Source organism: Cavia porcellus, unplaced genomic scaffold, assembly GCF_034190915.1.
Source record: "Cavia porcellus strain 051 isolate PalLab524CR breed Dunkin Hartley unplaced genomic scaffold, mCavPor4.1 scaffold_9, whole genome shotgun sequence".
Classification (NCBI taxonomy): Eukaryota; Metazoa; Chordata; class Mammalia; order Rodentia; family Caviidae; genus Cavia; species Cavia porcellus.
The window spans coordinates 74,436,200-74,501,315 of NW_026947492.1; the positions used below are offsets into that span (position 1 = coordinate 74,436,200).

Below are 65,116 nucleotides of genomic sequence, written 5' to 3' on the forward strand. Positions count from 1 at the left end.
AAATATTCTCTTCCATAGGCTTTCAATCCATAAATATCTATTAACTAAAAGAAATCTTTATTTTCAAAGTTATGAAAATAGAAACAATATGAAATCAGAAATAGTTTGCTAGATAAGATAAAGGACATACAATTTACAGATGGAATAATTACCATAAATACATAATTTCACTCAATCAATAACAATTATCAGACACAATATGTAGCAATGAAAGTTTATGTATATAATTACAAAAATGACTGTATGAAATGCCTTTCATAATCCCACTTCTGATATTTTATTATTGTCCAGCAGCAATTCATCCATTGCCAAGAGAATGACCCTGCCTCCTTCTCTGTGTTCCCGCTCCATACATTCTTCTTCCTTCTCCCAGCCTCCCATAGCGCTCATCATTATTGGATAAAGAATACTGCATTATTAACAGAAGGGGAGGAAATTATCCTAATTTGGGGACATACATTTAACAAAGAAATAAAAACAGAACACGTAAGTGTAACAAAAAGTACTCTGTTAAAAGTGTTTCTTTTCAAAGTTAAATGGGCAAAAGGATTTATTTTTGACTCAAGATGAAAATCATATACATATGTAGAAAGAAAGTACAACAACTTAATTACATTCCTGTATTCCAAGGACAACTACCAAACAGATAAGAAAAGCTAACAGTGTACATAAAGTAAAACTAAAGTATCATAAGTGATTTAGAAAAAACTTTAAATAAATAAAAATCATTTTACTTTTTTGACCTCACAATGCACTTCATAGACCTAAAAAAGGAAAATAGTTTTATAAGTAAAAATTCTTATGCCAAAATATGATTGATACGATTTTTAGTAGCTGAGAAAAATTATAAATTGTATGCAATGTCAAAAATTAAGAAGCAAAATATGTAATAAAATAGACTGTAATATGTAACAGTATACATGTAAATTTAAGAAAGATATTTTCAAAGTTTATATTATAGAAAATTCATTTCTTGTAATACCAAATAGGAAAATTTTGGAGTGCAAATTTTTAATATTGAGTATGAGCCTAGTTTAAATATATTTTAATAGTAAGCAAAGACTTTACAATATTTTTATTCTAAATTTATAGAAGTATAATTGATTCTGCCATTGTCAGAGCTCAACATGCTGAAGAAAGACTGAAGCCTAGGTTGGTGGCAATGATGGGTGATTATGTGATTTCTCGGGGTCTTTTAATCTTGAGAATCTATCCTCATGACTTTGTTTTTCAAATTGACGGGTATAGCTCTGTGGCCAGGGTCCTGGGCACTTGTTACTTTATGAAGAAATAAATGAGTTATAAAATTGAAAATTTCAAGCAGGTCAGTTCCAGTCTTCCTGAATGATTTATAAATGTGAACAATGGAAATGTGTCCTTTCTCTGGAACCTTAACACTGCCACATGTCCAGTTTATAGACGAATTCTGAACTTTCTTAGTTGTGGCTAATTAGACCTCAGGGGTATTTCATGGTTAGACACTGCCAACAGCCTGATCATTTTATCTTAGTTAACGGAACATTAGATAGGAATTTTTATGGTATCCAGTTCTAGGTGTTGACTTTTTCCTTAAATTCACACAAAGACAAATCACTGGGTGAAGAGGGAGCAAAACAGTCCTCTGCTAATGAATTTGGATATTTAATAACAAATGAACTTAGCTTATTAGTGGAATTAAGATATATAACATCATGTAAATTAAACATTTAGATGAGTAACTCACTTCTTAAAGTTGTGTTATATTTTGTTCCTTCTCCATTCTTCCTCCATTTTCTTGGGGACATACATTAAGTGATAATTATGACACATATTACAGCACTAACACTTCATACTAGTACTAGTTTTCAGTGTTTCTTCAAAATCAATCTTGTTTATAACAAATTCTGTAACTAGATTAATATCATGATAATGAAAATTCTTCAACTATCTTCATAGTCATAAGATAAAATTTTCTGTCATTCTAATGTACTCTAATAATATCCCTATTAAAGGTAAAAATAAGTATCAATATTATCTCTTTTTAGCAGGGAAAACCAAGACACATAATCAGAACATCTTTTACCAATGTAAAATCCTCCTGTGCTAGAGTCCTCATCCTTTGATTATTGCGTGATAACTGAGGCAAAACACATGTAAGCTGTCACCAGTTTTGAGGTACATTAGATTCATCTACTAAATGAAAAACATAACAATATTTGAAATTATTTTTAAAGACAAACTGAATTGAATTAAATTTAGGAATATTTCTAAGTTCATTCACTCACATGCAATATATATTTTCTAAAGTAAAAAAAGAGAGAGAAAAACTTGTACATGACTCTGAGTTGGTTTTAGGAAATGTAGGCAATCTTAGCAGCATGGTAGAAAAGTTTCACAAAATTGATACCATATGATACATTTGATTCATCTAGATACTAGAACATGGTAGTTGTATGATAACCTGAGTTTTTCATTTTAGTTGCTTTTTTCATTGGTGAAATGAAATACCTAACACACAAATTAAAAGAGAAGAGGTTTCTTTTGGCTCAAGTTTTGTAGAGATTCATCTACAGTCATGTTGCTCCAAGTCAGAGTGCCATGGAAGAGGGGCATCAGAGAGGAGAAAGAGTTCATGGCAGGGCAGGCAGGAGACCACATGCAGTAGCAGATGCAGCAGCAAACCTGGCTTCTTTCTGTCCTTTCCTATTCCACTCAGGCTAGAAGCATATTTGCTGGTGCCACCAATATCCAGTGTTGTGCTTCTGTTTCCACACCTCTAATTGGCATTGATACATGCTAACCCAGCCACTTTCAAAACTCTCTGCCACTAAGTATATGTGGCTCTAGAGAGGCATCTAGATACAATCACAATATCATTTAACTCTAGAATGAAAGTAGAGTCCAACTGACAAAGAATGTGCTTTAACATGTATCATATCTAACTAAATAGCAGATTATGACCATTTATTATCTTTTCTTTTAGTTTTGATGAAAAGAACTTGAATGATACTTGTAGAATTTTGACGTCTCACACCCATCTAGTTGAACTCTCTAAAACTTAGAGTTACATAACCTGGAGAAACATAAAGTTAAGTGCAAAATACTGAAAATTTTCCGTGAAGGAAAGTTTTTAGTAGAAGAAATTTGGAGCTATAAGGAAAAGTTTGTTTTCAGAGTAAAAGATGAAAGGAGTGGGAGACTTGTTGAAAGATAAAAATAAATATTTAAAAGTAAAAAAGACAACGAGAATGAAAGGAGAAACTAAATATGAGTCAGATCGTAGTTGGCAAAGAAACAGTAGAAATATTAGTATTATATTTGACAGTTTCATGACCAAAACAAAAAACAAAAAACAATAGGCACTTCCCAAAGTGTCATTAAGAACCGTGTTATGCCCTTTGGTTAGCAAAGGAACATTGCTGAAGGCAAGAAAATGCTCAAACACAGAATTTATACTGTCATAGTCTAATTCAAAAGTCATTTCCTGCCATGAAGACATCTTCTAAATTGTTCAAAAAGTTTAGAAATGTGTTTGATTGATGCTTTAGTACAATAATTTCACAAAACTTCCAATTTGACCTTTTCTAACTGGAGCAGACAAGACTATAACAATATCTAAGATAATAAAATGTATTTGGCAAATGAGAAAGGGCTCAAAATATGCAAGGGGCATGTGTTGGAACTTGGGAAACTGGGAAACCAAGCGAGCACCTCCCCTCCCTAGGAAGTGGTGGTGGTGTGGCAGACTGCGGCCCTTCCAGGGGGAGAACCAGCAACAGCTCCTGAGATTCGTGCCATGTTGGAACTTAGGACTGGGAAGCCAAGCAAGCACCTCCCTTCCCTGGTAAGTGGTAGTGGTGTAGCAGACTGCGGCCTTTCCAGGGGAAGAACCAGCAGCAGCTCCTAAGGTCCGCACCATGTTGGAACTTAGGACACTGTGAACCAAACAACCAGCCTGCCTCCCTGCTAAGCATTAGTGAACCTACTGATACACAGCCTAGAGCCAAACATCCCACTTCCCCTACCTCCCTTCTCCTGTTCCCCCGTTAGTAAATGGGAATCAGAAATCTGAGCGTCTCCTGGGAGGCTGACCATAGCAAATAAGGGGGACTTCCTTCTACCGTCTCTTTGAAGGCAAATATTTTTATTACTGTTTAGCTCTATTGTGATTAATGGTACTGCTCTATTCAATATTCTGTTTTGATAAGTACTATAATGTTCTGTATTTTATCTTATTTTGATATATGTAATTGAAAGAACAACTATTTTAAAGATAACAAAATATACTGTGATACCTATTACTGTTATCCCGGTAACCTGCTGTGAAGTTCTGTGCCAATTTCACTGTATGATCTTAGTTGACATTATTCTGTCTTGTCCTGTTGTATTTCATCACTTTCAAAATAAAAGTAAAAAAAAAGATGCAAGGGGCATGGGCAGGGCAAAAGATTACAAAAAATTAAAATACATTGTGTGCATGTACCAAGTGACTATGATAAATGTAATAATTAAGTACTGAGGTCATGCACTAAAGATAATAAAAATTGAAAAAAATCACAAATCTCTACACCTTCTAAATGACCTAGATATACTACATTTAGAAAGAAGATGAGCTATTTAAGTTCCTGGAATGAGTCTGTGTTTTGCTTTCCTGGAAACTAAAGTTCTCTTGACTCATCTTGGTTCTATAACACACTTGATAACTATTATATCACAGGGTGTATGGACTTATTCAAAAACATGTTGTAGTTCAAGCTGGAGGTTGAATCTTTCTGTAAATTATATTTATTGTGGAAATATGCTATAACTGTTTAATGATACCACAATTATCCACTAGAAAGTTTTAAAATTGATATATGTTGATTATCTGAGAAGTAATTTTTTTATTCAGATATAGTCATTTTTTTTCTTTTTTCATACCATTTAAATCATCTCCTTTCATTTTTTCTCTTCTTTTACTTTTTAAATTTTCTTAGTCCATGTTTGGAGTACATGATGGTTACATTCATGGTAGGGAACTGGTACTTCTAAACTACATTTCTCAATTCTTTTTTCTCTTCCCCCTCCATTCCCCTTTTTTCTCCATGCCACATTCATTTATTTATTTTATAATACATTATAAAGTTAATTATCACACATGTAGATAAGTAACCAGATTAATAGGCCAAAATAATATATAAAACCATGAGACAATTTTATTAAATCAAAGTGCATTTTTATACACCTTGACCATGATGAATTACAGTAACTTCTTTCCCTTTTTGTATTATCTTCTTTCTTTCTGCACTTTATTGTGAGTGCTTCATATTGAGCCTTAATATAAGAGAAACTATGCAATATTTAAGTTTGCATGTCTGATTTATCTCACTTAACATTATGGTTCGCATCCATTTGCCTATAAATTATTCAAGTTAGTCCTTCTTTATTACTGAGTAGTGTCACCTTGTATATAGACATCACATTTTCTTTGTTCACTGTTCTGTTGATGCACAAATAGCCTGCTTCCAAGATTTAGCTATTATGAATTATGTTGCTAAAATCATGGGTATGCGAACCATTATGGTAGGGCACCTTTAACTCTCTGGGGAACATTCCTAGAAGGGGAATAGCTAGGTCAAATGGAAGTTCTATTTTTAGTTTTCGGGGAATTTCCATGCTGATCCCCATAGTTGTACTTCTTTACACTGCTACTAGCAATGAAGAAGGGTTCCTTTTTTTTCTAGCAGCCTCATCAGCATTTGTCACTGATGACAGCTATTCGTTCTGGAGAGAGATGAAATGTCAGTGTTGTTTTAATTTACATTTCTTGAATGGACAATGATGTTGAATTTTCTCATGTATTTATTGGTTGTATTTCTTAATCTGCGGTGTCTATTCATTTCAGATATTCACTTTTGAACTTGGCCCTCAAATTTGGAGGTCTACCATTTTCAAGTTCTTCATATAGTCTAGGTAGTTGTCATCTTTCAGAGGAGTAGCTGGCAAAATTTTTCCCACTCTGTAGGTTCTCTCAGTTATTGGCTTTCTCTGCTGTGCAAAAGCTATAATCTGATGTGATCTTATTTGTTGACTATTATTTTTTCCTTCCAGGATACTGATTGGCAGGTCTTTGTCTATAATTTTGCATTCAACTACTATATGTATTTTGCCTTACACAATGTTTTTTCTCTAATAATGTTCAGATATTTGATCCATTTCTATTTTAGTTTAGTGCTTGGTAAAAGATATGGGTGTAGGTTCAATCCTTAGCATATGATTAGCCTGTTTTCCAAGTGCCATTTGTGAAAGAAGCTATCTTTCCTCCAGCAAAAATATTTGCCTCGTCAGACATAACATAGATGAGTGTGCCTAGAATTGTTTTTGTGTCCTGTATCTGTTCCACTGATCCACAAGTCTATTTTTTTGCCAATGCCATACTATTTTTATCACTTTGGCTCAGTGTGCCTTGAGTCAGGGAACCTCATGCTCATTGTCTTGCCCTTGTTGCTTAGACTCACTTTGGCTCCTTTCATTCCATATGAATTTCAAGATTGCTTTCTCTACTCCTGTGGAAAAATATTATTGGCATTTTGACTGAGATTGTGTTAAATCTGTACAAGTTTGAAAGTGAGGTCATTTTGGCTATACCGGTTCTGCCTATCTTGGAACAGAGGGTATCTTTCCACTTTCTGACCCATTTTGAGCTCCATTTTTCACAGTTCTGTAATTTTCATTGTAATTGTCTTTCATGTTCTTGGTTAGATTAATTCCAAAATATTTAATTTTCTTTGATGATAATGTGAAAATTGTTTTCCTAATTTCTCCTGGTGAGTTTTTTATTGGTGTACAGGAAACCTACTGGTTACTGAGGATTGATTTGTATCCTGTTACACTAATGAACTTAGTTTATTTTCCCTTTTTCTTTCCTTTTCTTTCTTTTTTCCTTCCTTTTTTTTGAATTGTAAGGAAAGTTTCATTTTGGCTCACATTTCAGAAAAATCACTGTTAGGGACTGCATCTGGTAATGCCTTTCTTTCTGGCCATGTCACAAGGATTTCACACTAGTGGAGAAGGAGCATGTGTGTGTCTAAAGCAATTTTCAAAGAAGACTCCAGATTTAAATAAGAATGCTTGTAATAGCAATAGTTATTATTGTGATGAATACTATGTTCATTGCATTATTATATTTTTAACTGTGAATATTTTTACACATGTTTTATAAAATTGCATTACTCATTAGGGATTTTTAATATAAAAACATTTCTATTTATATATAATAAAATATTACATAAATCAAACCATAATCAAACATTAGGCCTGATTTTGTAAAATAACCTTAGCTTATGAAGTAAGAATAGTGTTTTTGTTCAAAATTTATGAACAATTTCTGTGTTTTAGTTATTTAATTTTTCTGATCCCTCTTTTTAGTCTGTACAATTACAAGAGTAGATTTCAGTTTTGTGAGTTGGTTGTAGTCTTCTGGGGGAAATAAAATTTCATATAGGGTTAAATTAAGTTCTAAAATCACTGAGCTACTTTTACTCAACAGAACATAAAGCTCAATATAATCTTAAAAAATGAGAGGTATTGTGTCCTGAGATAGGTGTTAAGTGTCTTTCTTCTAGATTATACCCCATTGTTAGATGCCAGAAGTCAGTGCAGGCATCTGAGTACCTACGACATGTAAATGAAGGCATGCTGTGCAAGTCTATGATCTGAAAAAGAAAGTTTTCAAATTTGGCACACAGAAGAAACATTTTGACCTAAATGCTCTCCTTCCGCAATATATATATATATATATATATATATATATATATATATATATATAGCATCATGATGCTATCCATTAAAAATATCAAATTTGACTCTAAAATGTAAACCTGACATAATTTGTCTCTGATATTGGGCTGTTTATTTAATGTGTTTGAACTTCATCTTTCTTTCATCTATACCGTAGGAATGACCATAATTATATCAACCTTAGAAAAGTATTTTAAAGTTAAACAAGAGATCTAAGAGAAGATTTAAGGTGCAATAATTTCACTTCCCCATGATTTCGTGACAAATCATGGTCCAGAAATGGAAAATTAAAGAAATACAATTCATAAATTGTAATTTCATGTAATTTTTAGTAGTATGAAAAAATCCTACACCATGTTCCTCTAGCTCACTCATGATATGAATCTTTTCATCAACATGACCACAGTCTAAATTATAAGGTCAACTGTCATGGTGTCACAATACTTAATATCATATAAGTGGTAATGGCTTATAGTGACTTTATGGTGCAACAATTTATTACAGTATATTGTTATGCATGCTTAGTATTATTATTTCTTATCACTTTGAATTATAAATTGAACTTTATGATTGAAATGTATATGAAGGAAAACATAGTATATGCACACATTTTAGTGAGAGTCACCATCTCTGTAACCTCTCTCCAGTGAATGTTTGGGAACTGTAGTGTCCCTGGATAAGGACAACTTCCATGAAATATGTAACTGCAGAGATCATGAAATAAATAAAATTTTTATGAGATTATTTACTATCTAAAATTGTGTTCCTGTTTAATAACATTCTAATGGTGGTTTTTACCTCTATTCCTTGCTGTATAGATGATAGGGTTTAATATATGAGTGACCACAATATAAAATACTGCTACGAGTTTATCCATGGGAAAACTAGCCACTGGTCATATATACAAAAAAATACAGGGCCCAAAGAACACAACAACCACTGTGATGTGGGAGCCACAGGTTGAGAGGGCCTTTTTCCTCCCCGCTGAAGTGTGAATCCTCAGAGAACACAGGATGACAACATAGGATAACACCACAAAGGCGATGATGGACATTCCTCCACCACTGGCAGCAACCAACAGACCAAGGAGGAAAGTGTCAGTGCAGGCAAGCTGTATCAGGAGGAAGATGTCATGAAATGATCTATGTTGTTAGGGCCACAGAATGGGAGCCAGAACGTTACTAGAATCTGCCCAATGAAGCGGAGAAAGCCCACTGTCCATCACACCCCCATCGGGATGCAGGGCATGTTGTAGTTCATCACAGTCATGTAGTGCAGGGGTCTAGAGATGGCCACATAACAGTCATGGGCCATGACCACATGGAGGAGGACAATCTCTGAACCTCCTAAGAAATGTTCAAGAAAAAGTTGTGTCATACAGAAATTGATTAAGACAGTTTTTCTGTCAGAAAGCAAGTCAGTTAGCATTTTAGGGATTGTACAAGAGGAGGAACATGCATCTATCAGATAAGGATGCCAGGAAAAAGTACATTGGGGAGTCTAAAGTCTGGCTGCAGATTATAGTAATGACCATGAGCATGTTTCCTGTGACAATGACAATGTAAGTGATGAGTATCACAGAAAACAGAATTTTCTGAATCTCAGAATTCTGTGTCAGCCCCATTAGAATGAATTCAGTCACATTGATCTTTCTTTCTTCTACTTTATTTCTAGTGCTGAATTCAGAGGTAGCCGATTAACCTGTAAAATAAAATCCTTTATAGCAAATGTGATGAATCAGCACATTATCCTTTATCAGGTAAGCCAAAAAATTTAGTAAAATGAGATATTTTCATTCATGTTATTTCAAAAGAGAACATGGTATGTTTTCTATTTTATAAAAGGAGATTAGATCAACAATTTGTAACTGTCTATTACAAATTCTTACAAGACTGCTAAAATTTCCTTTACACCACTGTTGACAAGCTTCACTTGCAAAGAAACTGCCTTTTGGTGGGAGGAAGAAGAAGAAGAAGAAGAAGAAGAAGAAGAAGAAGAAGAAGAAGAAGAAGAAGAAGAAGAAGAAGAAGAAGAAGAAGAAGAAGAAGAAGAAGAAGAAGAGGAGGAGGAGGAGGAGGAGGAGGAGGAGGAGGAGGAGGAGGAGGAAGAGGAGGAGGAAGAAGAGGAAGAGGAAGAGGAAGAAGAAGAAGAAGAAGAAGAAGAAGAAGAAGAAGAAGAAGAAGAAGAAGAAGAAGGAATCAAGAGGTACTGCATACACATACAGCCTCCTACAAGAAATGGGAACATGAACTGCAAACATCTGCTAATTCAAAAAAATAGAATTTGGTTCATTCATCTGCTTCATAAAGTGTTCTGTAAATATTAATTTAATAAATGCCTATGTTGGGAGACTCTTTAGATCCTCTCTTTTCACTTTTTTAACTAACTGCAAAACAGACCTCCAGTGAGCCATTCCCTCCATCCTTCAGGTGACCTTTAATGCCTGTCACCCTGGTGGCCACCCCCACAGTCAGTAACAGTGTCCCCCCATGTGCAACAGCAGCTGAATGCAGGGGAGATGGGAGGACAGAGGATGCTAGGGGGTTATTTGGCTGGCTCTCTCCTACAGTTTGGATGAAGGAGTGCCTTCAATTAAGATTGCTGCTCCTTGGTGTCCACCCTGGCAAGACTTACAGGCCTTTCCTGTTCTCACAATCACCTTCGCTGCACTGAGTCTCAGGCCAAATGGTGACAAGGCTGCCTGCTGTTACTACCCTTGGGGGTTTTATCTATCTTTTTAGTTTCTTTCCACTCTAAGAAGTTTACTTGAGAAGCAGTCATTATCTTAATCTTTAAATTTTCATTTCATTTCTTTAGTTCTTTGTTTTATGGCTCCAAAGATGCAGAAAATTTATGTTTCCTTGTTAAGCAAATAGATACAAATGCTAAAATGTTTTTCCTTGTTATGTATGTATTTAATTCAATAGTTAATCATACTTCTTTTGAGGTACATACGGTGAACAAATTTACTATTTTCAAGGACGACTACACAATATAACACTAAAAGTCTTTTCTTGATCTAAGCATGGTGGTGTATGCCTTTAACTTCAGTGACCTGGGAGGCTGAGGCAGGAGGATGGCAAGTGCAAGCTCAGCCTGGGAAATTTAGTGACTTACGCAGAGCATATTTCAGAAAAAGTTATATATAGAAGTTATACATATCACTGGGGATATAGTAAAGTGAGAGGGCTCCCAGTGTTGTGAAAATATATTTTGTAAAGCGTTTCTTTTGAAGGACTGGGGTACAACATAAAGATGACTATACGAGGTGGTAAAAATATACAATGAATGCTTAAATTTTAAAACTTTAGTACAATGGCTGACACTTTGCCATTACTCTCTTTCAACATCTTCCCCATTCAAACACACTTATCCCATAATTCTTGCCACATTCTGGAGTAGTTCTGGAAGTCTTTTTGCATGAGTTTAATTTTGATTAAAAAAATACAGTGAGATCTGCTACTTTAGTGTCACTCAAAAAAAAAAAAAAAAAAGCAGTGGCATAAAGCCATTACAGTGTACCCTCTCCCACCTTATCCATTGAGTCTGGCACTGTGAGACTTTTGGCCCTACTCCAAAGTCAAAATGAGAATGGAAAGAAAACATTTAGCATCAATTCAGTGTATTGAAGCAGCCCCAACAGTGCACTGAGACATTCACAAAAGAAGACTTCTGGAACCAAGTTAAAAGTGTCTGGAACAATAGGTTAAGTATATCAGAAGCTGGAGTTGAGGGTTGTACTTTGAGAGCGATGAAAGGTCATGGGTCTTTACATGCATACGTTTTTGTCAATGTAACAGTCACCAGATTTGTAGACCACTGGTAGATCTATGTTTCTTCTGTTTATGTTTATTCAAGTGAACATTAGGCTTACAGGAATCTTGGAGTCTATAAAGCCTGTGCCTTTCACTGTCCTGAAGCTTTTAAACAAATTTTTTAAATTGTAGAAAAGAGATAATACTGTAAATAATCATTGCTGACAGAACTACAAATTTTGTTTTGTGGATGTTATATTGACTTTCCAGAGCACTGCATATGAAAATTTGAATTTAGTTTTAAATTCATTACAAGAACCCAACTGAACAACATAAATGTGGTACACAGTGTTCTCCTCTGGACACATCATAAAGTTCACTGTCTTCTTACTAATTAGTCAGCTAAGTAAAATTCTTGTCATATGTTAATTTTATAGTTGTGTGACACTTACAACTTTGCTGTATGTTTTGAAAATTCTTTTGTCTTTTTGTGTTAAAATTACTAATAAAAGGTGGGGGATTTAGCTCAGTGGCATAAGTGTCTGCCTTGTAATTGTGTGGTCATGAGTTTGATTCCTGATATCAAAAAATTACTAATAAAAGTTTAAAGAATCACAAAGGTACACACACTCTTGTCATGTGTATTATTTCACCATGAACTGTTCTATTTTACTGTACTTGGGATTTATTTCTCTTTGAAATAAAAAAACAAAATATGAAATTATGAAATATTTTATGAATATCTCTAATCTCATACATAGCTAATGTGAGCATGTTTATTAATTAAAATAAAATCAAGATGGCTCAGCACCTACCTGGCAAGAGTGATGTCCTGAGTTTCATTCTGGGAAAAAAATTTTAAAAAAGGGTTGAATGAACTGTCAGTTTAGACATGGGTTAGGTGTGCATTTGTGTGTGTGTGTGTGTGTGTGTGTGTGTGTGCGCGCCTGTGTGTGTGTGCTCATGCACATGAGGGCTACTTAAATGTGATATATAATTTTAAAGTCTGTTTAATATATACTTCCTTTGAGTCAGTTAATGAGCCTGTCTTCTTTTCAATCTCACAGTAACTTTCCAAGCCATAATCTGGTTTAAAGACAATTTTCAAGAATTCCATAGATTACTTACATCTCATAGAATTATTTACTTTGCTATTTACTTCATTGTAAAGCTAGAATTTCAGCCTATTAAGTAATGCTGAATCACTTCCTTGATCTGTCTTATTTGTTCCCTCTGCGATGCCAGCCTAGAAATAGTCTTTGGACTGCTCCTAGTCCACAGTATGGACATAATTTGCAAAAATCTCTTTGGAAGAGTCAACTACTATTATGAAGTCTGAAAGGGGCATAGCATGGAGCCCTGAGACCATGATTATTAAAGTCACCATGTTCCTTGTACAAGGCAAAAATAATGACATTTAAATGGATGTCATTTTCCCCATGATTAATCTGAATTTTTTTTCTTTACCCAAAGAGCATCACTGTTTTTCTTGTTTACCAAACTGACTGTAAGCTATTTAACACACACCTAGTGGTTAATTTTGACATTAAGCTCAGAGATACAGTATGTGTTGCACAGTGTTACATTTCTATTTTATATATATATATATATATATATATATATATATATATATATATATGAAGGAAGGGGAGAAAGGGAACAGAAAGTGGATGAGAATGAAAAAGGAGAGAAAACAAGGTACTGACAGGCAGACACAGAGGTGGAGGGAATTTTCATACCGACACTGAGAACTATAGGATCGATGTTCACTAGCCCCTTTATATTTTATAAAGTAATCCTACAACTAGCAGTTACTCCTAAACCTTGTGTACCTTTACTTCAGTCTCCTTCACGAATTCTGCCCTGCTTCCTCTTCATAAACACCGATTTTCTGTTTCCCTTACTATGTCTCATAATTCTGCTCTTGCAGATTTCATTCTTTCCATTACTCCTGAATAATTCCACTCCTCTAATTTCCCCTCCATTTCCTACATCATCAATTTTTTGTCTCTGTTTTGTGACATTTTGTCAACTTATTTATGCATGTTTAAAAGTACTATCATTTGATCCAACATCTGTTTTAAACAAATACCTTACATCACTTCTCAGCTCTTCTTATACAAAACTCTTCATTTTGTTAAGTTCAGTGACACATCTGAGTCCTTGAATTTCCTGGCCATTCTTAGAATTAATAGCTTCCTTAGTCAAAATTTATGGCAGCCTTTGGCAGTCACATTTACCTTCTACTGTGATAATGTCACCCTTTAATCTTTAATACGCAAAAATTACCTACAAGAAAAGTTGGTTAATCCAGTGAAGAGATCTACAAATCACTGGGTTCTCAATAATCTCCCAAATTTTATACTTCAAAATATTTTGTAAGAACACTGATGCTAAGGAATACATATAATCTGTATGCTTTTAACATTAAAATATCCAAGAAGAATAAGAAAGAATGGATTAAATCTTTAATAATTTAGCAATGGCATAGGGACCCTAATTAACAAAATCATGTATAATCTTAAAATGAGTGTGAGTTCCTATATTAGCACTATAATCCAATAGCATGCATGAAGCTGAGTCCAGAATCTCACAAGTAAATACCCATCCTGAGTGACCTGCATAAAGAGACAGACACCCATTTTAAGTACTGTATTTTGGATCTTCTCCATGGTCCTCTATGGTAAGAGTTTCTTGCACAAATGCCATCACAAATAGATAGCAAAATGTCACAGGATCATTATTGTATCTTGAGATGTACCCAACCTTACCAAATTTATAGAAGGTTTGATTAATTTGACTGTAAGCAAAGAAATGTTATATTTTTAACTGTTGTGATTTTTAGAATTAATATCAAAATGGACTGTAATGAAAAAATCTGTATCATGTTTATAAACAAAGAAATTCTAAATATATATTGTTGGAAAATTTGACCTAAATAAAAACCAAAATCAAATGAGCATATTGAGGTAAGATAATAAATTCTGTGGGGATAAAAGATTCTTGAAAACATGTGTATTTGCAATTTGTGGTTTGGTTATGCAAAGATGAAATAATGAAATTATTAATACCCATCAAATATACTGTCCTAGCTTCATAAACTGTACTTGAATTAATGGTTGACTAAGTATGGATATAAAATTTAATCCCTACTCTGTCATGATTTGAGTTTTTCCTAAGAAATCAACCATATGAATACTGGTATAAACTAACACTCTCTCAGGTTAGGGTAAAAGTCTGTGGACACTTAATGTGTACCATAACACACATTGTTGAAACTCATTTGCTGAATCTCCAAAGTGGATTTGTCCTTAGTTAAACTTACTGTGATCAGTCATAATTCTAAGTACACTCTATGTAGCTCCAGAGATGTCAGAAGAGTATTGAAAACACAATATCCAGAAACATATCCTATGCAAGAATGTGAAAATTCAAGGTCACCTCATTGAAAAGGAGTAGCCAGTTTGAGCAGAAATGAAATAATTAGAAACTCTTTTATTAAATTCATGACTTTTGGTTTTAAATTAGGATAGAAAGGCAGCTGAATCTGATCAAAATGTGAGTAGGATATACATTATGAAACCATTCCTTTGAGTGTCAGTATTTTGTAAAACTGAAGTATATAATGAAAGGCCTATTTTAAAAAGATTGTGTCTTAACAAAATACATGAATTTGATGAGCATATCCTTAAACTTATGCATTTTCACATGACATAAAAAATAACAACAAGAGAGGATGAAATTTGATTTCAGAACAAGCCATTGAAATCACAACTGAAGTGACAGTAAAGTCTGGTTCACTGGTAAGTAAAAAAAAGTCTGAATATGCCACAGTTTTTAACAGATTACTGGTTAGAGTGAGTACTAGAAGAGAAATAGGGAAAAAGAAAACAGATGAGAGGTTTTTCATATCTAAGTATTCATGAAACATTCACAGAAATAAACAATAAGTGAGACCATAATACACATGACTATGTCAAAGGATCTAAATCATAAGGAATACATATATGATAACAAGAAACTAAACTAGAAACTGGTGACAAAAATATAAATAAATTGGAGAACAGCCGAGCAGAGGGAATCTGTTCCAGCCCCGCCCGCGACCTCTCCAGCCAGAGGAGCGCACCACAGCTGCCGGCCGAAAGAAGGGAGCTGGGCTGAGCCATTGGAACCTGCTCCGGCCTCATCTGTGACCTTCTTTTGACCTGGAGAGCACCAGCACTACTGCCACTGCCTGGAGGAGGGAGCAGATCTGCTGAGGAGGTTTGAGGCCTACCTAGGCCATAGGGGGACCTTCTATCAGCCTGGGGAGCTTTGCCATTCAAGGAGCTGGAAGACTACACAACATCCAATCCCTGGGAGAGTATGAGATCCTAGTTTTAGGCGGTTGGGGGTCTGCTGGGCTTGCAGCCACACTAGATTGGGTTTAGCAGGATTTGGGATTGCCTGGACCACACCAGATGGCCTTCTTTCCCTCAGGGAAGCTTTGCTACCAGAGGGGGAAACTGTGCAGCTCGAGGAGGCTTTAGGTCTACCTGAGAGGAGCCTGGCAACCCTCTTATAATCCAGGGGCTCTGCTGCCCAAGGAGGGAGCTACACTACCAGAGGAGTCCCAAGAGCCCAGGTCACAAGAGACAATTTCCAACATGCCCAGGGGAAACTCTGGAACAACACTTGAAACACAGAAATACAGGAAAATGACAAAATGAAAGACCAAAATGCAATCTCAAACATCCAGCCCATCCCAAGAAAGCCTAGGAGCCATGTACATAGAAGAAAATACATGCCATATACCTGAAATACCTGAAACAATAGTAACCAAAATAAAGAAGCAACTCCGGGAAGCTTTAAAGGAATTCAAACTAGAAATAATCTGTCAGGTAAAAGAAGAAATGATAAAAGAAATGAAGGAGATGCTGAACGTATCTAAAGAAGACACAGTTAAAAAATTGGAGGAACTAAACAAAAATATAGAATCCCTGGAGGAACAATATAAGAAACAAACAGAATATATAAAACAGATGCAAAGAGATATACAGGAAATCAAAATTTTCATTGAAAGTTGTAAAAACCACCTCAATGAATGCGAAGGTAGAATTTCAGACCTTGAAGACAAGATTGCAGCCAGTGAACAGGAAAGGAAAGATCTTTTAAAAATAATAAGAAATCAAGAAATAACAATTCAACACCTGCAAGATGATGCAAAGAAAAACAACATAAGGTTGATAGGGATAAATTAAAAAGAAGGGAACAACATAAAGGATGTCAAGAGGATGTTTAGAGAAGTAATAGCTGAAAATTTCCCAAACATGAAATTGGAAACTAATATCAGGATCAATGAAGCATATAGAATTCCAAATAGCCATAGCCAAAATAAAACTACACCAGACATATAACAATCACCACCCCAGAAATTGAACAAAAGAATAGACTCTTAAAAGCTGTCAGAGAGAAAACACAGATCACCTATAAAGGAAAACCTATCAGAATCACAGCAGACTTCTCAACACAAACAATATAAAATCAAGAAGAGCATGGAGTGAAGTATTTGAGATCCTAAAGGAAAATTATTTCCAACCTAGACTAATGTACTCTGCAAAACTGCCTTCAAAATTGATGGAGAGGAAGGATTTAAGGTCGTGCTGAGACTATGATGGCTGATAATGGGAGTCTTCACATCCCACACCTTTAACGCAGTACACTGACCAGTGTATCCAAGAGGAAAAGCTGTAATTGGCTTTTGGCCACTGTTGGAAATTGAGACCTGGGACCCCATGAAGCAGCCCGGCTGCACCGGAGGAGATTGTAAGAAGCTCTGGAGCTCCGAAGCTGAACACGGTTCAGTTTTCTGACTGAACACTCTGTGCAGTTTTCTGATCATTCCGCGCTGTGTCAGGAATGCAGTGAAGGCAAGTGGCATAGTGTGCAGCAAACTCAAGAGGAAGACCTGCACTGAGTCCTGGTGAGTACTAAGAACTGGGTCCCGTGGCTGCTGTGGCTGGCTGGAGGACATCTTAGAATTGGGCAGAGCCCACCACCACAGCGACATCAATAACACAGAGTCTGGTGGAGGATATCTTGGAGTTGGGCAGAGCCTGCAGCTCGGTGACATCAGACAGTCACCCTTGATGTAGAGAGGTCTGGAGGAGGACATCTTAAAATTGGGCAGAGCCCGGTGCTGTGACGGCATCAGTGACATAGAGAGAACTAGTGGAGGACATCTTGGAATTGGGCAGACCAGCTGGTGTGGTGACATTAGATAGTCACTCCTGGCACAGAAAGGTCTGGAAGAGGACAGCTGGGATTTGGGCAGGGCCCTGTGCCATGGTGACATTTGTCAGCTGCCTCTGGCATGGAGAGAACTGGCAGGATCTTCTGGGGCTGAACCAAGCCTCTGGTTGGGACCCAATAAGGAGATACAAAATAGTCGCGGCTCTGTGACATCCACAAAGTACAACCTAATTTGCAGATTGACTGGCACAGAGGCTGGAGGCTAGCCTGCACTGTCCCTGCATTCCTGCCTATCCCAGATAACAGCAAATTGGGGAGGACAGCAAAAACGCAAGTCAGTACGTTTCTGAAAGGTCTTAAGCAATACAGAGAGGGCCAGAGATCCCCCAGGACACTCCAGTCTGAAAGAAACCAGAAACATGACAAGAGCTAGAAATAAAAAAAAATCTCCAGCTTCCCACCATGAGAAAATAAGCCCAGGAGAAGTAAACACTGAAGAGAACAAGCACAGTAAACATCCAATACTGGACACAGCATCAGCCAAAAAAAAAAAAAAAATTCCTCCATGACCTCATAGATGAATTTAAAGCTGTACTCCTGATCCAAGTGAGGCAAGTTATAAAGAGATTAAAGAAATGACAAGCTCCACCCAAGAGAACACAGATGGAAGAACTGAGGAAATCAGAAAAGAGAAACTTCTGAAGAAGAATTTAAACATAACTTAGAATACATGAAACAGATCAAAAGAGATTACCAGGAAACTAAAAACTCCATTGAACACTGGCAAAATGCCTTGACAGAAACTAAAGCTGGCCTTTTGAAACTTGAAGAGAGATTTATGATATATGATCATGAGGAAATGACCTCTTAAAAATAACAAGGAACCAGAAAGAAACAATTCAACTCAAAGGCTATATGACAAAAGGATATATAACTTAAGAATAAAGAATATGAGTGAGGAAGCAGGAGCAACAAAAAATGAAATACAAAGAATACTCACAGATATATTAAAGCAAAATTTCCCATGTATAGCAAAAAGAAATGATGTCCAGATAAAAGAGGCACACAGAACACCAGCTACCTACAACCAAAACAGATCTACACCCAGACATATAATAATCAAGATTCCAGAAATCCACCAAAAGAACAGAATACTAAAAGCAGCCACAGAAAAGGAGCAGATTACCTACAATGGGAAAATTATCAAAATAACAACAGACTTATCAACACAAACTCTTAAATCAAGAAGGGAATGGGGAGAAATATTCCAAGTCCTGAAAGAAAATAATATGCAACCAAGACTCATATACCCATCAAAACTCTCTCTCAAAATTAATGGAGAAATAAGATGCTCCCAAGAAAAGGAGGAACTGTGGGAGTTTGTGGCCACCCACCCAACCCTACAGAGAGTGCTGAAGGACATTCCAGAGAAAGAGAGAAAGGGATACCAGGATTCTAGCAACAGTGGCAGAGAGGCCTCAATGAACAGGGCAAACAGTCGAATGAGGTAGTAAGGTGGACAAATTATAGCAGTAAAGTGGAGTAGCAGACATGAGGCAGAGACAATAAGCTATAATCTTTAATATAGATAGCTTTGATACAGTATAAAAAAGGCAGAGGGTTAATAGTGTATCAGGATTTAAAAGACACAGTAGTTTTATCGCGCCTGTTTAGTTTGAATTTAATTTGTTCTGGTCTTTCCACTCATATCAGATTTGAGGGCACAGACATCTGACCCAAAATAGCAGATTATACCATAGTAACTATCCTTAATTTCCTATTAACTTAAACTGAAATCCTGTATTACATACATTGTCTTACTATGACTGATCTTATTTGAATCCAATTCATAATACTGAGGTTTTGCCTTGGCTGATTTTACTTGAATTTGGTATGCTTGATAATATCAACCCTAAAAGTAGAGGCAACTACTCTGAAGATGACAAGATGTAAAAGATATCCATACTGGGATTAATTATTAACAGCTCTCAAGTCCTACAATGGTTTCAAATTTGTGTTTTTATAAAAATAGCTAGGTAATTTTATGTTTAACTATATTAAGCCTAACGATGTGGACAAATCTATTGAAAATAACAAGAGAAAGCATAGTAATTATGGAAGATCACCTAATATTGTGGTCTTATGTGTCTTATTCATTGCATGTTTTTCTAGGAATTTGTTTTGCTGTCTTGTTTTTCCCTATAATACAGAGAGGATAGATATACATGTAGAAATTCACACATGAGAAGATTTAAAAAAAAACTATTTACGGAAACAGATTATATAATGCAGGATGTAATGAACAGATACTCTGAAGAAGAAGAGACACTAAGAAACCCAATGCTAATTTTGTACCATTATGATATAAAATTTAGCAATACTATTATTCACTGATCGGAGTGATATTAGTCGTCTCTTAAGTTCAATTTAAGCATATGTAAAGAAAAGGATATCTACTACGAAGAGAATGAGAGATGCGATGGTAGTTATTATTGTCTTCCCCAATGTCAGATCTCGAAGACCTAAAAAGCCTTCATCATCCTGTAATGATTTGATTAGTTCTATAATATGCAGTATGTATTTAATGTGCATGAAGATGGGGACAACTATTTGGAAAAAACTAGAGACAATTAGATAAACAGTGAAGATCTCCAGTGGACTTGCTTTGAAATCTGTATTTCTTTAAATTGTTTCTTTTTGAACTGTTTTGATATGTTTTGATATGCTTAATCTTACCCTCTTTCAGATAAAAAACAAGTGTGTAGGACTGATGACCATATTACTAAGTTTTTGTTAGATCAGTGAGCAGAACTGTTTGCAGTGTCACTATTTGAATGTCATTTTACATACTTTAATTTTGTAACCTGAACAGCTATTTCTAAGATGACAATATGTAACTTATCAACTGGTGATTTCTTACCATTTATTTTTCTGTAATTCTATATTATTTATACCCTTTTTTATCTCCATGTTTTTTTGTTTCCTTTTCTTTAAATAAAAAAAATTGATGGAGAAATAAGATATTTCCACACCAAAGAATAGCTGAAGAACTTCATGATCACCAGGCCAATCCTGCAAAGAATACTGAAAGACAGTTTAGATATTTAGGAAAAAAACCACTAAACAAAGCAGAATATTAAACAGAACAGAAAGATAAAGATACAACAGCAAAGAGATAACATGTCAACAATAAATCAGCATATAACAGTTATAACCATTAATGTAAATGGTCTCAATGCACCAATTAAAAGAAATAGACTGCAGAATGGTTCAAGAAACAAAATCCAACCATATGCTGTCTACAAGAAACCCATCTAACCCAAAAGGATACTCACAGACTGAAAGTCAAAGGATGGAAAACAATACTTCATGCAACAGGAACCCCAAAAAAGTGGGGGTAGCTATTCTATTTGCAGACAATATGAATTTCAAACCAATAATGATCAGAAGAGATAAAGAAGGTCACTACATACTGGTTATGGGAAAACTTCAAGAGGAAGAGATAACTATCTTAAATATATATGCACCAAATTCCAGAGCATCCAGTTATATAAAAAAGTAATATCAGAAATGAAAAACCAAATTATCAGTAATACAATTATAACAGGAGATTTTAACACACCATTGACACCAATGGACAGATCAACCAGACAGAAAATCAACAAAGAAAAAAAAGAACTGAATCACACCTGTAAACAAATGGAATTGATAGACATATACAGAGTATTCCACCCAACAACAACAGAATACACATTCTTCTCAGCAGTACATGAGTCATTCTCTAAAATAGACCATATATTAACTCACAGAACATATTTAAACAAATGCAAAAGAGTTGAAATTATCCCTTGCATATTATCGGATCATAGCGCTATGAAATTAGAAATTAATGATAAAAGATACTGCAAAAATCCCACAAACACATTGAAACTGAATAACACACTCTTGAGTAATCAGTGGGTCACAGAGGAAATTAAAGAAGAAATTAAACAATACCGACAAACAAATGAAAACACAAATACAACTTACTGGAATCTGTGGGATACAATGAAAGCTGTCCTCAGAGGAAAATTTATTTCAGTGAGTTCCCACATCAGGAAGACAGAAAAAATACAAATAAATAACCTGATGTTACACCTCAAACATCTAGAAAAAGAAGAGAAAGTCAAGCATAAAGCCAAAAGAAGAGAGGAAATAATAAAAGTCAGAGCAGAAGCCAAAGCAATAGAGACTAAGAAAATAATCAAAAAAAAATCAGTGAATCAAAGAGTTGGTTCTTTGAAAGAATAAATAAAATTGATAAGCCCCTAGCCAGCCTTATTTTAAAAAGGGAAGAAAAAGCTCAAATTCATGCAATAAGGAATGAAAAATGTGAAATCACTACAGACTCTACAGAAATACAAAAGATCATCAACACCTATTTTGAAAACCGCTACTCTCAAAGGTTTGATAACGCAGAAGAAATAGACAGATTCCTAGAAACATATGAAGTACCAAAGCTAGATCAAGAGGATGTAAAACTGCTGAATAACCCAATCTCTATTAATGAAATTGAAAATGTAATTAAGTCCTTACCTATAAAGAAAAACTCAGGGCCAGATGGATTCACTGCAGAATTCTACAAGAAATACAAAGAGGACCTAATGCCAATACTCCTCAAACTCTTCAATGAAATTGAAAGGGAAGCAATCCTTCCTAAGTCATTCCTGAAAGCAAATATTACTCTAGTACCAAAACCTGAGAAAGACCCAACTAAAAAAGAGAACTATAGACCAATCTCCCTAATGAACACAGATGCAAAAATCCTCAATAAAATATTGGCAAATAGGATGCAGCAAATCATCAAGATTATACACCATGACCAAGTGGGATTCATCCCAGGAACGGTTCAACATACATAAATGGTTCAACATACATAAATCAATAAATGTAATCCACCATATCAATAAAGCCAAAAGTAAGAATCACATGATCATTTCTATAGATGCAGAAAAAGCCTTTGATAAGGTCCAACACTCATTCATGATAAGAACTTTACAGAAAATTGGAATAGATGGTCTTTACCTCAATATAATAAAGGCCATTTATGACAAACCAACAGCCAGCATTATACTAAATGGCCAAAAATTGAAAGCCTTTACTTTAAAATCAGGCACAAGACAAGGATGTCCTTTGTCACCACTCCTATTTAATATAGTACTGGAAGTACTAGCCAGAGCAATTAGACAAGAGAGAGAAATAAAAGGGGTAAAGATACGAAAAGAAGAAGTAAAATTATCATTGTTTGCATATGACGTGATACTCTACATAGAAGACCCCCTAAACTCCATTTAAAGACACTTAGATATAATAAATTCAGTTATGTAGCTGGATACAAAATCAATACTCAGAAATCAATAGCATTCCTATACACTAACAACAAAATCACAGAGAGGGAAATAAGAGAAACCACACCTTTCACACTAGTAATCAAAAAATGAAATATTTAGGAATTACTCTTATGAAAGAAGTGAAAGACCTATACAGGGAAAATTATAATACACTGAAAAAAGAAATTGAAGATAATCTCAGAAAATGGAAAGACTTCCCTTGCTCATGGATAGGAAGAACAAACATTGTGGAAAATGGCCATTCTCCCAAAACTGTTATACAGATTCAATGTAATCCCAATAAAAATACCATCAGCATAACTTATAAATCTAAAGAAATCACTCCTAAAATTCATCTGGAACCAGAATTGACTTAGAATAGCATAGGCAATTCTAAGCAGCAAAGGCAAGGTAGGAGGCATCACAATCCCTGACTTGAAGTTATACTACAAAGCAACAGTCGTAAAATCAACATGGTACTGGAATCAAAACAGAGCCGAAGATCAATGGAATAGATTAGAAGATACAACCAGAACTACAAACACACTCAACCACTTTATCTTTGATAAAGGAGCCAAGCAAGGTTCACTGGATGTACAACAGTCTCTTTAATAAATGGTGTTGGAAAAACTGGCTCTCCATTTGCCAAAAACTAAAGCTAGACCAATGCCTATCACCATGTACTAAATTAAAATCTAAATGGATCAAAGATCTGAATATTAAAACAGAAACACTAAATCTATTGGAAGACAAATTGGGTAGAAACCTTGAAGACATAGGGGTAGGTAGAGAATTCATGAACAGGACTCAAACTGCACAGGAAATACTTCCTAGAATCAATAACTGGGACCAGCTCTTATTAAAAAGTTTCTGCATGTCAAAAGAAATGTCCAGCATAGTGAAAAGAAAGCCCACCAACTGGGAAAAGATTTTAGTGAACTCTCTCTCAGACAAGGGACTCTTGTCTAAAACATATAAAGAATTAAAAAAACTTCAGACCCCCAAAATTCAAAGATCCAATCCAAAAATGGGCATCTGAGATGAATACCCACTTCTCAGATGAAGAAATACAAATGGCAAATACATACATGAAAAAATGTTCATCATCATTACTCATTAGAGAAATGCAAATTAAAACCACGCTGAGATTCCATTTCACTCCTGAAAGAATGGCCAGGATCAAGAAAACCAACAACAACAAATGCTGGAGAGGCTGTGGGGAAAAAGGAATTCTCTTACACTGTTGGTGGGAGTATAGACTGGTACAACCATTGCTGAGGTCAGTCTTGGAGATTTCTCAAAAAGCTGAGATTGGAAGTCCCATTTGTTCCAGCTATTCCACTTCTAGGCATATTCCCAGAAGAACTGAAAGCATCATATCACAGTGATATATGTCCACCTATGTTTATAGCAGCACAATTTGTTATCGCCAGATCTTGGAAACAACCCAAGTGTCCATCAACTGAGGAATGGATAAAAAAGTGTGGTATTTCTATACAATGGAGTATCACTCAGCTATAAAGAAGGATCACATTGAGATATTTATCAATAAATGGGCGCAGCTTGAGACCGTACTCATAAGTGAAATAAATCAATCTCACATGTGTGAATACTGAATAGTTTCCCTAATGTAAGTAATGATTCAAATATATAAAAGTATGTGGTAATCATGATTCCCCATTATGTGGCCTTGAAGCCTTATAAAGTTTTCACTTATTAATTGGAATGGCTTTGTTCTGGGCTGCTTGATATTATTGCCTGTGATGAAATGAACAGCTATTTTGAAGAAAATAAGTCATCATAATAGTTAGTGCTTGTTTTGAAGCCCCACCAAACTATGGCTCTTCTGTCTCCATTGGTTTTATCATGATGTATCTTGCTGGATTTTATTATATGTGATAGTATAAACAAAAAATTGTTATAGGCAAAGAGATAATATAGAAACCATTGTTCGTTTTCTGTTAGGTGGTTCTAAATACCCTACAATGCTTTCATCCACTTGAATGGTTTTACACTGACTTGATATTTTTGAAGCTATAGTATATGAAGTTATATTCAAATATTTCAAGGAAAAAGACACTATGGTAACTACTATTAAGTTGGTTTATTTGGTGGTGAAGCACTAGGTTGCTGAAACTGTCATGCTTTGACCTGTATTGTTATGTTGTTATGTCCTCTTTTATCTCAATCTCTCCCTTATTCATTAAAATTTTTTGTTATTTTTAATGATTTTTTAATTAAGGGGAAAAATAAAAAAATAGCAGGATACATTATAGTAACTTATTTGATTTCCTATTAACTTGATTTGAAGTCCTGTAATACTCCCACTATTTTGTTTTGACTGTTTAGACTCTGTTCCGTTCTGTATGATAGTATCAAGTTTGAGGGTACAGGCAACTACTTTGAGGGCAATAAGATTAACCATTATGCCCATTCTGGTTTGCCTATTATCTTCTTTGGAAGTCCTGTAATGTTTAAAAGGTTTAGGTTTTATTGGTCTTGTTCTCTACTGTTTTGTTCAACTTTATAATACTTAATGAGATAGACAATTCTTTCTAAGGAAGCAAGAGGCATTATGGTAACCATTATTGATAACCTTGTACTCTGTTTTTGTATCATGTGGTATGTCTATCCTTGGTTTTGACTGACAGCTGTGTTTTGCCATATTTGACTTTGTTCTCTTCCAGAAAAAAAAGTAATACGAACTAAGGAGTAATAAAACCCAAAATGTGTAAATTTTGTTGTAAAAAAGAGAGGAAAATAAAGTGCTCTAAAGGATACAACTGCAAGTGTGTTTAGGGATGTTAAATAGATGACCATATTAATGTTTTTGGTGGGATCATTGAACACAACTGTTTGCAGTGTCACTGTTTGAATGTCCACTTTGTATGCTTTGATACTGTGACTTGAGCAACTATCTCTAAGATGATAATGTGTAATCTATTAACTGGTGATTTCTTACTGTTTTTTTTTTGTAGTTCTGTATTACTTGTACCCTTACACTGCTTTGTTTTTTCTCTTTTTTCCTTTTAAATAAAATTTTTAAAAAATAGAGGAAAAGAAAGTGTTCTGAAGGTATTACTGCATGTACATTTAACTGTGTAAAATAGATAACCATATTACTAAGTTTTTGTTTGATCATTGAACAGAACTGTTTGCACTCTCACTGTTTGAATATCCACTTTTTATGTTTTAACTTTGTAACTTGAACAACTATTTCTAAGATGACAATATGTAATTTATGAACTAATAATTTTTTAGTGTTTTTTTAAAATTCTGTATTATTTGTACCCTTTTTTTGCTTTTTTCTCTTTAAATAAAATTTTTTGAAAAAAAGTATGATTCAAACATGAACATGTATTTGTGATATACCATGTGATATTTTCATTTGATTACACTGTGCATACTGATCACATCAGTGTAATGAATATTTCTGTCTTCTAGTCATTATTTTATATTTGAAAATTCTGTGTTCCAATATTAGTGGAACTCAGATTATTAAGTAATAAAAGGAACAGAATATATGTTTTATTTGACAGTACTTTCATTAATAAAATCTGTGTGACACTTTCTCTGTAAGTCTGGTTTAAAATAAAATATCTCTGTGTGTCACATATAGAAGCATGTTTTTAAAAATGCATTGTTCTTCCTTCCTCTTAATAAACTGGATTAATGGGATTCTAAGGTTGTGGGAAAATGAATACTTCTCATTGAAAACACGTTGTATGAAGAACCTGAATCATTTTCATTCCAAATTTTATTTTCAAATTTGCATGCATTATATGGAGCAATCTTACTGAACCTTTGATGAATGATTTATTTTTATTGCTCCTTAGATTTCCTGGCATCCAGGGAGGTACTTGCTGTGCTCAATGCTCGTTTCACAAGATCTGGGAAATGAAAACTAGAACCTCTGTTATTCATTTGGGTACCCCATCCTGCCTCTCTTGCAATCAGAATATTTGCTGAAGGATTTTGACAAATTATTTTGAATATACATATGTATGTTTATATAATAACCTCATTTGATTTTTGTTATATTTTCCTTTTCATAGTGTGATAGTTGAATATGTATATATGTCGGTGTTGTATCTTAATGCTATTTTAATTTTTATGTTTTGGAAATTTTTATTTTTCTCAGCGACTTTGTAAATGTTGACATCTTATTTTTTTCTGCTTAGACGTCTCCTCAGCCTGAAATTTTACAGCTATATTAGTACATGTTTGCTGTACATAATGATTGCAAGCAGGATTTCAGACAAAGAGGAGGGAAGGAGATGGGATAAAACAGTTAAATGGGGAAATGTAATATATTATGTTTTAATAGATTTTTAAAAAGTACTTTCCAGCCGACTGGTGATTTATTTCTCTTCGCTATAAAGAAGAAAATAAACTTTTTTCTGTAAATGATAACTTTGACACAATCTATTATTAACTTTTCTGTAGTAATTTGCATTTTATCCTTTTAATAAGCCAAACACTTTATACCTAGAAATTTAGATACCAGGATTTTTTCTGTATATTTTCTGTAAATGTAGTTTCTTTACAATTAATATTAATATTCTTCTTCAACTATAGTATGCTAAGAAATCTGAGTGAAATTATGTGTTTAAAATATCTTACACAATTAATATAATAAGTATGACTATGACATAATAGTTACTGAACTTCTGAAAGAAAATATTTTTCAGTCATTTGATTAATATTTCTTTAATTATTTGTAAAAGTGTCATGAATATTATATCTCACAAGGAATTAACTTGGTTTATGTAAGCACCTGGGAGAAGCATTATAGTAAGTGAAATTAATGATTAATAATAATTATATTTCAGAAATTTACAATCACATTAGAGTAATTTTATATTTTAAAGGGGTATATAACTATCAATATCTATCTCTGTCTATCTCTCTATAGGTACATAGATTTCTAACAGTGATCAATAGATTTTTAACAAATTCTAATAGTCTTATTCATATTTCAATTCAAATTTTTATGTTGTAAATCAGGAATCTAAAAACAGGAAATTAGTATGATTGACAATAAATGGATATAAAAAGTGGAATATAATTCCTTTGAACCAGAGTTATAGCAAAATCTTTATTTTACTGATGTTGGTGTGGGCATTTTTTATTCAGTTTACTAGTACAATTTATATATACATAGTGAACATATCATCATAGTGAATTTGCACCTGCACATGGTATGTCTCAGTTCCTCTTTATTCTGTTATTCCATTTCATTCTTTCTTTTCTTCCACTCCTTATCTACAAAGATTTGTATTCATTTTATCATTTTTTCTTATTTTAAAATTTCCTTTCTTTTATAGTTTGTGCCTGGATATCCCCCAAGGCCTCCTGTGTCGTGGGGGCAGGCTTCTAGAGTTTGTGACTGATTCATGGTCCAGTACTGAGATTAAGGGAGTGAGTGTTACACCCGAGTGAGTGTGGCCTACATACAAAATAAGGAATAGAAAGGGTCTTCTCTACACTCCTGCCTTTTGGCTCTTCTTACTTTTATTGTTTACCACTGCCATGAACTTTTGCCCTCTTCCGTGTGCGACACTGCGTTTGAGCCAGCTGAACATGGACTGAAATCTCCACAGTCTGTGAGCTAAATAATCTTTTCCTCCCTTAATTTTGAATTTCAGATATTTTGTCCCAGCAATGAGAGAAATGTAATCAACACATCTTCCTTTCATATTATCAGAAATATAACTTATATAAGCTAAGACATTTGAGATATATAGCCAGGTGTGTTACAGTGAAGTGTATTGCCTATTTGGATGAATACTTCGAGATACACTGAATAACCTCACATATGTTTTCTCTTTCCCTATTTTTCTTCTAATACACATTTTTACAATTGCTTTGTTTGAAACTAAAAATTGTGATGTTCACAAATCTTTAATTACAGGGAAACCAAACTGTATCTGTTTTTGAATCAAGTTCTCAATGATTTACTCTGAAATCAATTTTCCTCATCTCTGAGAAATTCAGGTGTTAACTGAAAAAAGAATTTATATACACTCTCCTATTTATCTACTTTGTAGGACATGCGTTTTTTTTTTAACAAATATACTTTTTATTAGTGTCTACTAATTTGGCAAAATATTGGAACTCAGTATTTTTTCATGCATAGATATAATACTTATATACATATTTTGATCATGTTTATCATCTATTGTACTTCTTTAAATTCAGAGGTTATGAATTTAACAAGAGAGAATCATTTCATTTCTTCCTACACTGAATTGTTCTTTTGGTTTTTGACCTCACATTGTTCGATTACAATACTTGCCTAAGAGGTAAGTTTCTATAATTCTTGTTCTAGATAGTTACTACAGTTCTGACTTCTCAGGAAGTGCATATTCTACATTTAGACTTATGATTTGCATCCAAATGAGTTGAAGGAAAACTCATTCCTGAAGAATTCTAAGCTGAATGATTCCCTTAACTTATACTATATTCAAATACAGATGTAAAACATTGTCCACCACTTTTCCCCCTGTCTCTGGGAATATTTTTCACTACTAGTATTCACAAGACTGTTTCTTAGGATTTGAAATGAATCAAAGTATGATAGAATAGGGAATTAAATTTTGTCTCCATCTTTTAATCAATCCTATATTCATGTATGATGAATGGAGATTCAAAAGCGTACCTGACTAGAAATAAAAATATGTTATAATCTATTTCAGTATTTAACTTTTATATTGTGAAATGCAATTTGCAATTTCTTTCACCATTAATCTTTAAGCTCTTTCAGTCTGCATAAAATGATTTAATCAGAAGTGTATTATAATCTTTGACAGTTTTAGTACATAATAAATCATAAGGTCTATCGATGGAATGAATAAACAAGTTATCCTAAAATTTCATGAGCTCATTAGTAATAATTCTGTTTGCACATAATTTTGTTCTGAGCAGTGACACAAGGACACACATAATGAGGTATGGAACAAAAAAATGTGACAGTTTGTTTTCTTGGTGCTCACAGAGAGCCTCTATAATTAGAAAATATTATTTGCTGTGATTTTGTTGATCTACTTGGTGACAATGTCAGGTAACCTGCATATTGTCTTGACTGTGTTGCTAAGCCCAATCTTGGATGCTCCAATGTTTTTCTTTCGCAGTTATCACTTATGGATGCTGTTTATTCTAAAAGTTATCCCAAATATGATGATGGACTTATTCCATGTCAAGATAACAATTTCCTTCCAAGTTTGTCGGATGCAGCTTTTTGTGATTAACTTATATGGTGAGTTGAGATTTTGCTTCTTTTGTCCATGGCTTATGATAAGTACGTGTCCATCTAAAACTCCTGCATTATCTGAACATCATGACCCAGTGGGTGTGTTTTCTACTGCTACTGCTGCCCAGAGTTGTGGGTCTTGTGCATGGTATACTGCACATTCTGTTTGTTCACAACCTTTTCATCCCTTGTGGCCCCGTGTTTTAATTACTTTTATCATTGCTGAGACAAAATACTAACATCACTGTTAAGGAGACAGGGTTTATTTAACTTACAGTTTGTACAAGTGTCAGTCCATAACTTATTCCAAGGCAAGGTGGCACACAGCAGAAGGGCAACAGTTTATAGAAGTGCAAGTCAGGAAAAGAGACAAGGGAGAGAGGTAACCCTCTTATTGTCCTTTATATTTTACCTAGTTTACCTGCTTTTAGGTGGTACCAATATGATCAGTGCACTGATTCAGCCAACACTGTCTCTTAATCCTGGAACCTTTTATCCCAGCATTTCACTATGAATCAATCACACACTCTAGATTCAGTCACCTCTGGAAACAGTATAACCACAGCAGGTTGAGCAGTATATCTAGTATATCTAGACAGAAACCATAGCATGTACTTGGCATTTATTCCTCAGCCTCCTGAAGAATGTTTTATACTTTATTCTTATCCACTGCATGCTCATGTTTACTTTTACTTTATAATATTCCAAATAAAAATGTGCTAAATGATATATTCAGTGTTCTTCAAGTTACTTGCAATTCTTTGCTATGTAAAATAATTCTGTCATAAACTATTTTTGGAGTACTATAAGAATGAATTCTTTGAATATGTCTCAGTGTGAGTTCCTGGAAGTTATATAATTGAGTCTATTGATTTCATGTTTAAAACTTTGATATTCATAGTTATTGACAAAATATCATTTGCCAACTTATTAAATGGCACATTTCTTCTTACATTCGATGAGAATATCTTTGCACACATTCTTGATAATCTGCCCTTGAAAATGACAATATGATACATAATAATTTGAGTAACTCATTGTTTGCTTTTCTTTATTTAATTGAAATTAAACTCAATCCAATTTAAGCATTGAGTTCAAACTCATTTGTAATTTTTTAAGTGAATTGTCAATTATGAATTTTCATCTGTGTTCTGTGATTTCTTATCTTTTTTGGACTTATGATTTAAATTTTGTACATTTTTTTCTGTTACCATGGTCTATGCAATTGTTATTTTATGGATTATAGTTTCTCTTCTATGTTTTTATTGTTCGAAGTAATTTTGACTGTGTAGCAAAGTTCTGCATTTTCTTAGTCAAATCTTACTTTCTTTATGTCTTATGGGAAGAAATTCCCTAGTTTTTCTCTTTTGAAAATCTTTTTCACAATTTTTTCAGCATTATTGCCTGAAACATTATATTGAAATTTTTGAACCATCTGGAGATTGCTTTATTAGCAGGAGTTTAGTTGTAGATTAGATTTTAATTTTTTTGAAGGACATTTTTGGGAACAAATTTACTTTTCCCTGCTCTTTACAAAGCCCAACATTAGTGTGCTCTAAACTTGGCTCCTAATGTGTATATATGAATCCCTCACAATTCCATATTCCCATAGATTTCTATGGGAATAGAATCCTCAACCAGAACAGCAAAGTAAATTTTCATTGTAATGAGGACTATACAGTACTAGAGACCAGGCCAGTCAGTACAGAGGATAGAGCTCTCCTAGACTAAATCTGAGAGTTATTCTTGCTTGTGTTAATTAAAATAAAAATAAGAAAACTAATCTTCAACAAGGTTTGATTGAGAAGAGATTATTTAGTAATAATTATAACCCTAGGCAATCGAAACTAAATTATAATCCATCATTTAAAAAGTCTTTTTTATAACCAGTAGTCTATTATGTTGTATTTTTACATAGCTGTAATTGCTTTTAATTTAGTCCTTTGGAAGTTTTCTTTTATCTTGATTTTGTTAAAGAAATTTTTTCCTATTTCACAGGTATCTGTCATGTGATCACAGAAAATTTAGGATTTTTCTCTTTTTTAAGTTGTATATTATTTCTACAGTGCACGATTCATCATTTCTTAGTCTGTTCTCTTATGAGTTCTGGCAGGTATCTGCAGTCATGAGACTATCACAGTCCTCAATGTTCCAGTGTTTCTTATATTCTTGTGCTCATTTTATTTTATGCTATTGACAGCTGCTTTTCATACATACATTCTTGAAACAAATTCTTTATCAGTTTATTATTTGCCCACATTTTGCTTCATCTGTGGCTAATTTTACTATTTTATTTATTTTTGAATTTTTTATTTTAAAGAGAATAAAACAAAACAGAACAAAGCAGATCAGAACAAAACAATACAAGCAACAAACGATTTCTAGACAAGAGAACAGGAAATGGACCATGGAGACCACAGTGTCTTCCATTCTCTCCAAAATAGTTGTCCATGTCTTCACACACATTAAATTCAAACAAAACAAAACAGTGTAGAACTGACCAAAATAAAATAATGGAAACACCACCAGCCTTTAAAACCAGACAACAGGATAATCATCAATGGCTACCATAATGTTTCTTGTTCTCTGCAAAATAGCTACCCATACCTTTACACATATTGAATTCAAACAGCAGAAAACAGACTAAAACAAATCAAAGCAAACAATAAAATCATTGTTGGACTTCAAAACAAGATGACAGAAAATCAGCAATAGTTACCATAATATCTCATTTTCTTAAAAGTAGCTGTTCATAGCATTACATGTAATAAAGTGAATTCTTGTAAATCCTTTAGAAGTTCTAGGCATGTATAAGCCTATATACATACATCTACGATTTCTGTGTTACAGGGAAAAACAAAACAAAGCCAAGAAAAATACAAGAAAACAAACAAACAAAAAAACAACAAACAAATAACAATAGCAAAGAGTCTGCAAATAACAATATGGGCTTTCAAAACAAAGTGATAGGAACATAACTAAAGTTATTATTTTGCACAGTTATCTTCAAAACAGTTACTCAGTTTACAAGATATAAACAAGAAAAATTGGTCTAATCCTATGAAAGTTAACTGTTATATTCCAGGAGCTAATAGAATTAATTATATATATATATATATATATATATATATATCCTTTAAGATAGCTAGAATGATTTTATATATATATATATAACTTTTTTCTTTTCCCTTCCTTCTTTTGTCTATTTCCATATCTGAGTTATTTCTTTACTTTTGAGGAGTTTCTTATCCTTTCACAGTATTCACTGGAGATTTTCTATCTTATTTACTCTTTCAGTTTCTTGTAGTGGGAGACAATACAGTATTTACACATGTGGGTTTGATTTATTTCACTTATGAGTATGGTCTCAAGTTGCATTAATTTACCTATAAAAGCATCAGTGTAATCCTTCTTTACAGCTGAGTAGTACTCCACTGTATAAAAATACCAGTTTTTTTTTTCCTTTTTTTTAAATTTTATTTAAGGAGAAAAGAAAAAAAAAACAGCGAAAGGGTACAAGTTATACAGATTTACAGAAGAAAAAAATGAACAGTAGGAAATCACTAGTTAATGGATTACATATTGCCATCTTAGAAATAATTGCCATCTTAGAAAGTCACAAGATTAAAGCTTGTAGAGTGGACATTCCAACAATGATACTGCAAACAGTTCTGTTCAATGATCCAATAAAACTCTGTGATATCATTTTCTATCTTATACACTTAAATATACATGCAGTTATATAGTTTAGAGCACTTTCTTATCCTCTCTTTTGTACAATGACTATTACACATTTTGGGTTTCATTGCTCCCACGGTTCTTATTGCTTTTTTGGAAGAGAGTAAAACCAAATGTGACGTAACAGAACAGAATCGGTCAAGTCAAAAGGGTGGACATAATAGATAATATAAAAACATAATACAAGGTGATCAACAATGGTTACCATAATGCCTCCTGCTATCTCTAATAGAATTGCCTATATCATTAGTTATAATACAATTGAACAAAACAGTAAAGAACAAAACCAACAAAACCAAAACATTGGAGACATTGTAGGTCTTCAAAAGTAGATAAAAGTTAACGAGAATGGGCGTTATAATGAATCTCATTATCTTCACAGTTGATGCCTAAACTTTTGAACCTGATACTATCCAGCAAAACAGAATAGGGGAACATCAGTCAAAAACAAGCTGGTGAGAGTAATACAGGGCGTCAAATCGAGGTAATAGAAAGTCAAAGTGGGTTACTATATTATATCCTGCTATTTTTTCCCTTTAATTAAATGGATAAAAATAAAAAAGTAAATAATGGAGTGGAGATTGAGAAAAAAGAGGGCATAACAGTGAAACAGCGCAGATCAAAACATAACCATTTAAGCAGAATAGTGTTTCACCACCAGATAATTCCGACCCAAAAGTAGTTACCATATTGACTCTTTCCTTGAAGTCCTTGAGTACAACTTCGTATACTGTAGCATTAAGTACATCAAAACAATGTAAAACCATTTAAGAGAATGACAGCATTACAGAGTATTTAGAATTGACTAACAGAAAATGAACAACGGCCTCTGTATAATCTCCTTGTCTTTAAAAGGTTTTTGCTTATACTAACGTATATAATAAAATCCAATAAGATACAACCTGTTTAGACCATTGGAGACAGAAGAACAAAAGCTAGATGAGACTTCAAAACAAGATGATACTAAATCAGTATTACCTATTAAGACGTCATTTTCTCCAAAATAGCTGTTCCTATCATCCAATCTTCTCTGTCTCATTTCTGTTGAGCTCTTTTTCTGTCAGTAGCTGTCAGTTTGTCTTCTTCATTTTGTTCTCTGCTCCATTCGTTGTGGCCTCCCCGCCACTATTTCTGGGTTCTTTGTATTTTTCTTTTTTTAGAATATCCTGCAATACTTTCTGTAGAGTTGAATTGGTGGTTGCAAATTCCCCCAGTTCCTCTTTATCCTGGAAGCACCTTGTTTTTCCGTCAATTTCCAGGGACAGTTGTGCAGGATATCTCAATCTTGGCTGGAGATTATTATCTTTCAAAGCTTGAATTATTTCCCCCCACGCTCTTCGTGATTTGATGGTTTGTGCAGAGAAATCTGCTGTAATTCTGATGGGTGTTCCCTTGTAAGTGGTCTGTTTCTTGTCCCTTACAGCTTTTAATATTCTGTTCTTGTATTGAATTTCTGGAATTTTTATTATTATATGCCTGGGTGTTTCTCTGTTTGGGTTGTAGGTGGCTGGGGTCCTGTATGCCTCATACATCTGAGTATCTTTACCTTTTGCTAAATTAGGAAAATTCTCCTGGATTATTTCTGTGAGTAGCTTTTGTAGTTCACTTGTTTGTGTCCCTACTTCTTCTTTTATGTTCTTAATCCTTAAGTTATGGATCCTCTTATCATCTTCTTGTCTTTGTATTATTGCTGTTTGTTTCTTTGTTATTTTTAAGAAGTTTTTCATTTCATTCTCCCATATTACAAGTCTGCCCTCCAGTTCAGATAGTCTGTCCTTAGTTTCTTTCAAGCTGTTATGCCAGTCTTGGATAGACTTCTTAATTTCTTGATAGTCCCTTTGAACCTGCTTCACGTACTCTATGCTTTCTCTGTTTTCTCCGTCAAACAATTCTCCCCTCTTTTTCTGTTCTTCCATTCCACCATCTGTTTTTTCCTGGGTGGTGCTTAGCATTTCTCTAACTATTCTGCATACTTCTAGCTTCAGGTCGTTGATAACTTCATTCCTGAATTGGTCTATGAGGCTCTCTATATGGCGCTTAATGTCTATTGGTGCAGTGTCCGCTATTGCCTGTTTCTCAGAATTGGGGGCCGAGGAGCCTTTCTTATTGCTGCCTTTTCCCATATTCTCTGTTCCTTATATATATATGCAAGTTTACATAGGAGGCCCAGCTTCCCTGCCTGTCAGCCACAGCCTGATCGAATTGCGCTGGCTAGGTGTTCCCGCCCACTGCTGTGCACCAGGGAGATACGGACGAGGCAGCCTACGCGGGAGTCGCCCCTCTGGGCCACCGTCAGGCTCTGGGATCTGGGTTGGGCTAGCCTACCGAGTCCGCCAGCAGTGTCACGCAGGCCAGGCACTTTTCACCAATCCCGTCCAAGAGGGGAATGTGTGGCTGGAGTCGCCACCGCGCCCTGCTCCCGCAGGACTGCCCAAGCCCAGAAAGTCCTCAGCTGGAGTCAAACTGTGGTAGAGTGTCAGTTTCTCTCACTCACCTCACCACAAGTCATTGCACACCTCCCTGTCCGTCCTGTTTTCGACTCCGTTCGCAGACTCCCGTTCACAGAGCTTCTGCGCGTCTCTCTCCTTGCCGAGCGGATGTAGAGGCAGCCAGCCGCGGAGCGGCGGGAAACCCAAATCGTGGCTTCCAATGGCGCGGGCTCCAGCGTCCACACCGAGTCTTTTCTGTTCCTATTTTAGCACCAGGACTGCATTCCAAGTTGGTTTCTCTCAGCCCAGTTCGTTCCTGAGTCAGTAGAGCATATCTCTACCGGCTTATGTATCCTTAATCCGCACCATCCCTGACTTCTGAGCCGAGCCTTTCAGAGAGCCCCTGGTAGTTGCTGTTATCTGTCCGCCATGTTCTCCCGGAAGTCAAAAATACCAGTTTTTAAAAATTCCTTCCTCAGTTGGTGGCATACAGGTTGCTTCCAATATTTGTCTATTACAAGTTGTGCTGCTATATACATGGGAGCACATATATCACTGTGGTATGATATTTTCTGGGAATATACCCATATGAGGAATAGCTGTGTCAAATAAGATTTCAAATCTCATCTTTTTGAGGAACCTCCACAATGATTTCCACAGTAGTAGTAGTACCAATCTTCACTCTCACCAACAGTGCAGAAGAATTCCTTTTTCTCTACATCCTCTCCAACATTTCTTATGGGTGGTTTTTTTGATCCTGGCTATTCTTTCTGGAATTAGTGTGATTTTAATTTACATTTCTTGAATGGCCATTGATGGTGAAAATTTTTTCATGCATTTATTTGTCATTTTTATTTTTTTCAGTTGAGAAGTGTGTTTATCTTAGATGCCCATTTTTGGAATGAGTCTTTGAATTTTGGGGTCCTGATTTTTAAAAATTATCAGTTCTAGACAGAAGTCTGTTCTCTGAGGGACAGTTAACTAAGTTTATTTCCAAATTTGTGGATTTTCTTTTCACTTTGTTGGAAATTTCTTTTGATATACAAAAACTTTTGAATAATACAAAATTCCAGTTATTGATTCTGGGAAGTATTTCCTGTGCAGTTTGATTTTTGTTCATGAATTCTTTACCTACTCCTATGTCTTCAATATTTCTACCTAATTTGTCTTCCAACAGATTTAATGTTTCTGTTTTAATATTTAGAACTTTTATCCATTTTCATTTTAGTGCATGATGATAAACATGGGTCTAGTTTTAGTTTTTGACATTTGGAATGCCAGTTTTTCCAGCATAACTTATTAAAGAGTTTATCTTTCTTCCAGTGAACATGTTTGGCCCCTTTGTCAAAGATCCGGTGGCTGAGTGTGTTCGTAGTTGTAGTTGCATCTGATAATCTGCCTCATTGATCTTCAGGCCTGTTTTTATTCCAGCGCTGTGCTGATTTTATCACAGTGGCTTTCTAGAATAACTTCAAGTCAGAGATTGTGATTGCACTTGATTTGCCTTTGTTGTCCAGCATTGCCTTTGCTATTCTAAATCTCTTCTGGTTTCAGATGAATTTTATGGGTGACTTTCTAGATCTGTGAGGTATGCTAATGGTATTTTTGATTGCAACCATACTAAATCTGTGTAACAATTTTGGAAGAATGACCATTTACACAATGTTTATTCTTCTTATCCATGAATACGGTATGCATTTTCATTTTTTGAGACCCTCTTCAATTTCCTCTTTCAGACTGTTGTAATGTTAATTGAATAGATCTGTTATTTCCTTTTTATATTGATTTCTAATTATTTCATTATTGCATGCTATTGTGTGCTGTGTAATTTCTTTTATTTCTCTTGCAATAAGTTTGATATTTGTGTACAGGAATGCTATTAATTTTTTGAATGTTGACTTCATATCCAGCTACATTGTTGAATTTGTTTATTACATCTGGAATTCATTCAATGGAGTTTTGGGTCTTCTATGTAGAGTATCATGTCATCTGAAAATAATGGCAATTTAAATTCTTCCTTTCCTATCCTTATTCCTTTTAATTCTCTCATTGTCTAGTTGCTCTAATATGTTAAACACCATAGGGAATAGCAGTGATGATAATGGACATCCTTGCCTTGTTACTCATTTTAAAGTGAAAACTTTCAGTTTTTGATCATTGAACAAGACGGTAGCTCTTTTCAAGGATGGTTTTTATTGGCTGAGACAAAGCCCATCTATTCCAATTTTTCATAGGGATATTATCAATGAATGAGTATTGCATTTAATCAAAAGCTTTTTCTGCATCTACTGAAATTATGATATGATTCTCATGTTTGGTTCTACTTAAATGGTGTTTATTGATATATGTTTATTGATTTGCATATGTTGAACAATGCCTGCATCCTAGAATGAATCCAAAATACTTGATCATGTTGTATAATCTTCTTGAAGATTTGTTGCATTCTATTTCATTGAAAATTTTATTGAGGATTTTCCCCTCTGTCTTCCTTAGGGAGACTGCTCTGTAATTCTGTTTCTTGGTTGGATCTTTCTCTGGTTTTGGTATTAGAGTAATTCTTATTTCCAGGAATGAGTTAGAAAGGCTTGCTTCCCTTTGAATTTCCTTGAAGAGTTTGAGAAGTCTTTGCATTATGTCTTCATTAAATTTCTTGTAGAATCCAGCAGTGCATCCATCAGGACCTGGGCTTTTCTTTGTTGGTTAGTTTTTAATTACATTTGCAATTTCATTAACTGAAATTGAGTTATTCAGCAGTTTTACATCTTTTTGATCCAGCTTTGGTAATTCATTTGTTTCTAGGAATCTGTCCATTTCTTCTGTGTTTTTGAACCTTTGAGAGCAAAATTTTTTGAAGTAGGTATTGATGATCTTTTGTATTCCCACAGAATTTATAGTGATTTCACACTTTTCTTATTGCATGAATTTGAGCTTTTTCTTTCCTCTTTTTGATAAAGTTTGCTAGAGGATTATCAATTTTGTCTATTCTTTCAAAGAACTAACTCTTCAATTCATTAGTTGATTGTATTGTTTTCTCTGTTTCAGTTGCACTGTTTTTTGCTCTGACCTTTATAATTTCCTCCCTTTTTAGGCATTTGGGCCTGACTTACTTTTGTGTGTCTAGAAGTTTGAAGTTCAGCATTAGGTTGTTTATTTGTGTTCATTTCATTGTCCTGATGTGGGACTTTACTGCTATAAATTTCCCTTTGAGGACTGCTTTCATTGTGTGCCACCGATTTTACCATCTTGCATTTGTATTTTCTTTCATTGTATATATTGTTTAATTTCTTCTGTGATGCATTGGCTGCTTAGGATAGCGTTATTTAATTTCCATGTGTTTATGGGGTTGTTGTGGTGTTTCTTGTCATTAATCCCCAATTTTATTGAGCTCTGATCAGAGAATATGGGATGAATTATTTCAATTCATTTGCATTTATTTAATCATGTTCCATGTGGTAGCATATGATCTATTTTACACAATGACCCATGTGTAGCTGAGAAGAATGTGAATCTTCTGAGCAGCTAGCAAGGATGTTATTGGGTGGAGCAGTAGGTATATATCCACTAGGTACATTTATTCACAAATTTGACTCAGTTCTGTTATTTCTTTGCTGATTTTTTACTTGGTTGATTGTTCTCTTTATAACAATGGGGTGTTAAGGTCCCACATCATAACTATATTGTTATTTACTTGGTTTTCCATGTCTATTAAAATTTGTCTTTCATACTTGGATGTTTCCCTGTTTGTTATATATGTATTTAAGGCTGTAATCTCTTCCTCTTCATATTTTGCTCTTACGAGTATGTAGTGACCTTCTTTATCTTTTTTAATGACTTTTGATTTGAAGTTCACATTGTCTGCAAAGAGAATAGCTACCCCTGCTTTTTCCTGGATTCTTGATGCATGGAATAGTGTTTTTCAAACTTTGACCTTTAGTCTATGAATTTCCTTTTCAGTTAAATGAGTTTCTTCTATGCAGAATTTTGTTGGATTTTGTTTCTTAATCCATTCTACCAGCCTGTTTCTTTTTATTGGTGAGTTGAGATCATTTACACTGATGAGTATAACTGATACATACTGACTTGTCACTGTCATGTTATCTTTTTTTTTTTTTTTTTTTTTTGGTCTTTTTCATTTTCATTTTCAGTACCAGGGATCGAACTCACGACTGCCTGCTTGCAAGGCAGGCACTTATGCTGCTAAACTAAATCCCCAGCCCCTAGTCATGTTATCTTTTTGTTGTTGGTTTTCTACTTTTTTTGTTTAGTGATTTGCCTTACTTAGTGGTTTCCTTCTGCTATTGTTCTTGGAACTGTAGTTATATTTATCTATTTCTAAAGTATCTCTCAGTATTCTTTGTAGTGTTGGTTTGGTGATCATGAATTTCATCAGTGGTTCTTTATTTTTCCATCAATTTCCAAAGAATGTTTTATGTGGTACATCAATCTGAGATGAAAGTTGTTTTCTTTAAGAACTTGAAATACTTCACTCCAAGTTCTTCTTGACTTCAGGATTTATGTTGAGAAGTCTGTCATTATTTTGATAGGTGATCTGTTTCTTTTCCAATAGCTTTTAGTATTATGTTCTTGTGCTGAATTTCTGAGATCCTAATTGTTTTTTTTATTTTTATTTTTATTGTGAAGGTAGTAAAATACAACAGAACAAGACAGAATAAAGTCAACTGAGACGGTGTAGTTAAATTGGTACAGAACTTTATAGCACGTTACCGGGATAAGCGTAATAGGTATTACAGTATATCTTGTTATCTTTACAATAGTTGTTTCAATTACGTATATCAAAATAAAGTGAAATACAGAACATTATAGAACTTATCAAACAAAATATTGAATAGGGCAGTCCCATTAATCAGAATAAAGCAAAACAGTAATAAAAATATATGCCTTCGAAGAGATGGTAGAAGGAAATCCCCCTAATTTTCTATAGTCAACCTCCAAAAAGGCTCAGATCTCTGGTTCCCATTTGCTAATGGGGGGCAGTGGAAGGAGGTTAGGGGAAGTGGGGTGTTTGAATTTCAGCCTGTGCCCTAGTGGGCTCACTATTGCTTAGCAGGGAGGCCGGCTGGTTGCTTGGTTTCCCAGTGTCTGAAGATCCAACAGGGCATGGATCTCAGGAGATGCTGGTGGTTTTCCTCCTGGAGGGACCATAGCCTGCCCACCGCAGCCACTTATCAGCAAGGGGAGCTGCTTGCTTGGTTTCCCAGGGCCCTAAGTTCCAACATGGCACGGGAGATCCTAATTATTATGTCTGGATGAAGATTTATTTTGGTTATGGCTAATTGGGTTCAATATGCCTCTCTTGTCTGTATATCAGATTCTTTTCTTACTTTTGGAAGATTTTCTGCTAACATTTCACTAAATAGTGTTCATTTATCATTTTATGTTGACTCCTGCCTTTTAATTTCACCTATTAGTCTTATACCATTTCTCTTTGTATCATCTTGTAGCTGAATTGTTGCTTCCTGGTTCCTTGTTAGTTTTAAGAGATCTTTTCTTTTTCATGATCATAAGCTTGCATCCTGTGTTCAAAGTCTGAGAGTCAATATTAAGCTTCATTAAAGTTTTCCATCTTTTAATGGGATTTTTAAATTTCTGTATATCCCTTTATGTCTATTTAATGCATCTACTTCAGCCTTGTAATGTTCATTCAAGGTTTCTAGCATTTTCTTATGGCCCTCTATTTTTTAAATCTGGATATTCTTTAGAAACACTCAACATTTCTTTCATAATGCTTGTCATTTCATTTTTTAACTTGAGAAATTATTTCTGAAGTCTGATTTCCTCTATAGCTTCACAGAACTATTTCTTTGTTTCAGTTGCTATTATTTCAGAAAGTTCAGTTGTGCGACTTCCACTGTCTGTCATTTCAGTGTCTCCTGGGTTTGTTCTTAGTGGTTTGAAAGACTGAGACTACATCTAACTCTTCCATTTTGTCATTTTCCTTGGGGACTTGTGTGGCTGGTCAAGCACCCTTTTGATGGATTTCACTGGTATGCTGTGCCAAGTAGAGCTTCAATCCACTAATATCCCTGTTGCTAGCCATGGCATATCCCTAAACTATGGCACCAGAGCCTTGTGTTCTGATAACTGTAAAGCTGGATAGGCATTCCCCAGATGGACTGAAAAGAGACACTGTGCTGGCCAGGCTCAGATCTTCCATGCGGCTAGCAAGGACACATCCACAGAGCATGTTGTGGGATACTTGTGCCTGGGTAGGTAGCGTGTAGAACCTCCACAGCTCATGTAGCTAGCCTGGATGCACCAACAAAGAGTGGTACCTACTTCAAGGAATTCAGAGCCTCTGGTCCATATGGCTAGCCTGTGCACACCACTGGTGTATATTCACCCCTTTAAATTCTTTACTCATTCACATAGTTATCTATGGGACACTGCATGCAAGGCCTTCATAACACTGAAGAACTAAACATATTCAGACAAATTCAGCATAGGTGAAGCAGTGCCAAGATAAGGGAGCAAAAAGAAAGAAGTAACCATTACTCTCATTTTGGAACATTCCTTTCAGGTAGCATCAGAAATTCAATCAATATTGGATTGAAATTAATGAGCTGAATTAACAGATATGAGAGTTGTTACAGTTTCATCTGACACAGATTCGGATTTCAAACAAGAGCCTCCTCTACAACTAACCCTGCAGAGCGATGTTTACCTAATTGAATTCTTGCAAGAATCAGGTAAACTACAGCCCATTCCCCAGTGCACAGTACTCTTCTCACATTACATTGGAAGTTTTCATGTCACCTGGTAGTCAGCTACTCTTTCCTGAGAAAACCCAAACCTTGACCCTCTAGGGATTTTTCATGGGAAGAAACCGATTCAGAGTCAATTACTTCATTTGAAACTGTTCCAAGTATTTAATAAATGAAACTATTAATACATACTATCATAGACTGTGTCTGCACATATAAATGGAGAAATTGCCTTCCTGTTAGAATGACCTGAGAGTTAACTGAAAACTCATATTCTGCCCAAGTTTGTGAAGGTGTTTAGCTGGCTTCTAGACCTCAATGCATCATACTTTCTTGCTATAGTATCGTCACTTATAGAAATTGGTGGAAGTACTCAATTTCCTGGGGTGAGATTGGGAAAATATTTTAAAACCCTAATAAACAGGCCTCAGGAAAACAGTCATTTGGATGGCTACAAATGTAATAGTACTGCTTCTACTTGTGAGAAACATCTGTCATCAACATTCCCAAGAAACTGAATTGCATCCATTGCCTTGATATGTACATGGTTTATTCACCAGGTACAGTGATGTTACTGTAAATCATGAAAGTGAAATCCTTTCCAGTTGTGTGGTGATAACTGAGCAAAAAGAGAAAATTTCACTAAAGTGATTTTTGTGTTGTTAAACTGTTGTTTGTTTTTGCCTTTAAAAATTGGATTGAATCAATTAATTTACACTAATTTGGTAATTTTTAAATAATTTCACAGTGTTAGAATTTTTATGAAGATATTTTCTGAGTAAGTGAGAATATTCAAATACATTTATATAATATGTATTGGATTAATTGAATATTTTTATACTTCTAAAAGGCTGAGATAATGGGAAGCTATTGTACTATAACCACTTTTACTATTTCTGAATCTCCTGGTCAGACATATGCTGCCATATGTTCTATGAGAACACACAGGCATATGGGGTACTTGTATTCACTGTCCACAAAAATTCATTGATGTCCTGGGCCAAGGACAAGATTCACAATTTGACTCTTGAAATTTTAATCTCTGTTATTCATGAAGTAACAGGGAAAGGAAGCCAGTTCAATATTCCTTTTTTACACAGAAATCCAATAAATGTCTTCAAGATCCTATATTTTCACAGGAAGTATCTGCTTTGGAAGATTAAACTTTTAAAAGATAGAAAATTAATCAGAATATGAAAAATATTTGTTTTTCATGCTAAAATCTGATAGATACTTAACTTCCATTTTTATCAGATAACAAGTTGAATATTATATATGTATAATATATACGAATTAGAGAATTTTAGTGTACATGTCATACCAGCTATGTTAATGGTATATGTGAACAAATGTCTATTTTGTGCTGGAAGTTTGAGAAGGGCTTCTGTATGTTAATCTAATATTATCTCAGCAGACATGATAATAAATGCACAGAGAAACCCATGGTTAAAGAAATATTTTATCCTGTGATTTAAATTTGTTTTCTTTTAGGAAACATGCTGTTAAATATTTGTCAAATTAAACTCTGTGGTATACAGTATAGTATACTCTATTTTACTCTATGATGCAAATGATGAAACTTCCCATTGGCTCTAATCTCATTAAGTCTAGCATTGATAATTAATCAGAATAAAATCAGTAAAGATTGACAGAAATAAGACATGAAACAAGAACTGGATGTTGATGACCTTATTCCCTTGTATTCTTTTTTTTTATTTATTTTTTTATTTAAGGAGAAAAGAAAAAAAAGTGAAAGGGTACAAGTTATACAGATTTACAGAAGAAAAAAATGAACAGTAGGAAATCACTAGTTAATGGATTACATATTGCCTTCTTAAAAATAATTGTTCAAGTCACAAAATTAAAGCTTGTAGAGTGGACATTCCAACAATGATACTGCAAACAGTTCTGTTCAATGATCCAATAAAACTCTGTGATATCATTTTCTATCTTATACACTTAAATATACATGCAGTTATATCGTTTAGAGCACTTTCTTTTCCTCTCTTTTGTACAATGACTATTACACATTTTGGGTTTCATTGCTCCCACGGTTCTTATTGCTTTTTTGGAAGAGAGTAAAACCAAATGAGACATAACAGGACAGAATCGGTCAAGTCAAAAGGGTGGACATAATAGATAATATAAAAACATAATACAAGGTGATCATCAATGGTTACCATAATGCCTCCCGCTATCTCTAATAGAATTGCCTATATCATTAGTTATAATACAATTGAACAAAATAGTAAAAAACAAAACCGACAAAACCAAAACATTGGAGACATTGTAGATCTTCAAAAGTAGATAAAAGTCAACGAGAATGGGCGTTATAATGAATCTCATTAAGGCACACCTGCTTAAGAATACAAGGGAATACCTTGAAGTTGTACTCAAGGACTTCAAGGTATTCCCTTGTATTCTTAAGCAGGTGTGCCTTTGTGTCTACAGCTTCAACACCTATAGATCTTCTAACTCAGACCAGAGGAGGACTGCAAAATGGTTGCAGTAAGGTTCCCATTTCATTCTTGCAGTAAGGTTCACCCACAGCTGGCTTCTAAAGACAACTCAGATTCTTTGTGAGCATTGCCTTCCACTATCATATTCATTTTTAAATAACATTTAAAAGAAAAAATTATTAAGTATACAAATTACTATGATATCTTTACTGTCCTCTTGTTTCCTATTACACAAAATACATTTGTTCACAGGTAATTATTGCTGACACACACAGTGATATAGATATTTCCTAAGACATTGACTTTTAGTCCTGAAGTCATTTATGTGTTATGATTGTGCTATTCTTTAAATCATGGAATATGTCAACAATTCTTATTAGATGAACAGCTATCTGGCTTTTTTATTTTGATCCAATGCACACAAAATCATTGAGTGCCAATAACAGCCATCATGTAGATTTCAGTCGTTGTATACATTCTTTACATGCAATAATAATACTTAAAAAAATAAGATGAATCAACTTTCCTGTGGTTAAATGATGAATTTGAAGTAAACCAAGATTTTACTCCTTGCCCAACATCACCTAGAGAGCAAACGAATGAACCTGACATTGCAACACAAGCGCTGAAGCTCACTGTCCACTTTGCTCATTAGTGTGCTGTGCTGTGTCTCCAGGGAGATCTCGGGTCCTGTGCAGGTGCACACTTGATGTGGAACTCAGAGTCACGATCTGGTCAGTGTAGTTACCTAATCATACTTCTTTCTGGATAGTATTTTTAACATGCAATTATGAGGCAAAAAATGATATTGTGCTATGTAAATATGAAAAAAGAGTAAAATGCCAACAGAACACAAAAATACAGTGGAACTACTGTTGTATACCTTTGGACTGGAAAAGATTCTGAGGTTATCTGAATTCTTCTCTTTTTTAATGTGCAAAGTGAGACATATTCATGCTTGTAGTTAGTAAAATGACAAGAACTCCTGCCTTCTCATACTCAGGATATACTTTCCATTGAGAACAGGATTTTCTTTTATCTGCACTGTGAACTTCTATTTCTGAATACTATTAGTTCTAAGAAACATTCTGTATAAAACAATGGTGGGTGTTCACTATTTATCAGTTTCTGTTTTCATCCTCTTTCATTACTGAGCTCATGCCAAGTGTTTGGAAAAAATGGATACTAACTGATAATGATAGTTGATGACACTTAAGGATTAGATCAATTCTTCTAGAAAAGATATATTGAAAAGCATGCTAGTGTAGGCAAATATATTAGAAATTGGTCTAGGCAAGAATGAAATGGGTATAATTCTAGCTTCCAAACAGTTGACACATATTGGGGTAAAGCAATTCCTCCAGTACGTAATGTGTTAATAATTTTGTAATTATCTGATAATAATTTTTGAAATTTTGTGAGAGATTCATGCAGATGGAAAAACTCCTGAAATGTGCAAGGGATCTGTCTTGCATTGCAACAGCATAGTGCTGAGCTGGATGCCCCAGGAGAGGTGTTAGTTTTGGAGTTGAACACATAATGTGATAAATTGCTCCCCCCAAATATTACCAATTTGGAAACACATTTTCCTACCTTATATATTTAAGGCTCATTTCCATGTCTAGAAGCTTATGTGGTTTGAAATTAAAAACCCATTTCTGTCATTTGTGGATTTTGTGCCAAGAAATAACATTTAAAAGAAAAAGTTATAAATATGTGGATGACTGTGATTTCTTCACTTTCCTCTTCAGAGACTGCTAGATAGAAACTGTTACAGGCCCAGCAAAATCATCCTAGGGAAATAAAAAACATCCCTAAAAGAAGGCCTTTTGAGCTATTCTGAGTTTTATTCCTTTCCCACCACAGTGTCTACACAATCCTGAGGGTTCAGTTTGCTTAGAGTTTTATGTGCACAATGATTTAGGATGACATAGAATGCTTCCAGCATGGAACCTCCTCTGTGACTTTTTAGGTAAGAGCAGTAGCCAAGATACCCCTGGACACAGAGCTTACCTGTGCTGGCAGAACAGTAACAGCCTGTCTGTTCTGGAACTGCTTCAGAGTCTTTCCTCCTCTGTCTACCACTGTGACACACTGTGCCACTGATCACACAGTACGTGTTCTGGATCCCTAAGCAAGGCAGTGTACTTGTTCTTTCTTTTCCAACAGATTCATAGCCCAAATTAATCTTAAAGTGGTTTCCTGTCTCTTAGTTTCTTTACTGCTCTGAGTAAAGAAATTATTTGCTGGCTTTCTTCTGTGTATGAGAAGGCAAATATAATAGGTGGGCACCAGATGATGATTGCTAGACTTGGAAACAATCACAGTTTCAATCACCTAGCTGTCACTCTAACAGGCAGTTTATTCCCTGAGGGTTTAGGCATTTTACCAGATGACTTTTTGCTTGCATCTGAGATGTCAGCAGCACTGGAATCAAGCACTTCTTTTACTAAAAAAACCCTTTTACTGCAATTCATCTGGTGAGCTTCTCCTTCAAGTTTCTTTTGCATTAGATTCTTTGTTTTCTCCCTGTTTCTGAGGATCTGTATGTCTTGGTGTACAAACTCTGACCATCACTTGAGCACTTTTATCTCTGGTCAATCACAATTCTCTCTTAAATTGGATATTTTGAAAATGAACCAATAATGATGCTAAATTTATCAAGTGCATGAGGTAATTGATGGGTTCATAAGCTTTGTTGACTTATTAAACTATTAAGTAGTGTAAACTAATTGCATGAAGCAGGTCAGTAGGATGTGGCTTAGAAGATTATGCTTTCTCAGGTGCCTTTCTTGCTCTTTTCCAATTTTTCTGCTTTCTGGGTGATCAATGATTCTTTGCCATGCAATTTCTGCTTTGGTGCCAATAAACCAGATACTGAAACCTATGAAACTATGAGTCCAGGTAAATCTTTCTGCTTTTAAGTTGTATGTGTCAGGTATTTTGTTTCAGTGACAGAATTGTGATTAATAGAGTAGTGACTTACTCCATATTTCCTAGGTTTCTGGTAAATGATTTCCTGTGGACCATTGCCATCACAAGATTTAAATATTTAGTTTTGAGACAAGCACAAAAAGTCTAATAAAGAAGGACCAGAAATATACAAATTTGACCTCATATAAAAGGTGAAAACTTTTTTGATAGACTTGGAAAAGGTCTTTCTGATTTCTAAAATGCTCCTGTGGTGATCAACTTGCAACACCCAATTGAACTGAATCAAAGAACTGAATCAAAGAGCTCAACAGAAATGAGGCAGAGAAAGTTGGATGGTAGGAACAGCTATTTTGGAGAAAACAAGACATCATAATAGGTAGTGCTGATTTAATATCCTCTTGTTTTGAAGTCCCATCAAGCTTTTGTTCTTCTGTCTCTGTCGGTTTTAATGTGTTGTATCTTATTGGATTTTATTATATGTGATAATATAAAAAAACTTTTATAGACAAGCAGATTATACAGAAACCATTGTTCATTTTCTGTTAGTTGTTTCTAAATATCCTGTAATACTGTCATTCTCTTGAACGGTTTTACAATGTCTTGATATGTTTGATGCTACAGTATACGAAGTTATACCCAAAAATTTTAAGGGAAGAGACACTATGGTAACTACTATTATGTCGAGATTATCTTGTGGTGAAACACTATTTTGCTTAAATGGCTATGTTTTGACCTGCACTGTTTTGTTGTTATGCCCTCTTTTTAATTTCAATCTACTTTTTATTATCTACTTTTTTATTTTTATCCTTTTAATTAAGGGAAAAATAAATAAAAAATAGCAGGATATATTATAGTCACCCACTTTGAGTTCCTATTATCTTGATTTGAAACTCTGTATTGCTCTCAACATCTTGTTTTGACTGATTTTCCTCTATTCTGTTATGCTTGATAGTACCAAGTTTGAAAGTATAGGCAACAACCATGAAGACAATAAAATTCATTGTGATGCCCATTCTGGTTGACTATTATCTTCTTTTGAAGTCCTCTAATGTCTCCAATGTTTTGGTTTTATTGGTCTTATTCTTTACTGTTTTGTTCAATTTTATTATAACTGATGATATAGGCAATTCTTTTTAAGATAACAAGAGGCATTATGGTAACCATTGTTGATCACCTTGTATTTTGTTTTTACATTATGTATTATGTCCACCCTTTTGATTTGACTGACTCTGTCCTGGTATGTCACATTTGGTTTTACTTTCTTCAGAAAAAAAAAGTAATAAGAACTGTGGGAGTAATAAAACCCAAAATGTGTAATTGTCATTGTACAAAATAAAGGAAAACAAAGTTCTCTAAAAGATATAACTGCATATATATTTAAGTGTATAAGATAGATAACCATATTACTGAGTTTTGTTGGATCATTGAACAGAACTGTTTGCAGTCTCACTGTTTGAAAGTCCCCTCTATATGCTTTAATTTTGTAACTTCAACAACTATTTATAAGATGACAATATGTAATTAACTAGTGATTTCCTACTGTTTATTTTTTCTGAAATTCTGTATAACTTGTACCCTCGTTCTGTTTTTTTTCTTTTTCATCCTTAAATAAAATAAAAAAAAAGTGGTTGTGGGTGTGGAAGGCCCACCTAATGACTGTTGCTAATAGCATAAGGAAAGAGAAAAGGAGGCAAAGATTGTGTTGATCTCATGGAGAAGTTAATCACCTTGGTTTTCCTTATATAAAGTCAGTTCTGCTCATCGTTGGATGATTTGGGGCTTTTGCTGTCACTAAAGATTGCTGTGGTTATCTTTGGGGATGCTCTTGTTCTTACCTTGAACATCACTTCCTGGGTTCAGTGTAGGTACCTCAGTCTACATGCACAGGCAATTCTCCTTGTTGATACAGACTTTCTAGCTTGTATCACTGACCTTTTGGCTTTCCTAGTGCAGATCCATGGTACAGACTTGCATGAGACATTGACCTGGTTTCCAGACCTCCAACTAGACTCATGGAAGACATTGTTGTGGGCTCTGGGCTTTTACCTGGACTCATGAAATACATTATTATGGAGTACAGGTCCTCAAGTGTATTCTTCTAGTCTTTAGTTTGTTGACATATCTTCCACAACCTCTTAAATTGACTTTTTAGGTAACTATAATAAAATAGTCCTATAAATTCTATGTCCTCTATTGAATCTTCCATTGCAAACCTTGACTAACACAGTTCTCAAGGCATGTACCTTCTTGTCGATTTACAGTCTATCACTTCTCTATAACTTCATCAGCAACCACAGTTCTTTTGGACCCAAATTTACAGCTCATCTTTATATGATTTTCAAATTTTTCTTCTCTGCTCTTTGCCCATGAGTGTCTTTACTAATCTGGTTAAAAATAGCCAGCTGTAGTCATGTCACAACCTGAATATCAGGCCCTCTTCAAAATATTTCCATCAGATTAATTATTCTACTGCCATTATTTCAGTCTTCTATAAAGTCTCAAGATATGTGAAAAATATGGATGAATAGTCTGCTAGTATATAACACACATGACTTCCAGTCAAACTGCCAATGGAGTCTTTGTAACTAATAAAAACATCTTGATCTTGGCCTTTATTGTCTGAACTTCTATCCTCATCCTGGTTTCCTGAGACCAACTCTGAATCACCCGTCAGTCTCTTATTATGTGTTCTAGGGTTTCTTTAGCCACCATCTCCAAATTTTGTAAACTCATCTATAAACAAGTTCCAAACTGTTCTAAACCATTTGATCAACTATACACTGCAATGACTTCACTTTTCTGGTACCAGGTACCAATTTTATGTGTTAGTCACTTTTTCCATGATTGATCACAATTCCTGACATCTACAAGACAAAGAAGAAGAGGTTTCATTTGGCTCATGATTTTTAGGGGACACAGTCCGTCTTTCTGAGTTAAAAGTAGAAGTGAGTTAAAAGTAGAAATTGTATGATTGAGAAAAGCTGTTTGGTTCATGTTAACTGGAAAGCAGAGCAAGGAACAGTTCCAGAGAAGGATAGGGGACAGGCACACACATGGTCACATCTACATCATGATCCCAGACACATCCAGACTTGGGTTACACTCATTCCTGCGTGGATCCAGAAGCCACAAAGTTGACTTTTCTCTATTATGTCCCCTCTAAGATGGTCTGCTAAGAGAGTAATATCCAAAATATGTGATGGATTCTCAAAAATTAAAGGCAAACAAAGAATGATTTAAATAAAATAATGGCACAAAGGGTTTCACTGACATTTTTCCTAAGGCAGTTTAAAAATGACAAACAGGTATATAAAAAAGGAAATGCAAATCAAAGCTACATTATATATCACTCCTTGCAAGTATGAGTGATTACTATCAAAAGATTAAAGATAAAATGATTTGGGGAGAATATAGAGAAACGGGAAATCTTCAGTTATATTGATAGAAACAAAAATTAGAATAGCATGATGATGAAGTATGTCAGATTTACTCAAACCATAAAAATGAAATAAGAAAAATACTGCTACAGGATGCAGAAATCCCAGTCCCACACAGACACTCAAAGAAAATGAAGTTTGTCAAAGAGTCATCTGCAATTCCATTTTAGTTGAGCAATACTCACTATAGCTATAAAAAGTAGGAAAAAATTCTCTGAGCATACACTAACAAATGTAAAAAGAAAATGTGGAGTATGTACAAAATGGAATATTATTCAGACCCTAAAAATAAAATTCTTTTCAATTTTTAAGTGTTTGGATGGAAAGGATCTTCAAAATTAACATCATAAAGAAATAACAAGTGTTGTCAGAGGTAATGCATTATCAGACTTAAATATTATGTAATATGTGTATGTATCAAAGCATAACATGTACCCAATTAATAGACTCATGTCAAAATATGTATATATAAGTAAAAGAAATGAAATGTACAAAGAAATTGAATGGACATATCTTCGAACAGATAACCCAGTCACAAGGAAGTCCATGAATGCTTTATTTTTTAAAATTTCATTTAAAGAAAGACTAAACAAAACAAAAAGTAGGGAGAAATAATATATATGTTCAGAGAAAAAATAAACAATAAGAAATATCACTAGTTGATGTTTACATATTGTCGTTTTACAAATAGTTGTTCAAGATACAAAAATGGAACTTGTAAAGTGGGAATTCAAACAGTGAGACTGCAAACAGCTCTGTTCCGCCGTCCAACAAAAACTTAGTAATATGGTTGTCAATCCTATACACTTAAACATACATGCAGTTATCCATTTATGTTTAGATTAAACAAACTAAAGCAGCTTAAAATCATTATGAACAAAGAATAATAGTATTGCTGGATTTTACATCATGACACTCCATGGTCAGCACTGGGTACTGTAGTGTCTTTTTTAAAAACTTAATTTAAAGAAAGACTAAACAAAACAGAAAATGGGTAGAAATAATACATAATTTCAAAGAAAAAAATTAACAGTAAGAAATCACTAGTTGATGATTGCAGATTGTCTTCTTACAAATAGTTATTCAAGATACTAAAATGGAGCTTATAAAGTGGGGATTCAAATAGTGAGATTGCAACCAGTTCTGTTCAACTATCCAACAAAAACTTAGAAATATGTTTATCAATCCTATACACTTAAACATACATGCAGTTATCCATACCTTCAATTATGTTGAGATTGAACAAACTCAAGCAGGCTAATATCACTCTGAACAAAGAATAATACTATTGCTGGGTTTCACATTATGACACTCCAGGATCAGCACTGGGTATTTTAGTGTCTCTTTTTCTTCAGAGTATCTGTTCATTTCATTATGTGTCATATGATCAGTTCTCATAAACTGCTTATAGATTCTACACATGCATGAGTCTTAACATGTATGTCTATCCTTTCTATTTTAGAGGGAGAAATAAAACAAAGCATGGCAAAACAAAACATATTCCTATAAACACATGAAATGAAATAAACATATAAGACCATTGTACAAATCGTTCTACCGTAGTTCCTGTGTTGTCTCTTGCTATCTCCAATAGAATTGGCTATATCATCAGACATAGTATAATTGAATATGTCATACATAATATTAATAAAAACACAACTTTATATATATAGTATAGAACTTCAAAAACTGGCAGTTATCAAACCAGAATGTGTATCGTTGAGTCTTGTCCTCTTCAGTGTAGTTGCCTATATTTTCAGACTTCATACTATCAATCATATCAGTTTTATTAATAAAATATTCTCTGCTTCATTTCTGTTATGCTCTTTTTTGCCATCAGTTGTCTGCTTATCTTTTTCACTCTGATTTCTGCTCCATTCATTGAGGCCTCTCTGCCACTGTTCCTGGAATCCTAGTACTTTTGTCTCTCTCTAGAATGCCCTGGAGTATTCTCTGTAGAGTTGGATTGGTGGTTGCAAATTTCCCAAGTTCCTCTTTGTCTTGGAAGCATCTTGTTTCTCCATTAATTTCTAGAGACAGTTTTTCAGGATGTATCAGTCTGAGATGAAGGTTATTTTCCTTCAGGGCTTGGAATATTTCACTCCAGCCTCTTCTATTGGTCCCAGTTCTGAGGTCCCTCCTGTGTAAAGCTGCTCAGTCCCTTGGGCAGAGTTGATGTCTCTCAGTGTCATACCTTGTGCTCTGTCTTTAGCCCTTCTTACCACCTTATGCCTCCTTTTTTTTTTTGGACACCAGGAATTGAACACAGGACCTTGTGCTTGTCAAACAGGCACTGTGCTGCTGAGCTAAATCCCCTGTGTCTCCTTTGGACCGAAAGGCTAAGAGTATGCACCGTGAATCTTGGGTTTGTGCCTATGAGCATGGTGCCTGTTGGGGACACTCGGCAAATGTTGGATGGATGAATGAGTGAGTGAATGAATGAGTGAATGGATACAAACCCCAATTGCCAATTATTTTCAAGCCTTATTTTGCCAAAGAATTCCATGGGGAGCTTGCTGGAGTCAGGTTCCTAAGCTCAGCCCCTGCATTGGTTCCCAAACAGGGGGTGGGACCACGGAACCTGAGAGTCCCTGCCCTGGTGCTTTCAATACAGGTGGCCTGCTGGCCACACTTGTAGCTGCTCCAGCTGGCACAGGTGCCAGGCTTCCTGGAATAAAGACAGGAAGCAAACATTAAAAATTAGCTCTGCATTCATCTGCTTATGTGGAGCCGCTCAGCTCTTACCCCTTCCTAAGCCTTGTTGATACCATTCATAGTTCAGCACGCGTGTTGGTGGGATATCCGAAGCCACAGTGCAAGTGGGGACATTTTTCTTTGCACATTGGGGAACAAATAAAAAAAAAGTCCCGATACTTTATTTTTTTTAGTTTTCTGAGACAGGGTTGCCCTAGGTAGTTCAGGCTGGCCTTTAACTCTCAACAGTCGTCCTGCCTCAGCCTCCGAGTACTGTGATGACAGGCATGCCTCACAACATGCAGTTACTTAATTTGTTAAAACATAGAAGAGTAGAGAATTCCCTCTTTGATTCCAAATACAGTGTCCCCAAGAGCTCCTGCCAGCAGGACCTTCCAAAACTTCTTATCTTTAATAAAAATCAGGTGTCACCATTGACCCCCGAAGGCCATGGTGACATGTTAGTCTGAGACTGGGACATTGGGGTCTGAAATCCGTGCTTGTGTGTTGTCACTTGGGACCTCACTGTCTCTCCGGACAAAACAGTCATGCAGCCTGGGCATTTCACCCAGATCTTCCATGGCTGGGATCCCATTTCCTGGCAAGTCTAAGTGGAATTGGAATTCCACTTGCCACTAAGTGGCAAGTGGAATTTGGGGGATCCTGGTGGTGAAAGGCAGAAGAGCATGGGATGTGGTTTCCATGGAGCTGCTCAAAGCCAAGATTTGCACGGCCTGTTTTGTGGGTTGACTGTGGTGGGTGTCTTGAGGTTGCTGTGTAGCCTTGGGATATTCGGAGTCCATGGAAGTCCTTTCTCATAATGCTGCCCTGAGGCTAGGCTTTGAGTTAGTCTTTGGGTCGAGAGAACCTGGGGTCCAGGACTTTATGGCCTCTCCCTTACCCCGGCATCCATAGGTCCTGGGGCGCCTCCATGCCTTGGAGTGGGGCCCAGCTGGGCTGCAGTGGTGGTGGCAGGAGCTGAGGCCTGCGCTCCCTGAGGAGGTCCGAGGCTTAGAATCAGTTGTGTCTTTTAAAAAACTTACTCATTTTGGACTTGTCTGTGGAAGCAATTAGGGAAGTCACAGGACCGTTTCTGGTCTCCTTTTCTGTCCAGTGTCTATTGAGAAAACTCGAAAACAGCTGATCGGAACGGAGGGTGGTTTGAGCACAAACAGATCCCCTTGTCTCTGTGGTGGCCCCCGGACAATCTGCCTTTTAGTCAAGCTGCAGCCCATGGAAGGAAATGAAAAAGTGTTTTATTAGATGGTGAAGAAAGATGAACTGGACTTCGGAGACTTGCAGAATTTTAGCTTTTTCTTGTTCTTGAAAATTTGGGGAGAAGGTGACTTTTGCTATAATGCAATTTATTTGTACAATGTCGTAATTATTGTTAATAAATCATAATGATCTGGTTTTTGGAGACAGGGTCTCACTGCATCATCTAGGCTGGCCTTGAACTCCCTATGTAGCCCAGGCTGGCCTCAAACTTATGGTGATCTTTTTGCCTTAGCCTCTTGAGTCCTGAAATGATAGGTGTGCACCTGGCTTGACCTAGTGATTTAGTGACCTAGTGGTCCTCAGAACACTGGAGCCAGGTCCAGACCACAGGGCCCAGCCTCAGAGCTGTTGGAGGCCCACACTTGAAGTTCTGTACAGGAATCCTGTGACTCGGCAAGGTCAGCATACTACAGCCTATATGTGCATCCAGCCATCTGCCTGCTTTTGGATGGCCTGTGAGCTAACAAGGGATCTTACAGTATTATTTATTTGCATTTTAAAGTTTATCTCAAAGCCTGGCTTGATGGCACACACTTTTATCTCAGCCTTTAGAAGGCTGAGGCAGGAGGATCCCTGTGAGTTCAAGGGCCCTGATCTATATAATGTCCAAGACTGGTCTGGAATAAATAATGAGACCCTATCAAAAAGGTTTTCATTTTTAATTTCATAGTCTTTTGAGATAAAGTCTTGCTCTGTTGCCCAGTCTGACCATGAATTTACTCCTGGACTCAAGTGATCCTCTTGCTTCCGCCTCTTGAATAGCCAACACTACAGACATCTGTCATGGTGCTGGGCTTACAGTTTTAGATGGGTGAAAAAAATGCAAACAGTGATATTTCATGGGTGGTGAAATGGTAGGAACACACATTCCGTGCTTAGGAACACTGCCATTGCACTTATGTAGAGATTGCGGCCTTCAACTCATGATGAACCTCCTGCCTCAGCCTCCCAAGTGTAGGATGACAGGTGTGCACTCCCCACCCCCTGGCTTGACACCCATTACAACAGGTCCCTTGGCCCTGTGCTTGTTGGTTGGCAGTGTCAGGGCGACGCCTGCCTGAGGCTGTGTCCTAGGCCCTGGCCTGTGCTGCTTGACCCTGCACCAAGCCTCCAGGGTCCACGGTTGCCAGTGCCAGCCCATCCGCTGTTTTGTAACAGTGTGCTGAGGTCGGGTGACTCACAGGGGACTAAGGTGGGCCTCACGTTGGACGCACTCACACCACAGCCGGAGGAGGGAAGCAGGCCGCTGTGGCCCCCACACTGTGCTGATGCCATGTGCCGGCTCCATCCAGCCTGGCCTGAGTACCTGTCCCCTGTCCTCCGTTCTTCAGCATAGTGGCCTTGTAGTGGTGTGGTGAGCACTGGAGTTGGCAGTGCTGGGGGCCTGGAGGATGTGCACCCCGGCTTTGTGCTGCGCCAGAGCACGGCCACGTGGCCCTGGCTGGGTGAGGTCTGTGAAGCACAGAGCTGTGACTCCAGGGTAGGCCTGGTGTTCTATCCTCAGCTGGGACGGATGTGGAGCTGAGGCAGGAAGCTTCGGTGCGTGGGTGTCCCTAGCTGGGCAGGTAGCCATGCACTTGGCAGCCCCAGCTGGCTATGGGTACAAAGCAGGTGCAGGACGCAGGTCTGAGGTGTGTGTCTCACCCTTCCAGGAGCCTCAGGAATGGGTGGTGGTGGCAGCATAGCCAGGGATAGTCGAGAAGTGAGGGGTGGGCACATGGTTCACATCAGCAGTGGCTCCAAGTCACTTCCCACGAGAGAAACTGAGGATGTGAACAGTTCCTGAGTGGTTGCCTCTTCCCCCCACCCAGTGCTTCGGTGTGGGCACACTGATCAGAGGTCACCAGCCTGGATGTCTCGGGGCGGCTTGGGAGAGTCAGGCTGCCTCTGTGTCCTCCCTGAGCGCCTTTGACAGAGGGAGCCAGCTGTGTGACTGCTATGTTGCTTGGCAATGGCCACTTGTCCTCAGCACTGGGTGACAGTCATGAGTGGCTGGGAACATGAGCGCTCAGCCCACAGACAGCAAGGCTGACACTCGGATCCAATTAATGGCTTGTTTATGGCCAATAAGAAAGCCAAATTGTTATTTTTTATTTATTAATTTTTTTGAGACAGCATCTTGCTCTGTAATTCAGGCTGGCTTCTTGAACTTGTTTATGTAGCCAGGCTGTCCTTGAACTCATGGTGATTGTCCTGCATACCTGGCAAGAAAGCCAAACTAAAAAATACTTTCTGTACTTTTTTAAATTGAGTTTTTTTATTTTGATAAGCCAAAATCATATTTTAAAAATGCTAGGCAGCTGGGCATAGTGGTGCATGCCTGTAATCCCAGCACTCAGGAGGCTGAGGTAGGAGGATCACTGTGAGGCCAGCCTGGGGTACATAGTGAAACCTTGCCTCAAAAAACAAACCAGACTGGGGATATAGCTCAGTGGCACAGTGCCTTCCTGGTAAGCGAGGTCCTGAATTTGGTCCTGGTCAGAAAACAAACACACAAACACACAGAACCGAAAAAGAAAGACAAAACAAAGTAAACCCCCCAAAACAAAAGAAATGCTAGGTTTCCTTGATTTTAAATAGTCACAGGAAAGTTTTTTAAAGTGAAAATTAAAGCAAACAAATGCTTAGGGACGCTGTAGCGCACCTCAGGCTGGAGTCCTCACTCCTTGTCACACAAGACACCTGGGGTCTGAACCCAGCTCCCCATCCCAACACCCTTTCTTTGACTCATGTTCTGTTTGAAAATTGTGACTATTTTGGCTTCTTCTTCCTGTGCCCCAGTTTGAGCACTGAAGAAGCTGTCAAGAAAGGACTCGTCCATCAACGTCTATCTTGGCCACACACTGGCCACAGTCACATTCGTGGTCGCACTCGCAGTGGGGTTGTCCATACTCCGAGAAGGCTGCTTTTGTGGAACACACACCTTCACGCCTCCTCCTTATTGTGGAACTCACACACTACAATGACATGTCCCACGATGCCACACCCGCCTCTGGAGAAATCTTGATGACTGAAAGGGGATGTTTGCCATCTGAGCGAATTGTTCTGGAATTTTTGGGATGGATGATTTGCCCTGGAGGGGCAGGGGTCGAAGGGAGCTGACAGCTGATTGTCACTCGGGAGGGCGGGAGGTGACCCAACTCTTGGTGCCCCACTATGGGCCCTTCGAGGTGTGATTTTGGTTCATGACATCAGCGAGTAAAAATAACGACTGTCAGATGATGCGTGGGCCTGCTGTGGGAAGGAGAAAGAGTGTGTTGTTACCCTGGCAGACGCTCACTCACTTCCCACCCACTCGGCCACTGTCCCTGGGGTGGGAGGGACAGGTGGCTTCACCACCCTCTGCTTCCCTGGTGTCCACTGTGAGCTGCTGGGGTGGACAGCTCAGTGCTCCCGGGCTCAGGGCTCAGGTCAGGGGAACCAGGGGTCGGAGCTGGCTGGTGGCTTGTAGCCCCTGGCAGGTGAGGACATGGGACCAGCCAAGGCCACTGGGCTGTAGTGAGTCCTACTTTCTGCCTGCTTCTTTGGAAATTTTTGAAATTGTGATTGGTGCATTTGCTGTGCAGAATGACAACATTCCTCTGGGGAGCTGTGCCTTCGCATCTCATATCCAAATTCTTTTTATGTCCCTCCCCCTCCCTCCATCTCTTCCCTTTTGCAAAAGACCCACCTCCCCGTTTTCTGTTGTACTTTATTTACACTTTGAGTTTCTTGTAGAAGACAAATTGTTCTGCTTGAGCTTGTGTCTGATTTAGGCCGCTTCACACTCTGCGCTCAAATCTCCTTTTCCTGCAGATGACTCAAGCTTACCCTTCTCTATTGCAGAGTAGTACACCCCTCTGAAGTGACCTTGAATGCCTGCACCCCTGCCTCCTGTCCCCCAAGCACTCTCTCCCCTGGTCACGTGCTCATTTTCTTAGAGCTTCTCATGATTCTGGCCCAGCCAGTGCTGGGGATGGTAGGGGAGCGGGTACCCTGGGCTTACTTGCATCTTCTCTTGACAGTGACCCCAGGATTCTTGCATCCCCCATATTTCTGGCCCTTGGCTCTGCCCACAGCTTTGAAAATGACCTTTGATGCTCCTTCTTCCAGCTAAGTGTGACTCTGTCCCTGCCAGGGTCCTGGTGATGCTCTGGATGACATGTGGCCCAGCAGTCTGTTTGTCTGTCACTGAGGCAGAGGGGAGGCACTGGAAGACAGTGGCCAGGTGTGCGAAGAAGGCCAGGCCCCTGCTCCATGGCAGCGTCCAATTCCGCCTGTGGTCGTGATGTTTCTGAGCAGGGTTTATAGAGTCTCAGGGGATCAGGCAGCTGGAATGAAATGAAACTGCAGAGCATTGGTTCTGTTCTATTGATCGATCGATTGACTGAGACAGGGTCTTGCTGTGTAGCTCAGGCTGGCCTCTAACGTTTAGTGATTTTCCTGCCTCGGCCTCCCCAGTGCTGGGATCACTGTGGGGCACTACCACAGCTGACTGTTGACACAATAAAAACCGAAGTGTCTCGAGTCTTTTTTCAGCTCCAGGAATACAATTGCTTCTGTTATGTAGGGTCAGAGCTCATGGGAATTTGGCTATGGCACCAAAGTGGGGAAATCAAGGCACGGGAGTGAGGGAGGTGCAGCCAGAAACTCAAGGAATCCTGAAAGACTGGCAGGGAGGGAGGAAAGAGCAGTGGCTGTGACTTGGGACTGGCGTCAGGAGGGAGCAGGCATGGCGTGTGACGCTGGGCTCCCAGCCACTGGGAGTCTGGCAGAACCTCACCTTCTGTGTGTGCCAGGGCAGATGGGGTTCCCTCTGATCTTCAGAAGCCAGGTCCCTCTGGGGAAGGAGTGGAGTCAGAGCCCCCACTTGTCTGTGCTCCGGGCTGGCAGGGCAGATGCTGGGAGGGGCTGAGGCACACCCTGAGCCCAGAGGCCTGGGTGCTGGGCAAACTACCGACATCCCTTACTCTGCGATGCCTCTGTTACCTGGGTTGTTCTGTTTCAGTACTTCAGAGGGAAATACTGGGAGCCAGGTGAGGTGGTGCACGCCTAGAATTCCAGCACTCAGGGTGCTGAAGCAGGAGGATCTTGAGTTTGCAAACAGTCTGGGCTATGTAAAGTTTATTTTGTTGGCATCGGGGATGGAACCCAGGGCCTTCGCACTGAGCTACATCCACAGCCCTCTTTAAATGCTTTCTTTCTCAAATTTTGAGACAGGGTCTCACTCAGTCACTAAATTGGCCAGGTTGGGCTTTAACTTGCTATTCTCCTGTCTCAGCATCCCAGAGTGCTGAGATTGCAGATGTGTGCCAGTGTGCCCACCACATTCTTTTCATCTGTCCACTGATTCTGGGTCAAGTTCAGGCCATACAATCTTGGGCTAGGGGACTCCAGCCCCAGGACACTTGTGTCTAAGCAGGATGGTAATTCCTGTCATACAGGCTCTCCTCGGATTCACAGAGCAGGAGCTGGGACACTTGGTTCTTTCCCTGTCTGGACCTGGACAAAGTTACTCACAGTAAGTCACTATTTCTGCAGAACCCTCTCCATCCTGGGGAGATGCTGAGGTTGTCTCTATGCCACACCCTGGTGTCACTTTGGGAGAGCATCTTCACAGACTTCCTTCTCTGTGCAGTGAAATTTTGCTCAATGTACAACTCTGGGAACTGGTTGCCTCCCATCTTGGCCCCAGCCACAACTCAGCTTTGACTGAATTTTAGGAGATGCACCTGCTGTTGATCATATTCCTTAAAAAGTATTTACAAACTATGCTGGGCAGCCTGCTGGTATTGTTTATGGACATCTGTTTTTTTTTTTTTTTTTTGTACTGGGAATTGAACTCAGGACCCTTATGCTTGCCAGGCAGGTGCTGTGCTGCTGAGCCATATCCCTGGCCCTGTGAGCATCTTTCTATCTGTGGTTAGTGAAAGGGCAGGGTTGGCTGGTCCCCCTGGATCCCAGCTGGCCTCCTCCTGACCAGCTCTGGACAAGGCAATCTTGGCTTTGTGGTATCTTCTCTGGAAGAGGAATGGTAAGGCGAACATCAGATCTCTTGCTTTGTTTTGATTGCCAGTGCACTTTTCATGCAAATACCAGATGACCTGAACACATGGTTTAGGGGCGTAAGGAACAGTTTATGTTCTTGGGTGAGAAGTTGGAAGGTGGAAGGGTTTAGAGTTGACTGATTTAGGGGCTCAAGGAACCACGCCTTGTCTCTGTTTCCCCACAGCCATCTCAGCGGGTGAGTGTATTCTGCTTACAGAGTGGCTGCAATACCTGTAAACATCATGGACTGATCTCATGAAATCCCCTGAAGCAGGGTGGCATTTTCCTCTTTTTTTTTTTTTTTTAATCACTGAGGAAGCTCTCCCTTGCAGACTCGTAAGTCTCTGTGTGTTGGTCTGAGTCCCTTAGATCCCTTGGCCTCAGAGGAAAGTACTGACACATTGTTTGGGAAGTCACATCTAGGGAGGTGAGGACACGGGAACACAAAGAGTAGAGCAGGGCCAACAAACATGTGACACAGTGATTCTGCACTGGATTCTCCTGGTGGACACAGGTGAGAGGCCACAAGCCCAGACTGTTCAGAGATTAATTTCCTGTTGTTTCTGACCTGACACAGTTCTGTCCCCTCGGGAGGCCCTGTCATTAGTGGTCAAGGAAGGTGTGTTGGAATCAAAGTCTGGAGTTCAGCCCCTCCCTAGCTCCTTTGTGACTAGCATGCCCCGGGAAGACTGCATTAATACTTGGAAGTACTTAGCGCAGCACCCAGCAGCCAGCATCCTGTCAGTGTCTGATTCACCAGGGTGATAGTGCAGACTTGGGCCATGATTCAGCTCCTGAGGCCTGGCTCCGTCTCCAAGAGGCAAGCTCTGCACTCTGATTTCTGGAATGTAGGGCTCCATGACGTGTGATGAACGTTAGCCTCTCTGTGTTGATCAGGCTGCAACTTCAGGGACACAGCACCCAAGAATGCCCTTCCTTCTCATTCATCGTCTCTCCCCCTTATTTTTGTCTATTTTTTGGAGCCAAGGTCTCATTAGCCTTGCAGGGCTGGAATCATGGCAATCTGCCTGCCTCAGCCTCCCAAGTGCTGAAATGACAGGTGTGCCCCACACTGCACTGGGTTGACTCTGGGCTTTTAAAGTCATCATCTGGAGGACCTCAGGGATCTGAGACTGTGGGCTGACAGCCTGTTGGTGACATCTTCCCAATGCTGTTTGCCATCCATCTTAAAAAATCCCTGCCACCCGTGGGTGGGAAAGACAGCCTGGGGGTTCTTCTGCTGCACCCCTGGCTTCCTGTGCTATGTTGAGACTGGAGATGGCTCCAGGAGAGGGATGTCTGGACAAGTGGGACTCTGCAGCTGGGCTCTTCTGCTTCATTTTATCCTGCAGGGCCAGGAGGGAGGTAGACACTGGGAACCCATGGCCTTAGGCGCCCACTCAGCCGGGTTCAGTCTCCGGCGCGGCCTCCCTGTTTGTCCATGTGTGTGTGTCTGTATGTGCCCTGCGGCTGCTGCTGACCTCCTCTCTGTTCTCATGCAGCTCCTGTGCCCTGGCCAGGGTGAGTACTGAACCCTCCTCCCTGTCCCGCCCCCTGCTGCTCAGTGTGGGCATCTGGAGAGTGACAGCCAACAGGAAAAGAGTAGTGGAAACCCCGTTCTCCACGTTTCTCTTTAGAAGTGGGGAAAGGGCAGGAGCAGCCCTGAAGGGAAACAGCAGCGAATGGTGCAACACCCACATGGATATTCTCTAACTGTGCTCCTGTGCTCTCAGGACTGGGAGTTTGGAGCCAGCCTGGACGAAAACCTCGTCTCTATTTTTTATTTTTTTTTTTGTTTTTGTCTTTTTGAAACAGTCTCGCTATGTAGTTCAGCTGGCCTTGGGCTCACTTTGTAGCCCAGGCGGGTCTTGAACTTGCAACGATTCCCTTGCTTCAGCCTCCCAAATGCTGGGATTACAGGCACATGCCACCATGCCTGGCTGAAAACCTTGTCTTTAAAACATGATTTTTCAGAACCAGGCATGGTGACACATGCTTGTCCTCCCAGTGCTTGGGAGGCTGAAGCAGGAGGATTGCATGAGCTTGAGGCCAGTCTGGACTATGTAGTGAGGCTCTGTCTCAGAAAACCAAAACAAAAAGTGATTTTTTCTGTTACTTTTTTCTTTTTGCTGACTATACCCATGGGTAGTTTAACATAATGACACAATCATTGGTTGTTTTAGGATTTTGTGTACTGTTTCCCCTACATATTGCTGTGCTGCTCTTGGTTGATCCCTTGCTTCATTAAAACAGGGATGAAGATTCTATGTCCCTCAACCTCTGGAGCTTGGGAAGTGGCCTTCTGTGTCCTTGGCTTCCACCCAGAGGGCTGGGCTGGGATGTAGCCCAGTGCTAGAGCCCCTGGATCTCATAAACAAACATGGCTCCTGGACGTGTGACCTGGAAGTCTACATTCCTGGTGCTGGCTGGAGCTAGTGCCTCCTGATCTTATAAGAAAAGGAAAGATGTAAGGACAGAATACTAAGTTCCGGGGACTCTTGGTATCCAGCATTCATTTCACAACACCACCCAGTCCAACACGATGACCTTGTAACTATCTTTGGTCATAATATGCTTCTATAAGACATAAGATAATGCTAGTTAATAGGTTTTATTTTATTTTATTTTAGTGAGATAAGATTTCGTTGTGTAGTTCAGGCTGGCCTTATTCTGGTGGCAACCCTCCTGCCTCAGCCTCCTGAGTGCTGGGATAACAGGTGCAAGCCACTATGCCCAGTTGTTTAGTTTTGTTTTGTTTTGTTTTGTTTTTTTGTTTGTGTGTGTGTGTGCAAAAATGGTAGCTGTTGATTTGTCTTTAAAATTGGGTAACATCTTTTTTTCTGCTTGGAAAAACTCCCAATTCTGAGAACCACGCTGATAAAACGAATCTTTCTCACAGTGCCCTCTGCAGGGGGCAGGTCTTGCTGACACCTTCTAATAAAGCGAATTTGGGTAATAACAGTGATTACACAGAGCCATGCAGACAGCGGGATGGGAGGCAATCATGCAGCTGGTTCCTCCTGGGACCCTTAG

General features: G+C 37.2%; 2 pseudogenes; both read right to left on the bottom strand.

Annotated features, from left to right (window-relative positions):
* LOC111755507 (olfactory receptor 4C15-like) overlaps positions 1-381 on the bottom strand; it is a 2,548-nt pseudogene extending 2,167 nt beyond the window's left edge.
* Positions 382-8,499: 8,118 nt separating this feature from the next.
* Positions 8,500-57,775, bottom strand: LOC100715354 (olfactory receptor 4C46-like; annotated as a pseudogene).
* Between the last annotated feature and the right edge of the window lie 7,341 nt (positions 57,776-65,116).